Source organism: Pinus tabuliformis, chromosome 3_2 (genome assembly GCF_031772625.1).
Source record: "Pinus tabuliformis cultivar Carrire ecotype Pingquan chromosome 3_2, CPIR1, whole genome shotgun sequence".
Taxonomy (NCBI): Eukaryota; Viridiplantae; Streptophyta; class Pinopsida; order Pinales; family Pinaceae; genus Pinus; species Pinus tabuliformis.
This window is the reverse complement of record NC_142302.1, coordinates 374,449,315-374,521,403: the sequence shown is the minus strand read 5'-3', so window position 1 is coordinate 374,521,403 and position 72,089 is coordinate 374,449,315.

Sequence of the window (72,089 nt, the reverse complement as noted above, 5' to 3'; positions counted from 1 at the left end):
GCTAGAAAGCAAAAATTATCATCACTCCCTCTAGTTCTAGTTGAAAGACCTTTCCCACAACGGGGATTAGATTTTATTGGGGAGATTCACCCAACATCTAGTAATTAACATAGATGGATTTTCATTTTACAAAGTGGGTAGAATCCATACTAGTCAGGAATGATACTGTTACTATTGTTATTAAATGCATAGAAGAGAACATTCTATCTAGATTTGGATGTCCTCAACAAATAGTTACAGACAATGCGCAACCATTCATTAGTGTCAAAATTATTGAATTTTGCCAAAAATATCAAATTATTCTACATCATTCTACTCCTTATTATCCTTAAGAAAATAGATTGGCAGAGTCATTAAACAAAAGTCTAGTCAAGGTCATTAAAAATGTACTTGAAAATCAAAAAAGAAATTGGGACAACCATCTTAAGTATGCAGTCTTGGGAAATAGAATTTCACCAAAAAGATCAACAGGTAAATCACCTTTTTAACTTGTGTATGGCACTGAGGCACTTTTTCCTACAAAACTAGCTTCTCCTATTGTCAAATTCTTACAAGAAGCAAACAAAGAGCCTCATGATTTTTCTAGGAGAATCGATCAGATCATAGAACTTAATGAAGATGGCGATGAAATCCAATATAAGTTTAGGAGATATCAGAACAAAATGAAAATATTATTTGACAGAAAGACTAGAGAAAGAGACTTCAAGGAAGGAGATTTAGTACTAAAATGGGACGCTAGAAGAGAAGCAAAGGGAAATCATGGAAAGTTTGACAATCTCTGGTTGGGACCTTTCAGCATTGCAGAGGTTAAAGGCAACAATACTTTTGTTTTGCAAAACTTAGAAGGCCAATATTCTCCATTACCAGTCAATGGAAAATATTTGAAACACTACATTCAGTACTAATATTTCTTTAATCATTCATCATTTGTTCATTACTAGTTTCTTACATCTTTTTACAACTATGATTATTTTTTTGGCAAATACTCCATTAGCCCAAGAAGAAGGCACTTGGATCTGCATGTTCTCTGCATCCTACAGGAGGAAGAAGTCCCCAGTTGGAGTCGATGTTGTAACATTATTTTTTTTGATAAGTTATATGTTTGAGATATAAAAAAAAAATATAAAAATATATTGTAAAAAAGGGATAAAAGAAAAATACAAAAATATAAAAATAAAAAATAAAAAATAGATAAAGAAAATAATGAAAATCCCAGAGAATAAAGTGTGCTAGTTTAAATTATGCTCATTTATTTATCATTTGTGTTTAATTTATTTTAAGCATGGTTAGATTAAACTTAAACTAAAGCTTCATTGTAAAAAGGTAATGACGCGACCTTTTGTCATTTCTAGTTAAAGTTCTCAAAGCTCTTAGCGGTTGAAGATCTCGAGCGCAGAGACCAATGACTCTAAAGCCACTCTGCAACCCCCTAGCCCTTATGATGTTTAATCAATGGGGCGGGGGGGGGGCTACAAAAAAGTGTCCCACCCCAAAACCACCTTCACTATGTTCCCTCCACACTGCTACTCCGCACCCCCCCCACTCCAAAACCACAAACCGCCTAGTACCCCCACTAAAATCCACCTTCCTACACCTAGCCAACCGTTACGCCTCTACTCCTTCCATTTTCAAAAAAAAACCTTGTCCCACCACTCATTGCGCCACATACCCATCATTCATCCACTCCTATTCTGCCACTTGTCACCCCCTCATATGCCAACTCCAAACCCGTTAAAAATCATGTTACTAATAAATGCCTATCCTGCACCATTTAACAGGTGTTACCCAATAAAAAACTTTAGCCAAAAAAAAAGCCCCTTTTATTTTTTTTCTTCGAAGATGACTGGTTGACCATCTTCCCTTGCCCTGCTGAACCAGAATTCAAGTGTTTGCAATCATTTTTTGGCCGAACAACTGCCCAAGTTATCAACGAAGATTTTCACACATTACTACCTATCAGTCAGCAACAAAAACATTAATTTTCCAAGTAATTGTAGTCATTTCCACCCTTCTTTTTTAGTCACGACTTCTAAAAATAAATCTGATGTTATGGACAACCCCATGCTGCCTACTACCATTGATTAAAATCATCACCCTTTGGTTGACCAATACTTCAAAATTGTTGAAACCAACTGTGATTTTGATCTCTACGAGCTGCACAGTTGGTTAAAACAAAAATGCACTGACCAAAGTGATGAAATAAACCTCTAGTAGTGCTCCTTACCCTGGTTCAGCATTCCACAGACCCACCATTTCCCTAATTTGGTTGTATGGTGTCATGATAGGTATATTCCCACTCAAAGAGAAGTCATTTCTAAAAACAATGGAGTTGTCTTTAACATTTACTGCTGAGTCAATCAACAAAATATCGTAGATTCAAAACACTCAACCCTTGCATCTATTTTCCCCAAAATCCCTCATGGACATTTACCAAAATCTTGACTTTCCTCATAGAGTCAAATTTTTGAAACCTTTGTACTAGAAGATGTCCAATTACCTACAACAAATCCACCTTATCAGTCATCTATGTTTCCAGAAATGACCAAGCATATTATATCAATTGCCTCAGGTCCATTAGCTTATAATTTTGATTAGTGGGTCAATGAGGTCTTAATAGGTTTTTTGTCAGTTTTCTTAACAAATGAAAAGCCTTCTCTGATTTTCAATTACAATGAATACTTATCAGAGTCAATTCATGAGCAGTTCATGAAATTGCCTATAGAAGGAGTGTTTAAGTATGCCTATGTTTTTGTATACTTGTTTTTGTTTAATTAGTTAGAGAGGTTTTCTTTGCCCCCTTACAGAAGATGGACACTCAAGGGAATCCACACTCAATCATCCATTAGACTTCCTTGGTGACGAAGAACACCACTGAATTTCAATTCAGTGATTTTGTAGATCATTTCCTATATGTTGTTACAAGTTTATTCAACAATGATGCTAAACCAAATCAAGAAAAATGATCTATTCTTCCCTTACAAGTTTAGTTATGGTAGCATCCAAACTTCAATAGTCATTACAAAATCTACAGTCTCATTTAAAGTTAGAAAGAGTTTCTTCTTCAGAAAAATATACCAAGATCAAATCCTTAGAGAATTTAGTGATAAGTTGGCATATGATCCCACAGATGTAAAAGCAACGGAAGAACTTATCAAGACTAAAAATGAAGACATAGTTTCTCTAAGAAAACATCTTAACCTGCCATCTACAGAAGATGCACAAGCTAAAGAGAAAATAGAGACTGATATTGAAAAGCTTCTAAAAGAAAAAGAATAGCAGGGAACCCCAGCATCTGATAGAACAACAACATCTACATCAACCAATACTTCAACAGAGGGGACTACCTATACTTATCTAGCAATAAAGCTGGCAAAGGCCATGGAAGATTTGTCAATTAAGGGGCAAGAGGTGAAAAAACTAAGGATTCAACTTAACAATTTACAAGAACAGAAACTAAAGATTGATAATTCCTATTTAGCTGAGTTGCAAACTTCATATAAGTTGACACAAAGAGTTCAATTCCTAGAAATTCAATATGTTATGATTGATAGTATCACACAAGCTAGAGAATGTATCTGGATCAAGATAAATGAAGCCATCACTGAGATATGGCCTTCAATTGAAATAATCTTTGAATAGGATGAACTAGTACAGAGGGCCAAGAAAGCCATATAAAATGTAAAGAACAATTTGGGTTCAAAGCCAGGGAAAGCACATGCATTGGTAAGGTTTTTGAATTCCAAAACCAAAGATGAATTGGAGGAATATGATATAGAAGACAATACATACACCATACTAGAAGTGAGAAGGATTCTCACTAAAAATAATTTGATGTTGTAGATGGAAAATGAGTGCCATAACCTCAAATCAAGTACCCAGAGTTTTCACAGGAAATTTTTCAGTTTTACACCAAAAGGGATTGCCTAGATTACAGGGAATGGCAAATAAATTAATTAATTTTAAAGAATATAAAATGAAATTGTGTTCAATTTCCAATGATAAATACAGGTTTACAAAGATCAAAGGCATAATCACCAGTAAAGAATTGATATAAGGCCTCAGTTATAATTTACTCGTCAAGCATGAGATAAATCATTTATTTGTGGTAAAACCAACTTTTCAAAAATATACTGACGTAGGTGAAACTTTTAGAATATTAATCAAATACCAGATTTCATATGAAGAAAGATGGAAATAATTATGCAAGTTATTAGAATGATGAGTCAAATAGTCATCAACAGATTCAGCAGTGGAATAGCAAGTTTATCAGCCACAACAGCACCAGAATCCTCGAACTTGGAGACAACAACTTCAAAAGTTGCATTTCCTTATATTTGTGTACTATTTTTGTAGAAACAAATCTAGATATTTTTCTAATGTGTCTAGATATTTTACTTTAGATTATTTGGGACCATGTTTTATAAATAATTCCCAATTTGATTTGTAAAGGGTTGCACCCTTGGGTTAAGTTTATTCAAAGAAGAATTATATGTATATGATGTAGTTTGATATCAATAAAAGGATTTTGAATTTGTTCCAAACAAGTTTTTATCTCTATGAGTTTTCTTCATGTCATTCATTCCATTCTGTTATTCCAACATGTATTTCGTTTTATAAAGAAATATGAGTAAGTTATAAACTGAATATCAATCTATATTAAATCTCCTGCGAAGTTATAATAAATTACGGAGATTAGTTCATTAGACTATTTATCTATTATAGATATATTTGGGCACTGTAACCCCAATCATATATGTCCATAAAACAAGGGATTCTAAGTCCCTAAAAGTGTTGTTTCATACCCTAAAGGAGCAAGGTCACCTGATTACATCATCTCCCAGAATTTCTCCATGAAAAACTACTCAGAACTAGTCAAAGCAGGACCATACAGACTGCCCAGTGCTAAGGGTACGATGCATCTCACCTGCTACATGCAAAAAGTGCGATGCATACTGGAAATCCCTTCTGTAGGGTGCGATGAGTGAGAACAGGAAAATGGCACAAGCAGTTTGCTAGATGGAGACCCTGAGAATCTTCTAGAAGCTGCTCATTTAACGCTTGCCTCTTTGAATTCGCCCAAGGATGAGTAAGAGAACATGAAATCTCCAAGTGGAACCAAGAACTATCAGAGAGATGACACTAATCAAAATCCAAGAAGCTAACTCACCCCCCTACAAACATCTATATATGGATCCCTCATCCCAGAGATCCAGGAGGCTGGAATTTTGTAATTTACAAGGAAGTGCCATTGGTCTCTCTTTGAAGACATTGTTGAGTGATCTTGCCTTCTATGAGGTGAAGAGGGCTTTCATGCTGGGAGGATGGCGCTGGGTCAGACCAAGTGGCTGTAATCCTCTCTTCTACTACTTCTATCAATAAAGTTATTTGAGGTTTCCCCCATATTCTTGTGTACCTCTGAATATTGTGTTGATATATGAATTTGTATGGTCAATATATATCTGATGCTATACTGTTTATAGTGATAGATCTCTATGCTTTGATGGTATTATGTTGCTTTGACTCTACAGGTGCTCTTTGATGCGGGACAAGTAAGGAAGGAGTGGCAAGATTCTGTCAAAGGGGAAAGGAAACAAGCAACGAGCCAAGAAAAAGACTAAGGTTGGTACTCTCTGATTTTTTCTCATCTATCTCTCGTAAAGGAAAACACAAGTGAATTTAGTTTGTTTGTTTCTAAGATAGCTACTCGTCTTAGTGGGACTAGTAGTTCTGAATAGACACTAGTTTTCCTGATAACAAAATGGCGACTCCACTGGGGAGCGAATAGTTTGATTGCTTGTCTCTACTTGCTTGCTTCATAAACTACAGATGGAGCCTGAAGTTAGGCCAGCTAGCCTTTGAACTACATTTTCTATGCAAGTGAAAAGTAGATCAATGCTGCTTCAGTTAATCTCCGGGTTTGTTTATGAAATGAACAACTGACTTGCAAACATCCTAAGTGCCCTGGAGTTAGCTCAAGTAACCTCATTAGATCAGCCCCTATACTTTGTATTTACTGACTATCATTAGCTCGGCCTAAATCCGTGAACTGAGCTGCAAACTATGACCAAAAACCAAGTTAAAGTCTTGTCCCTAGACCATCGCAATGTCTCCTTTTGGTAGACTGGATGCATCGCACCTCCTGTGTGTAGTAGGTGAGGTGCATCCCTGTTTCCCTGTGTTACAGGTGCGATGATCAGGTAAGACTGTTTTTGCCTCCAAATTTTTGTGTTTTCTTCATTGTCTTCAGCTTTATTCAGGAGTTAAGCTGTCTGTGATCAGTAGACCACTATTGAAACCCCCTTCCTTTGCATTATTTAGCCTCGATTGTACAAAGAATTGTGAATGTTTTTGTGTATTTTTCACCATTTACAGTTATCCTTTACAAAATGGTAGCTTAATCGAACTATCGTCTTTTGATTCAAAAGTGTCACAAGTGTTGTTTTCAGTCAAAGAAAACAATCCTCCTCTTTTTGATAGTCAACTACACTATTACTCTTGTATTTGATCCGAATTTATAGTATTTCAAGTGTCGAAAGTAGTTTTCAATTCAAAATTGCAATGTCGTCTTGCCTCCTGTCATTTTTTGAAAAGAAAATCGCTAGTACTGTCGCTTTGAAAGAAGAAATAATTCAGATTTGTACTTAGCATTCTTTTTGTCATTCACACATTAAGAAAGCGGAAAACAAATACATGCATGTGCATTTACATTTAGACTACCTGTTGATTTTTATTTAGGACAGTGCATCTAGTGTGTGCTCTCTACTCTATGTTGAAAGGATTTCGCTTCTCTTTCCTTAGTAGCTAGGATTTTCATTGCAAAAAGAAGAGTAAACAATTGTTTATCATCTTAGATTGCATATTTAGGAGTTGTATATCTATATCATGTGGTGAACCTTAAAGGAAAACTTCTTAAGAAAGGTCAACTGTAAAATAAATTCAATGAACATAAAAACACTTTGGAACCTAATGCATAACATCTAGTAGTCTAGGCTAGAGACGTATTCGAGCGTCGTAAAGCCTGTTAACTGTCGCTTTCATCATAGGTTGGGTGATTCCTCCTCTTTGAGACGATAAGTGCCAGTACGGACTTGTGCTCCCACGTACTGTCGAGTATATATCGGGAGACCACAATAGGCTATATCCTTTCTCCTTAGGAAGCCGTGTTTGTCGTACCGTAAAAAGTATTCCGCAGTTTTGCAATTGGTTTGGTAATCCCTCTGTCTAGATTTCCAGAGTAGTCTCTTTCTTTCTTTTTCAGGCTCCTTAAAGGAAAAGGTCCATCTGAGCACTTGTCACTTCAGGCTCATTAAAAATCGAAGGTGACTAGAGTCATCTTTAACTTTTTCTCGACTCTTAAAATTGAAAAAGCAAGTTGTGTCAAAGCGTCTAAAATTGATTTTAAACGAAATATCGTCATTGTTCCCTCGTTGATCCTAGGTTGAGAAAATGTAGCCCACCAATCAAGGATTTCCCCTTGGGGGAAATCCTAGTCCTTTCTCCTCTTGGGGAGAAGTTCGTGCACCTCATATGGCCACATTGTCCCTTCCATGATTGACAATTGGCCTGCCAGTATGGTTTTACTCGACCTCTGTTGTTCAAAGCATCGTGATTCCTGAGCAATCAAATCAGCAACTAGAGATATTAGAGTTACCCCCCAACCTTCAACTTCGTTTGTTTCTCCCTCTCCTTCTTCCTCTTTGCATGGTGAAGCTAGTAAAACTAAAAACCAAGTAACTGAGAAGAAGAAGAAGAAAGGGAAGGAAAAGAAGAAGAAGGAGCCAATGACAAAAAGGGGCAACTATACATCGTCTAGAGAAAATCCACACACTGCACCATCGAAACCTAAATCTCCATGTGTCATCTGCAAAGGGAACACTATCATCGAGATTGTCCTTGCATCCCATAGATCTTAAGGGACTGGTCTCCCCGCTTGCACAATTCGGTGTCGTCAACCTCTGACAATCATGTTGAGAGTACACCGTCAACTAGTGAAAATGAAGTAACCGAACAAAAAGGAAAATCTAAATTTCCTTGCAGACTGTGTGAAGGAAATCATGCCCTCCACCATTGTCCCTTCCTGAACGAAGCTAAAAGAGTCTTGGATAATCGTCCTACATCACCGCAGCGACTTCCTCCTGGATACAAGAAATTCTTGCCGAGTCCATTGCTAGTTGAAAATTCGACTAACACACCTTTGTTGTCGGTCAAAGCACCTATCATTGAAGATAAGCCCTTTGAGTCCACATCGGACCAAAGTCAACAAGTTGAGATGGCAGTTGACCCCATCTTGTCTTCATAGGATTCACCTTCAAATGATACAGTCACCAAAGAGAATGAGAACGACATCGTTCAAATTCTTTTCGTAAACATAGACTCCGATGAACATGGGAGAAATCTACCCATTCCTTTACTATAGTAAGGAACTTCATCAGAGATGTATCCAATCATTTATTCTGTCCCACCTCCAAGCAACCTAGTCATCTCCTTCGATTGGAATCTACTAGGAAAACCCCATCTACCATCTAATGTACCATTCCGAATCATAGTGCAAACTTACAGAATGGTCATGGTTGGTACCATCATAGATGAAGGGGCTTCTGTGAGTATCCTTTCCTCAACTACTTGGAAAGCGCTTGGTTCGCCATCGCTTTTGCCTGAGATGCGAAATATGACAGGCTTCGACAAAGGAAATAGTCGACTGTTAGGGATTCTTCCAAATTTTCCTATAACTTTGAGAAGGAAAACTGTTTATATAAACGTAATGGTAGTCCAAGGACCTTTAGATTACAATATACTCCTTGGGCACGACTACATTTATAGCATGGGAGCTATTGTTTTCTCACTCTTTCGAGTGATGTGTTTTCTGCATGAAGGAAGAATGGTCCAGCTCGTAGACTAGCTTTCATTCCCTGGTTCACACATAGCTAATAGTCAAATGCCATCCCTAACAGGTCTTTTGTGCAAGGAATGTCTCATAAATCTCCAGTTTGTCCACCTGATGAGCGCGAGTGATTCAATGGTTGTGACTGAAACCCAGGGGCATGCACCCTAGTCTGCTTCGGCAGGAAAACTTCAAGTATATGTTAGGTTTCCGCGGAGAATATATGACTAGTCTGACACACCCGTCCATTTAGGAAAATTGGTTTAGATCGGAATAAGATACCTCTGTCAGAAGGTATGCATTTCCCGACAGAACAAGTGTTTTGTCTACAAATTGAAGGGAAACCTGGAAACTCTACTTCACTATACCTGGGGGAATGCAAACCTTTTTGCATGAAAGTGTAAAGCGACCATTTATTTTCTTAGTTTGTAGATTCTTAACCCTTTAAACTTGTAGGATTGGTTGTTCCTAGCTTTAATAATAAAAGGAGTCGGAAAAAAATTTCGAATGGTGCAAGCTCCCTAAAAAATGAACCTATTGATGAGACATCCTTATTATACGACTAGCACGAGCAGTTTTACGCGAAGTTCAAGCTTGTTAAAAAATAAACCTAGCAATGAGCAAATGTTCCACCAAAGTTTAAGCTCATTAAAAAATGAACCCACCTCCGGTAAATAACCATTGCGATCGCATTATTATGAGCTTTTGAGCCTTGGTCGTGTTCTTACCATCACCTTCACTCTTTTTTAGCCGATCATATGCCTCCATTTGATTGTTTACCCCTTTTGAGGAATAGTTGTGACAAGTGATCCTATTAGCAACCTTCTTTACACTGCCGTAATTGAAAAGTTCCAAACATTACCTGGAACCAACTTCTATCCAATAACATCACTCGTTCCTCAAAAAACGAGTTTCCTTTAAGCTCTTTTCATCTGACTCGTAAAATATGAAAATTTTGTCAAGCAATTGGCCTCTCCAGCTCGTTAAAGTGATTAAAAGTGTCATCCCTCCTCTATATTTCAATATTTTTGGACCTGAGGGATTACTACACGAAAAGATCGAGCGTTTGTCTTGTTTGGCTCGTTAAAACTATCGAAAAGTCATCCCTTTCGCATTGCTTTATACTTTTTTGGATTTAAGGGATTATATTACGAAAAAGGAATATTGGAGTTTCCTTTCTGTCTCTTTTTAGACTCTCTAAAATAGAAAAGAACCAAGTTATCCTTATCGTTAAACTCGTTAAAACAATAGTGACAAACTTTTTCATTCAGAAAAGAACGAGTCTCACTGTCACTAGGCTCGTTAAAACATAGCGACGGGTTTGCTCGAAGGGAAAATTATAGAACAAGCATATGTTATCCTCCTCAAGATTGAAAAAAATAAAGAGGTACTGGTTAGAAATGACTGGGGAAAATTGGGAAGAAAACTTGAAGAAACTTTATTAGTAGCAGGTCACTCTTGAACATGACACTTTCACTCCATCACCATGATTGAGTCGGGTTGGGTTATTCCGTTCACCGGTCATATCACCATTGGTCCACCGTACCATCAACTTTTGGGGTTAATGCTACCAATCCATTTCTGTGTCGCTGATATGTTCAAGAGAAGTCTCTCAGAGAATTCACCTACCCAGCTTGTGTCTCATCCGCTGCAATACCTTAACACTTCATTCTTAAATGACCGCCACCCTGAACCTTGTATCATGAGATCGTTTTCACCTCCACAAATCATTTGCTCCGTTCCATGTCGTAGATGTGGGATTCATTAATGCCTTACTACGATGGGTCACTTCTTGCCGAAATCAGCTCATTATCCAAGAAGTCGACCTAGGAACAACCCTTTTAGTACTTTGAAGCTTGCATGCCTCAATGGCAAGTTTCTCACTTCCGGCGACAGATTTACATTAATGGCCTTCAACCGAAAGTTTCTGAATGGTGTTTGACATTGACTCATGTATTCGCACCATGTTAATTGTACTATAGTACCTTGAGGGTCATCATCATCATCGATGATTCCTCTCGTGCCTGTTAACATCTTACATCACTGGCTGGTAATCAGGCGATGCCTTTCCATGTTTGACATCAGAACATCTTTTAACATGGATCGATTTGTAATTTTGGATGAAGATTGAAGGAGTTTTGAAGACCTCGGATTTGGTTTCATCCATCCAGGCTACGATATATTTAGGAAAATAAAGACGTCAAATGTACATCATTGCTACATAGATAATCATCCAAACCAAAGGATGATGGCTCTACCAGAATCATCAGTCTGCTACACAGACGATTGTATGTCCTATGTACATGAAAATTAATTTATAAAGCTGAGCATGGGAATTCCCAACTCAGCTAGATCATGAAAATATGATGAAGATAATGTATTGTATTACAGGTCACCTTCCAGCTCGAAAAGCCTCGGATCCTCATAATAAAGCATTTCACCTGACATCAAAAGATTAACGACCTCATGCTTTAGGGGGCAACTGTTATAGATATATTTGGGCACTGCAACCCCAATCATATATGTCCATAAAAAAAGGGTTTCTAAGTCCCTAAAAGTGTTGTTTCATACCCTAAAGGAGCAAGGTCAGCTGATTACATCATCTCCCAGAAGTTCTCCATGAAAAACTACTCAGAATTAGTCAAAGCAGGACCATACAGACTACCCAGTGTTAAGGGTGTGATGCATACTGGAAAGCCCTTCTGCAGGGTGCGATGAGTGAGAGCAGACAAATGGCACAAGCAGTTTGCTAGATGGAGACCCTAAGAATCTTCTAGAAGCTTCTCATTTGACACTTGCCTCTCTGAATTCACCCAAGGACTATCAGAGAGACGACACTAATCAAAATCCCAAAAGTTGACTCACCCCCTACAAACATCTATATATGGATCCCTCATCCCAGAGATCCAGAAGGCTAGAAATTTGTAATTTGCAAGGAATTGCTATTGGTTTCTCTTTGAATACATTGCTGGGTGATCTTTCTTTGTATGAGGTGAAGAGGGCTTTCATGCTGGGAGGATGGCACTAGGTCAGACCAAGTGTTTGTAATCCTCTCTTCTACTACTTCTATCAATAAAGTTATTTGAGTTTTCCTCCATATTCTTGTGTATCTTTGAATATTGTGTTGATATATCCATTTGTATGGTCAATATATATCTGATCCTATATTGTTTATAGTGATAGATCTCTATGATTTGATGGTATTATGTTTCTTTGACTCTATAGGTGCTCTTTGAAGCGGGACAAGTAAGAAAGGAGTGGCGAGATTCTGTCAAAGGGGAAAGGAAACAAGCAAGGAGCCAAGCAAAAGACTAAGGTTGGTACTCTCTGCTTCTTTCTCATCTATCTCTCATAAAGGAAAACACAAGTGACTTTAGCTTGTTTGTTTCTAATATAGCTACCTGTCTCAGTGGGACTAGTAGTTCTGAATAGACACTAGTTTTCCCGTTAACATTGTCTAAACAAACACCTATACATAAATTAATTGTCAATTCTTTATAAATTTGGATGCATTTTTGCTGGTTAGTGAATATAGTTTACTAACATCTGCCTTATGATTATTTTAAATATTCTATTTGAATACTTAAAACTCACATTTTCTCTGACTTCTTCATTACAAATACTTTAAAGATAAATTACTGTTTAGAAGTGAAGAAACAATGCTTTCATTGTGTTGAGATAAATTAGGACATAGTACATGTTTACATAAGCTTAAAACATTGTTATTCCACAAATTTAAAAACAACCAAAATATTTTAGATGCTCAGGCATAATTACCTAACCTAGAATTATCTCAGAGGATAACAACCCAAAATATAGTTTGCAGCACCAAGATCCTTCATGTCAAATTTGGAGGAAAAATTAGTCTTCAAATCCTGGATAATTTCTTTGTCATTTCCAATCAACAAAATATCATTCACATACAAGATCAGATAAATAACACGGTTACCAATTAATTTAAAATACACATAGTGATTTGCTTTGCTTCTAGTGAAACCAAGTCCCCATATATATGTATGAAATTTCTAATACGACATCCTTGGTGACTATTTTAACCCATACATAGACTTTTTTACCCCACATACCGGTTATTTCTTTCCCTTCACCGCAAAGCCTTCAAGTTGCTTCATGTAGATCTCTTCTTCTAGATCCCTATGAAGAAATGTAGTCTTCACATCCATCTATTCTAAATCAAATTAGAAGCAACAAAAATAGATAAAAGTAATATAATAAAAGCTACCATGGAAATGGGAGAGAAAATATCACAAAAATCAATTCCCGACACGTGGGAATAACCTTTTGCTACCAATTGAGCTTTGTATTTCTCCACCTTTCCTTATGCATTCATCTTCTTCTTAAACAACAATTCCAATGGGTTTCCTTCGAGTTGACAATTCCACTAGATCCCAAGCCTAATTTTTGTTTAAAGATGCCATTTCATCAACCATGGCCTCTTTCCATAGTTTTCCATCCTCTATATCTATTTCCTCCTTGGCAGTTCTTGGATCATCATGAGTAATTAATAAAGAAAAATTTGACCAGAAAGTAGATGGACTATACCTTTCTGGATACTTTCTTTCTCAAACTGATCTTCTCACAGCTGGAGTTTGTGTCTCTTCATCTACCGATTCTTGTTCTATTGTAGAGTTTGATTCTTCCTCCTTTAGTTCAAACTCTATCTTCTCAGCTTCCTTTGGTAGGAATTCATGTTTAATAACATATTTCACCTCTCTAAACACCACATCTCAGTTGTATATAACCTTCCTTGTTTCTAGGTTCCAAAGCTTATAACCTTTTAAACCATCCTTATGCCCAATAAACATGCACCTTTCATATTTACTATCCAAAGTGGTTATTGTAAGGACTCTGGACACCACATATCTCCATAATGGTATGATATTGTCCACTTTGGGCCTAAGTCCTCATGGATTTGCTTTTGGACTTACCCCAAAAGGCCTCATACCAATGGAGATATTTGTCCATCCTTGTATACCCATGATCCTCCCCACCTCTAGTCAATGTGGGACTTTGGTCATATACCCAACAATCCTCCCCTCGAACAAAGGACCATCGAGCCTCCCCTCAAACGATTATCCATCCGTCCACTCTCTACCACCGAGGATTCTCTGCTCCAATGCGTTGGAAGCACACGCCTTACATGGAGCACCACCTGCCTCTAGAGCTTGCTCTATCCCAGGTCAACTCCTCTTCACCATGTTGGGACCAGGACACGTCCATGAAGAATCCGGAGCACACCGCCTGTCTAACCGAGCTCATCCACGGATCCCATCGTGATATTATGGGGCCCACCACCTTTGTTCAATATTTCGAGGACTCGTCCACTTCGCTAACTTCGAGGATTCATCCACTTGGCTAACTTTGGGGCATGGCTCCGATACCACTTGTAGGTTTTAACCCTGTACAGAAATTACCTCCATACGAATTATAAATCACAGAAAAATAAACAATGCAAGAGCATAACACATAAAACACATATACACATAGATTTTCGCCTGGATCCCAAAACAGGGACTACCAGTTTGATTTTTCATTATATTCCTTTCAATGTTACAATACATATTTATACATGCCGAAGCATCCAATACCATGGACCGAAAACCATCGCGTCCAAAACCAAGGACCGAAAACCATAGGTAGGTTAACCCAACCTAATATAGGGTCCAAAAAAAATTTTCCCGGGGCTGCCCCGGACCTCGTAGAGGGGGGCTACCCGCCCCCCTCAAACCCCCCGAACTGGGGGGCCTGCCGCCCCCCCACTGCATAATCGACGCAACAAAGGGGGGGCTCCGCTCCCCCTCTAACCCCCCAGTTCAGTACGTGGGTTAGTCGTGGAAAGAATATAACACAACCCAACAATCTCCCACTTGTTGTTTTCTTTCCACAGGAGAGCTTAGTCATTTTTCCAGCCCTGAAATGCCCATTGTTTCTCTACACCAAGAGAACTTCTCAGAGCTCATAGATTTTCTCAATGCATCTGCAGTATTCTTCAAAGTGTCCACCTTTACCAACAACACATTTTTGTCTTCTATCATATCACTCACAAAGTGATACTGAGCATCAATGTGCTTTGTCTTTGAATGAGAAGCAGGGTTCTTTGCCAAGAAAATTGCACTTTGGCTGTCACAGTCTATTCTTATAGCTCCTTGTACTAACCCCATACTTGAACATAATCTCTGCAACCAAACTGCTTCCTTGCTTGCATGAGTGGCTTCCATGTCTTCTACCTCTGTAGTTGATAGTGCCACTACAGATTGTTTCTCACTCATCCAACTGACTGCACCTCCAAATAGGTTAAACACATAGCCACTTGTATATCTTCTTTGATCCAGATCTCCAGCCCAGTCTGCATTAACAAAGCCACGAATATCCAACAGTCTGTCCAATCGTGGTCTTCGTTGGTAGCACAAACCATAATCACTAGTGCCACGCAAATACCTGAAAACCCGCTTCACTGCTGTCCAGTGCTCCTTCCCTGGTTTTGACATAAACCTGCTCAATACTCCCACTGCATGTGCAATGTCTGGTCTAGTACATACCATTGCATACATCAGGCTACCGACTACACTCGCATATGGAACACGGGACATGTCCTCTTCCTCTTCTTGTGTCTTGAGACACTGTTTAGCAGATAACCTCACACCTACAGGAATAGGAACCTTCACCGATTTACTATCATGCATATTAAACCTCTGCAGTATTTTCTCGACATACCTCCTCTGGTTTAACCAAAGCTTCCTCTTTGCCCGATCTCTTTTAATTTCCATGCCCAAAATATAGTTTGCAGCACCAAGATCTCTCATGTCGAATTTGGAGGACAATTGGATCTTCAAGTCTTTGATAATTTCTTTGTCATTTCCAACTGGCAACATATCATCCACATACAAGACCAGATAAATAACACGGTCACCAATTAATTTAAAATACACATAGTGATCTGCTTTGCTTCTGGTGAAGCCATGTCCCCGTATAAATGTATCAAATTTCTGATACCACATCCTTGGTGACTGTTTTAACCCATACAGAGACTTCTTTAACTTGCATACCAGTTCTTTCTTACCCTTCACCGCAAAGCCTTCAGGTTGCTTCATGTAGATTTCCTCTTCTAAATCCCCACGAAGAAATGCTGCCTTCACATCCATCTGTTCTACCTCAAAATCAAAAGCAGTAGCAATAGATAAAAGTAACCTAATAGAAGTTACCTTGGCAAATGGAGAAAAAATATCACCAAAATCAATTCTCGACACCTGGGAATAACCTTTTGCTACCAATCGAGCTTTGTATTTCTCCACCTTCCCTTCTGCATTTGTCTTCTTTTTAAACACCCATTTGCTGCCAATGGGTTTCCTTCCAGTCGGCAACTCCACCAGATCCCAAGCCTTATTTTTGTGCAAAGATGCCATTTCATCAACCATGGCCTCTTTCCAGAGTTTTCCATCCTCTTAATCTACTGCTTCCTTCACAGTTCTAGGATCATCATCAGTAACAGACAAAGTAAAATTTGAATAGAAAGTAGAAGGACTATACCTTTCTGGCTGCCTTCTTTCTCGAACTGATATTCTCATAGCTGGAGTTTGTGGCTCTTCACCCTCTGATTCCTCCTCTGCTGCAGAGTCTGATTCTTCCTCCTTTAGCTCAAACTCTATCTTCTCAGGTTCCTTTGGTTGGACTTCATGTTTAATAACATATTTTACCTCTGTGAACACCACATCTCGGCTGTACACAACCTTCCATGTGACTGGGTTCCAAAGCTTATAACCCTTTAAACCATCCTTATACCCAATAAAGATGCACTTTTCAGATTTACTATCCAACTTGGTTCGTTTCTCCTTTGGAACATGTACATATGCATCACATCCAAATACCCTCAGATGTGAAATAGAGGGTTTCTTACCAGTCCATACTTCTTGTGGAGTCTTATCATCCAACGCTGATGAAGGTGACCTGTTGACCAAGTAACATGCAATATCCACCGCCTCTGCCCAGAATGCCTGTCCTAACCCGGCACCACTAAGCATGCTTCTTGCCTTTCCATCAATGTCTTGTTCATCCTTTCTGCGACTCCATTTTGATAAGGTGTATATGGAGTAGACTTCTGTCGTGCTATACCACACTTCTTACAGAATTCTTCAAAATCCTTGCTACAAAACTCTCCACCATTATCTGTCCTCAACACCTTTATCTTCTTCTCTCTCTGATTTTCCACCAGAGCCTTAAATTCTTTAAACCTGTCAAAGACTTCAGATTTCTTCTTAAGGAAATATATCCATGTATTCCTTGAGAAGTCATCTATAAATGATACATAGTACACAGACTTACCCAGTGATGGAACCTTCACAGGTTCAAACACATCACTGTGCAGAAGCTCTAATATCTGTTTCACCCTCTTACCACCAGAGGGGAAACTCACCCGATTTTGCTTCGCATATACACAATTTTCACAAAAATCAAAATCCAGAGAGCTATTACTCATACCTTCTACCATACCTTTACCATGAAGTATTCAAAGGCCCTTCTCTCCAATATGTCCAAGCCTTTGATGCCACAGCATGGTCTTCTCTCCAGAGATCACTATATTTTCAGCTCCACTTTCAGGAACCACAGAACTGTTGCATCCATCAACAACAGTGCTACCTTGTAGCTTGTACAGAGTTCCAGTCTGAACTCCCCGCATCAATACCAGTGCTCCCCGAACCATCTTGCAGGTATCCTTCTCGAACACTGTTTTTACACCTGCATCATCCAACTTGCTTAAAAAAATCAGATTTCTGGCCAATGCAGGAATATGCAGAACACCCAGAAGTGTTCTAACCCTTCCACCTTGCAACTTCAACTTTACTTTTCCACGACCAATGATTCTATCCTTCCTATCATCTCCTAAGAAGACATCACCACCATCGTATTTCTCATACTCGCAGAACCACTCTCTATGGGGAGTGAAGTGAAAAGATGCACCTGAGTCAATCAACCATGCCTCATGATATACATGTGTACTTAAAGAAGCCAAGTACACATCCCCACCTTCATCTGAGGTGGTTTTCGCCTCTGTAGAAGGAGCATCATCAGATCCCTTTCCTTTATCAGGAGCTTTAGATTTACAGTCCCTTTTGAAGTGCCCTTCCATTCCGCATTTCCAGCACACCACCTTTACAGGTTTTCCTGGAGATTTAGATCTCCCTCTAGATTTAGATCTCCCACTCGATGACTTATTTTTGTTTCTATTCTGGGACCATCCTCGTACAGACAAGGCATCACCATTCTGGCTCTCCATACTTTTCCGTCTCATCTCCTCCATTAGCAAGGCTGAGACTATTTCATCACACTGCAAAGTAGTTGCATTGCTACCTATTGCAATAACTAGACTATCCCACGAATCTGGTAGAGAACACAACAAACTGATGCACTTATCTTCATCTAAAATTTTAATATCAACAGATGCTAACTGACTTACCACAGTATTAAATGCATTTAGATGCTCTGTCACTGAGTCTCCATCTTTCATCCTTAGGTTATACAGCTTTTTCCACAGGAATAGTTTATTCACCAGAGACTTAGATTGGTACAAAGTCCCTAACTTGTCCCAAAAAGCCTTCGCCGTAGCTTCCCCTGATACATTCAGCAATACTGAATCTGAGACACACAATCGTATTGTGCTCTTTGCCTTCCGATCCAACTTCTTCCATTCTTCATCAGTCACTCCCGTTGGTTTAGTACCTGGATCTATCGCGATCCACTGGTCTTTATCCACCAACAGATCCTCCATCTTGAGTTTCCACAACTCAAAACTCTGACCATTGAACTTCTTGATCTCTATCTTTCCGCTACTCACCATCTTCTCTCACCACCAGAATCGATCTCACAGATCTCCCACTGAACAGGGTCTACCACAGGCCTGAGCGAAACCCCTCAGCAACAAAGGCATCCCCTTGAAGCCAAAATAGCTCCGATACCAAATGTAAGGACTCTGGACACCCCATATCTCCACAATGGTATGATATTGTCCACTTTGGGCCTAAGCCCTCATGGATTTTCTTTTGGACTTACCCAAAAATGCCTCATACCAATGGAGATATTTGTCCATCCTTATATACCCATGATCGTCCCCACCTCTAGTCAATGTGGGACTTTGGTCGTATACCCAATAGTTATTTTATCCTTTGGAACATGTACATATGCATCATAGCCAAATACCCTCAGATGTGAAAGAGAGGGTTTCTTACCAGTCCATACTTCATGTGCATTATTATCGTCCAACGCTAATGAAGGAGATCTATTAACTAGGTAACATGCAGTCTCAGACACCTTTACCCATAATTCATGTCCTAAACTAGCACCACTGAGCATGCTTCTTGCCTTTTCCATCAACACCATGTTCATTCTTTCTACAAATCAAATTTGTTGAGGTGTGTATAGTGTAGTCTTATGTCGTGGTATACCACACTTCTTACATAAATATTCGAATTACTTCTTGCTAAACTCTCCACTGTTATCTGTCCTCAACACCTTTATCTTCTTATTTGTTTGGCTTTCCACCAGAGCTTTAAATTCTTTAAACCCATGAAAGACTTTAGATTTCTTCCTGAGGAAATATATCCACGTATTCCTTGATAGTTCATCTATAAATGATACATAGTGCACAAAATTACTCAATGATGGAGTCGGCATAGGTTCAAACACATCACTATGCACAAGCTCTAATATCCCTTTTGCCCTCTTAGCACCAAAGAGAAAATTCACCGGATTCTTCTTCCCATATACACAATGTTCACATAAATCAAACTCCAAAAAGAAATTAGACATGCCTACTACCATACCATTACCATGAAGTATTCCAAGTCCTTTCTCTCCAATATTTCCAAGCCTTTGATGCCATATCATGGTCTTTTCTCCAGAGACCACTAGATTTTTTCCTCCACTTTCAAAAACCACATAAATGTTATACCCATCAATACCAGTACTACCAAGAAGCTTGTACAAAGTTCCAATCCAAACTCCCCACATCAATACAATTTCTCCCTGAACCATCTTGCAGGTATCTTTCTCGAACACTGTTTTTACACCTGCATCATCCATCTTTCTCACAGAAATCATATTTTTGAGCAATGCAGGAATATGTAGATAACCTAGAAGTGTTCTAATCCTTCCACCTTGCAACTTCAGCTTAACCTTTTAGTGTTCGAAGATTCTAGCCTTCCTACCATCCCCTAGGAATACATCACCACCATCATATTTCTCATACTCATAGAACCACTCCCTATGGGAAGTGAAGTGAAAGGATGCACCTGAGTCAATCAACAATGCCTCATGATCTACATGTGTACATGAATAAGAAGACAATTACACATCCCCACCTTCATCTAAGGTGGTTTTCACCTCTGCAGAAGGAGCATCATCAGATCCCTCTCCTTTCTTAGGAGCTCTAGATCTATAGTCCTTTTTGAAGTGCCCTTCCTTTCCACATTTCCAACACATCTTTACAAGTTTTCCTAGAGATTTAGATCTCCCACTCGAGGACTTATTTTTGTTTCTATTTTGGGACTATCCTTGTACAAACAAGTCATATCCATTATGGACCTCCATATTTTGCTGTCTCGTCTCCTTCGACAACAAGGATGAGGCTATTTCATCACACTTCAAGGTAGTTATATTTCTATGTATTGCAACAACCAAACTATCCCATGAATCTGTTAGAGAACACAACATACTGATGCACTTATCTTAATCTTACCACAATATTAAAGATGTTCAGATGATCTGTCACTCAGTCTCCATCCTTCATCCTCAGGTTATACAACATTTTTTGTAGGAATAGTTTGTTCACTAGAGACTTAGATTGGTACAAATTGCCTAACTTGTCCCACAAATCCTTCACCATAGCTTCCCCTGATACATTCAACAATACTAAATCTAAGCTAAACAATTGTATTATGCTCTTTCCTTTCCCATACAACTTTTCCCAGTCTTCGTTTGACATTGTTGTTGGTTTATGACCTAGATCTACCATGATCACTAATCTTTATCCACCAGTAGATCCTCCATCTTGAGTTTCCACAACTCAAAACTCTGACCATGAAATTTCTTGATCTCTATTCTTCCATTGCCTGTCATCTTCTTTCACCGCAACAATCGATCTCGTAAATCTCCCATTGAATAGGGTCTACCACAAGCCCGAACAAAACCCCTCAGCAGCAAAGGTGTCCCCTTGAAGTCAAAACAACTCCGATACCAAATATATGTTTTAACCCTATACATAAATTACCTACAGGTAAATTCTAAAAACATAAAATAAACAATGATGAGAATATAAAACAAATACACAAATATTTCCCCTAAATCCCAAAACTAGGACTACTGGATTGATTTTTCATTATGTTCCTTTCAGTGTTACAATATATATATATATATATATATATATATATATATATATATATATAGATATATATATATATATATATATATATATATATATATATATATATATATATATATATATATAGACATGCCAAAGCATTCATAAACCCCAATCCATTAACCCTAGATGAGAACATAACCATAGTTCTTTTAGCCGGATCTACAAAATACCATGAGCAGAAAACCATCATGCCCAAAAACCATGTGCAAAACCCATGCACAAAATCATAGGTAGGTCTGACCACCTAATATAGGGTCCGTCATGGCAACAATATAACACACACACCCAACATGTAGTTTACATTCATTCCTCCCTACATCAAGACCACTCCCATAACATACCCATTCACATCAGTCTCCACTTCAAAGGTTCGTTGCATGTTTGGTAATGCTAGAACTAGTGCTTGAATGATATTCTTGTTTTACTCATCAAAGGTCCTTTGCTCACTATTATGGCATGGACTGGTGTTGTTACCACTAAAAGAAGGTTATGAATCTCGTTAGATATTACGATTATAGAATAAAAAACTTAACCTTAAAAACATTAGTAGGAATTGACCACTTCATGATGACCTTGATCTTCTAAGGATATATCATCAAGTTTCCACCACCTAGTACATACCCCATATATATTAAAGACTATTGTGTAAACTCGCCCTTCTTGATATTTTATGGTATTTGGTGCTTCTTTAATGTCTCTAACACCAACGTCAAATGTGAGATGTGCTCCTCCTACGTATCACTACCATTATATCATCCAAATAGAAAATAACAAATGCATATATCAAAGGGTGCAATATATCATTCATTAACCTCATAAATGTAGCTAGTGCATTACATAGGCCAAATGGAATGACTAACCACTTATACAAACCTTGTCTAGTTTTGAAGGCATTCATCCAGGTATCTTATTTTTTAACCTGAGTCTAGTGATATATAGAATTTAATTCCACCTTGGTGAAGTGTTTTGATTGTTGCAACTAATACAATAGATCATATATCCTAGGCATGGGGTGCATTTTCTTGAGTGTAATGTTTTTCAGTTCTTTATAATCAATACACATCCATGAAGTACCATCCCTCTTAAGAACAATAATAATGGGTGACCCACATGGTGAGGTACTTAGTAGAACGACACATTGTTCTCATAGTTGTTGCAACTACTTCTTGACCTCAATTTACTCTATAATGGATTTCCTATATAACATAATGTTTGGAAATGGGGAGTCCAAAAATAGTTAGATCTCATGTTCCACTTCCCTCTTTGAAAGTAACCTTTTAGGCTCCTGGAACACATCCCTATATGCCTATAACAACTCTTTTAATGTTTTCATTTCTTATTACACACATGTAGGGATGACTTCACTCTCATTAAGTCTTTTATAGATTTTTTTCTCTTAAGAATAGTAAAACACACTTCTTAATAGAACTAATTAGTTTTTTAGCTCAATTCCCACTTACTAGATAAATTTTGAACTTTCCCTTATGTGTGTTGATGGTGACGATTTTTCATCCTTGCTGAGGTGCTACTAGGTGGCTCTATACATGAATATTGCATCCCATATGTACATATAGGGAGTTCCAAACGCTACTCCACATACATTAAGGGGAACTAGATCTAGTTCTACTTCATCAATAAAATCAACAATTATAGAAAATTTAATTTTCCACTATCTGGTTACCTTTGTTTATGCATCCTTATCTACCCATCCCAATGGATATGGGCATGAATTACCAGAAACTTAAAATTACAATCCGTTGACCATTTCTACTATAATCAAATTTTCCTATGATCCCAAGGCAAATTAAGCATCAATTTTTGTCTTCTTGACCTGTAACTTTATATGGAAGAGTATAGTATTTTCATTCTCTTCCTATTACTAAAGGCTACTTAGATTCTACTCCTCTGATACTAATGTACAAACGATCTTGTAATCTATGTTCAAGCTACTGTAAAATTGGTTGTTTAAATTAATATCCATGAGGTTATTCATATTTTCATATTTGTTTATGTTCTTTGGGTTAAGCTCTAGATGCAACTTCTAGCACTTCTCCTCTATATGATTGTCATTGTTACATTGGTTGCAATGGTTGTTGGGATATTTTCACTAGTTTTATATGGCTATTGTATCATTATCTTTCCTCCTTTCTACTTCTTCTTCCCCACCTTATAAATGTCTTGGTGCTCCTTCTAGTTTGACCCACTAGATTTCCCTTCTTCTTTTTTTATTTTTTCTAGGTATTGTGCCTGTACACAATCCTCGTCCACTTATCTAAGTTTGAACAACATCACTTGATCTCATAAATGGTTGTGTAGGCCTCCAAGGTGCTTAACAAGTACGTCTAGGTTCCTTGGGGATTTAACCATCATTATGGCGATCATTCTAAACTTTGTAGTGTACTTTTGTACACTCTACCCTTGCTTCCACTTTAAGTAATGCCATTGAATTAGCTAGTCCTCTACATAATTAATACAGTAAAAATGTGACTTTATGAGGGTTTTGAAATTCGCCCACTTATTCACTAGATGATCTCCCTCTAATATTAAGGTCTTTTTGTGGATTTTTCACCAGTTCAGGGCATGGCCCTCTAATTTTGAATGAGAAAATGAAATATTCTATTTTTCCTCTGTATGATGAACACTAAATTAAACTTCTAATTACTACAACTAGAAATTTTTGCTTCAGGCCATGAATCTCACCTTGATGTAGCTTGATGTCATTTTTTATTTTTATTTTGATTAGGGACTATGAATGGTTAATGACACTCCAACTGGGTTAATCATTTTTCAGGTTCCTTCTTGCATTCCCTTTATGGTTCTTCTTGATATGTCATTTTACCCTTTGATTCAACACCCAGATTAGAACCTATATCTTCTCCAAATAGCTTGATTATATCCGTGAGTGCTACCATGATGATTCTCACATTATAGTTTATACATGCAACTTGTACTTCCAACAATGAACAACTCTCCTCTATGGGATAATGATAGCTATTGGCAGATTTGTCAGCCATGGTTGGGGTATTATTACTTTTGTCTTAGCCAATCCATACCCCTTGCAAATCCCTACAATATAAATAAATAAATCTAGCTCTTATACCAATATTTTCTATAAACTCTTATGGATATTCCACTAGAAAGTTAATCACAACATATTTTATAAAAGTGTACTTAAAAATATGAAATCTATAATATCCAGACTATTTTTCCTTAGACTTCTAGTGTTATTAAGTTACAATTTCATGCATGAAATATGTAAATGTAGAAAATACGGAACATGCAAAAATAGAATCACTCATAGCATAGAAACATAAGATATAACCTAGGAAACCCTTTTGGGAGTTAACCCAGTTGGAAGCTGAGGATGCTCTACTCTCTTTCTCATAATGGAAGCTGGATGCAAACAAAAATAAGTGAGGCCTACAATGAACAAAACCTCTTTGTTTTCTCTCCTCCTATCCACCCTTGGCTACATTTCGCATGTATGTACTACAACAAAACCCTATGATTAGAATCCCTTTTTTCTTTCTCTTTTGCATCTAGAGCCCATTTTTGGTTCTATGTGAGTCTATTTATCAAATATGGTGCAAAACGTGATGCAAAATGTTCACCAACTTTTGCACCAAGTTTAGCACCAGGTATTGTAATAGCTTTTGTACCAATTTTTGTAGCAGTTTTATGCCAAGTTTTGTGTCATCCGTTTCACCAAGTTTTATTCTAGGTTTTGCATCAAGTTTGGCACCTAATTTTGTTTCACCTACTTTTGTATCCTCTATTGCATCCACTTGTTTCACCTACACTTGCATCAACTTTTGCACCGTATTTTGCATTGTATTTTTCATCATCTTTTTGCATCCATTTTTGCATCAATTTTTGCTTCTGCTTTCTGCCAAGTTTTGTGTCAAGGTTTGTGTCTAGTTTTGCACCTACTTTTGCATCTACCTTTATTGCATCCACTTTTGCATCTTGTTTTTCATCCATATTTACGTCATATTTTGCATCTATTATTATGTCCACTATTGCATCCAATTTTGTTGTGCCATAATTTGTGCCTAGTTTGGCGCCTCACTTTGCACCCACTTTTGCTTCTAATTTTGCATCCACGTTTGCATCCTCATTTGCGTCTAGGTTTTCATCGAATTTTACATCTATTTTTGATCCACTTTTGCATTAGGTTTTGTGTCTTGTTTTGCATCTATTTTTGCATCGAATTCTATTACATCGACATTTGTATCCAATTTTGCATCCATTGTTGCACCCATGTTTACATACACCTTTGCATCCATTTTTGCATCTTCGTATGCATCAAAGTTTGCTTCTCTTTTCGCATCTATCATTACATCTGATTTTACATCCACTTTTGTTGTGCCATAATTTGGGCCATGTTTTTCATTTATTGTTGTACCCATGTTTTCTTCTGATTTTGCATCCATGTTCGCATCCTCTTTGGCATAGAATATTTTCATCAAATATTGAATCTCTTTTTGCATCCACTTTTGTGCCAAGTTTCTGCATTGGGGTTTTTGTCTTGTTTTATATCTACTTTTGCATCTACTTTCATTGCATCCATTTTTTCATACAATTTTGTTTCAATTGTTGCACCCATGTTTGCATCCACTTTTACATCCCTTTTTGCATCTTGTTTTGCATCCAAGTTTTCATTTTTTTCTAGGTGTGGAGCCTGATTATCTACTTTATTTAAAGGTATCGCCACATTGGACCCTAGTTCGTAATGTGGTGGAAAATCCATCGAAAAAATATATGCTGCAGGGGGGTCTACCGGGGTTTTTTTTCCCTAGAATTCAACCCCTCGCTATATATGAGGGAATTGTATTGCATCTAGGTAGATCTGTATTCTAAGCGAGAAGAGAAAGGAGATTGAGTGAGAGAGAAGAGGGAATTACAACGGATCTACTGTAGGTTGTATCTCTTCAATTTGTTGGATAATATAAAAGGAAGGACTGGTTGTTTCTCCATGGACGTAGCCCAAATTGGGTGAACCACATATATCTGTGTCTCTTTTATTTTGTGCGTTTTCTATGTTTAGATTTCTGCAATATTTTATGTGTTCCATTGCTCTATAATATATAATTTTCTAACAACTGGTATCAGATCTGAAGGTCTATTTGGCTGATAAACTCGCAGGAGAGAATGGTTCCTAGTTTGAGTGGGAGCAATGGTGGAAGACGGTAGGTTTAGGGTCGAAAATTTAACAGTCAAAACTACTAGCTGTGGAAGATGTAGATGGAAGATTATCTGTATCAAAGAAATCTGTACCAACCATTGAGGAGAAAGGCAAAGAAGCCGACGAGTATGATAGACACAAAATGGGATATTCTCGACAAAAAGACACTTGGAATAATACAGTTGTGCCTAGTGGCATCGATAGCATTTAATATTTCAAAGGAAATGACAACAGAGGGTTCAATGTTGACATTGGCCAAACTATATGAAAAACCCTCGGCCTCAAATAAGGTATTTATTATGAAGCGTTTATTTAATATGAAAATGTCATAGGGTGGACCTGTTGCTGATAGCTTAAATGAATTTAATATAGTTACCAGTCAGTTAAGTTCTATAGGGGTAACTTTTGATGACGAAGTTAAGGCTCTGTTATTTCTGTGCTCATTCTGAGAAAGTTGGAATGGTTTAGTTATGGCCATTAGTAACTCTGTCTCTAGATCTAGTACTTAAAAGTTTGATGATGTTGTGAGTGCAATCCTTAGTGAGGAAATGCGACAGAAAAGCTCTGGTGAGATATCAAGTAATGCTTTGATTGCAAAGACTAGCGGAAGAAAAATGGAAAGAAGAAAGAGCACAGGATATCACAGTAAGTCAAGGAAATGTAGATCCAAGTCTAGATTGGGGATAGTGTGCTGGAAATGCGGGAAGAAAGGACACCTGAAGAAAGGCTGCAAGTCTCGGAAGGGAAAAGAAGGAGATGCGCAACAAGAAAACAATCATGAAACGAATATGACAGGTGGTGTTGCAAGATGTTTTGATTATTTCTTTAGAAAATATTATTGATGCCTGGTTGGTAGATTCAGGGGCCTCATTCCACACCACACCTAATAGGAAACATTTTCATGATAATGTTCAAGGAGAATTTGGATAGGTTCGATTGGGTGATGATAAACCCTATAAAATCATTGGAATTGGTATAGTTTTCATAAAACAATAGAATGGAAATCAATGGCTATTAAAGGAGGTAAGGCATGTTCCAGATTTGAAGAAAAATATTATTTCAACAGGGCAGTTGGGAGGTGAGGGTTGTGTGACTACTTTTACAGATAAAACCTGGAAGGTCACTAAAGGATCCCTGGTAATAGAAAAATGAGAAAGGTTGGTACATTGTATTTATGCAATGGTATTTCTAATTTTGTTAATTCTTTAACCTCTGCAGGAGAAGATATGGCATTGTGGCATCATAGGCTCAGGCACATGAGTGAAAAGGGTATGCAGATTCTTCACTCAAGAAATTTGTTACCTGGTTTTTGATTTAAAATTCCGTGGGAATTGTGTTTATGGAAAACAAAAGAGAGTCATATTGCTCAGAGTAGGGAAAGAAAAGAAGAGCAAAAAATTAGAACTTGTGCATACAGATGTATGGGGACCTGCTCAGGTACCGTCTCTTAGTGGATATCGTTATTATGTTACTTTTATTGATGATGCAACCGAAAAAACCTGGATTTATTGTATTTGAAATAAATATGATGTATTTGATACTTTCAAGAAATGGAAAGCTTTGGTTGAAAATAACATAGGAAAAAGGTTGAATTGTCTCAGATCAGACAATGGAGGTGAATATTGCAGCAAAGAGTTTGATAGCTACTATTCAGAGAATGGAATTCATAGAGAGAAGATAGTTCTAGGAACACCACAAGTCAAAAAGGATGAACATGACAATCATGGAGCGTGCAAGGTCCATGAGATTGCATGCAGGATTGCCTTTACAATTTTTGGCAGATGTTGTAGATATTGTTGTTTATCTAATAAACATAGGCCCTTCAAGTTCCTTGGATGGTGGTATTCCAGAGGAGGCATGGACAGGTAAAAACGTAAACAACTCATTTTTAAAAACTTTTGTTTGTGAAGCTTTTGTCCACATTAATAAAGAAAATAGAACAAAGCTTGAGGAAAAATCAAAGAAATGTACTTTTATTGGATATGGTGTTAATGATTTTGGTTAACACTTTTATGATTATGAAAAACACAAAATAATTAGGAGTAGAGATGTCATATTCAATGAAAAGGTTTTGTATAAGGATTAGTTGCAGGAAAAAAACAAGAAAAAGAAAACAGAGAATACACAATGCTTGATGATATCACAGAAAAAGTGATGGTGCCTGAAAATCGTAATGTTCAACATCCAGAACAACAACCACAACAGCAACAAGCACCTCAAACACCTAAAAGTGGTGTTAGAAGATCTACCCGAATAAGTAGACCCCCTGAACCATACTCTCCTTCATTATATTATGTACTGTTGACTGATTCTGGTGAACCAGAATGTTATGAAGAAGCAATGTAGGTAGAAACTAGGAAGAAGTGGGAGGAAGCCATGAAAGAAGAGATGGACTCCTTAGCACATAACCAGACTTGAGACTTAGTCAGGTTGCCTGCAGGTAAAACAACATTGCATAATAAATGGGTTTACAAGTTGAAGGAATAAGATGGAGGTAGAAAAGGTATAAAGCTAGACTTGTGGTGAAAGGGTTTACACAAAAAGGGTACAAAATTTGATGAGATATTTTCTCCTGTTGTTAAAATGACTTCAATCAGAACTATTTTAAGTCTAGTAGTAGCTGAAGATTTTCATCTTGAGCAGTTAGATGTAAAGACAACCTTTCTCCATAGGGATTTGGAGGAAGAGATATATATGCAGCAGCCACAAGGATATGAGGTAAAACGGAAGGAGAAACTAGTGTGCGGGTTGAAGAAGATATTTTATGGCTTAAAGCAGGCTCCAAGGCAATGGTATCTAAAATTTGACAGGTTTATGTCTGAACAAGGTTATACTAGATGTCACTCTAATCATTCTATTTATCTCAAAAGAAAAAATGATTGCAGCTATATTATATTGTTATTGTATGTAGTTGACATGCTTGTTGCAGGTTCTAACATGCAGGAAATAAATGTGCTCAAGAGAAAATTGGTGAACTCATTTGAAATGAAGGATTTGGGTGCTGCAAAACAAATCCCTGGTATGAGAATAAATAGAGACAGGAAGAATCACAAATTAACATTATCTCAAAGTTAGTACATAGAAAAGGTGTTGAAAAGGTTTAATATGCATAATGTGAAACCAATTAGTATACCTTTGGCTAGCCATTTCAAATTAAGTAAGGAGGAGTGTCCGAAGACTTGGGAAGAAATGGCTCATATGTCTAAAGTTCCATATGCATTAGAAGTTGGAAGCTTAATGTATGCAATGGTCTGCACAAGGCCTGAAATTACACATGAAGTGGAGTTGTAAGCAGGTACATGAACAATCCAAGAAAAGAACATTGGATGGCGGTGAAGTGCATTCTCAGGTATTTGAGAGGTACCACAAATCAAGCATTATGCTTTGGTGGTTCAAACATTTCTCTACAAGGATATGTTGATGTAGATATGATAGGTGATAGAGATAACATGAGGAGCACAACAGGGTATGTGTTTACTGTAGGTGGAACCACTGCCACTTGGGTCTCAAAACTACAAAGTGTTGTTTCACTCTTAACAACGGAAGCAGAGTATGTTGTTGCTACAGAGGCTAGTAAAGAAATGATTTGGTTACAAAGGTTTATAGATGAATTGGGTAAGAAGCAGGAGTTGGGCAAGTTATATAGTGATAGCGAGTGTGCCATACATCTTGCAAATAACTCTGCATTTCATTCCAAGACTAAACATATATAGCTCAAGTACCATTTCATATTGTCAGCATTGGAAGATGGACAATGGAAGCTGGAAAAGATACACACTAGCCAGAATCCCGCAGATATGTTAACAAAAGTTGTAACCAGGGAGAAACTGAGAATATGCTCAGTTTCAATTAGTCTTCAAGTATGATGAAGAAGATGAGAAACAACCAAGTCCAAAGTGGAGCTATTGTCCAACAAATGAAGCAACGATGGAGTTTCTATAATCAGTCTACAAGTGGGAGATTGTTGGGTGTGGAGCCTGATTATCTTCTTTATTTAGAGGTATCGCCACATTGGACCCCAGTTCGTAATGTGGCGGCAACGCCGACTGTAAAATATACGTTGCAAGGGGGGTCCAGGGGGGGCTAAAAAAATATGTAAAATAGATGTGAAAATGTTGTAATTTCGTAGTCAATCTTGGTCGTTCAATAGGCGGAGATCTGATGGTAGAAGTTATGTTTAATTTAGGGCTTTTTTCCCTAGAAGGCAACCCTTCGCTATATATGAGGGAATTGTACTGCGTTTAGGTGGATCTGCATTCTGAGCAAGAAGAGAGAGGAGATTGAGTGAGAGACAAGAGGGAATTACAGCGGATCTGCTATAGGTTGTATCTCTTCAGTTTGCTAGATAATATAAAAGGAAGCATTGGTTGTTTCTCCATGGACGTAGCCGAAATTGGGTGAACCACCTATATGTGTGTCTCTCTTGTCTTATGCACTTTCTGTGTTTATATTTCTGCAATATTTTATATGTTCCATTTCTCTGTAATATATAATTTTCTAACATTTTTTTGTGTTTTTTGTTAAATCCACTTTTGTTGTGCCACAATTTGTGCCATATCTTGTGCCAATCATTCCAACCCACATTTTCTTCCACTTTTGTATCCACATTTTCATCCTCTTTTGTATCCAAGTTTGCATCAAATATTGTGTATGTTTTGGCATCACCTCTTGCATCCACTTTTACATCAGGATTTGCATCTACTTTTGCATCCATTTTTGTTCCATCCACTTTTTCATCCAATTTTATGGCCATTATTTCACCCATTTTCTACATCCATTGTTGCATCCACATTTGTTTTACCATAATTCATGCCAAGTTTTACACCTACTATGGCACCCATGTTTGCTTCCACTTTTGCATCTAGGTTTGCATCTTATTTAGCGTCCAATTTTGCATTGACGATTACATTTTCTTTTGCATCCACTTTTGTGTCAGGTTTTTTGTTTTGTTTTGCATGTACTTATGTTGCATCCACTTTTCATCCAATTTTACATCTATTTTTTCCCTTACTTTTTTGTTCACTTTTTCATCCATTTTCCAACACACATCATATTCTATGCATTGATCATATTTCTTATGACATTGACAATTATGAACAACTGATGACAATGTCAATAATCATGACAATGGTGATAATGAAGATGATGACGAGGACATGAATTATGATTATTATGATAATGAAAATGATGATGGCTACAATGAAAATGATGATGGTGATGCTAATGACCTTGGAAAATCTTCTCAATTTTTAAATGTTGCCATTGTCATAATCATAATCATTATATTTTGTATTGCCATCCAAGTCATCATCATCTGATCATCATTATCATCACTGTAATCTAGGTCATTATCAACAACAATAATGGCATGAATGATTATTACAATGCCAATGATGATGACATCCATGAAGAAGATGACAACAATGATAATAAAAACTACATTAATGATGACAGGGATGATGAAAATGATAATGATGATGATCATCATTGATCATCCCTCAAAAATATAGTTTTTATTTCTCTTCCATATATCATGTGTGCTATAAATAACCCTTTTCTAGTAATCATCACCTTTTTTGGGCTAATGATATTTCTTATGACACATATAATTATGAACAATTGACAAAAATGTTCCTAATGATAATGATGAATAAGATGATGATGATGGAATGAATGGTGATTATTATTATAATTCAATGATGATAATGAAAATGACAATGATGGCGATGATGATGATGATGATGATAAGGAAGATAATGACAATGATTACGATGATGCTAATGACCTTACAGTCTTATGGATTCATGACATTACTAGTTTCAAGACCATCTTTTGTGTACGTATTACTATCAATATTTTTACATTTTTTGTCTCTCTTTGGATATCTTACCATAATGGTGGTGTTAGCACTAGAAATATTACCCTAGATCTACCCACAAGAATGCACTAAGATTTGAAAATTGAGTTTTGAATCAAATAATCAAGCTACAGTACAATGATGCCAAAGAGGTATATAAACACCAATGTTCCTGAAAAGAATCAAAACCCAACAAGAAGGATCAAAGCCTAATTAGGTAACTAATCTCACAAAATTTCATGTGAAATTAGCAAAAAAATAGTGATCAAAGACAAAGACTTCAAAGTCAAAACACCACCCAGTAGGGTTTACAGGGATCCAAAAACACCCTTCCATATCTAATATTAACACCTCATTTTTGAGGAAAATAACCTCCAATGCTTTGTCATAGAAGGTCTGACCAAAAAGGCTATCAATGTTCTCCACAAGTTATGCAAACCGAAATAGAGGGATATCAATGCCCTAGTCTGAACTTCAAGCGTGAAACATAGGGAAAAAAACTTAAATATAGGAGGTTTCAAGATCTGAGTTTCGAAATCAATTTTTGTAGATGACTAATACCACTGTAAAAAATCAAGAAGACAAAGAATTTCCAAGGAAACTAAAGTACAATAGACTAAAAAAATTTAATTATTGGGATCTCTCCAATATGTCCACCAATTTTGTATAAGAGAGAATTTCACCTATAGTAGTAGGTCACATTAATCCCAACAAGACTTTCCCAAATCTTTCCCATACAGTGTGTGTGAATGAAGAAGTGAGACAAAAGAAACTAGACAATCCCAAGCACTTTCAGATTCACAAGAAGAAGGCACTAGACATACCTTTTAATGCTAGATCCTTGACTCTATCTAACGAAGCCAACTCTAGGAATATCTCCTCTGATATATTTTCTCGTGGATCTCCTAGATCACCTGCACATATAGAAAGAAGCCAATATTATCTTCTTGTGAAACAACATTAGTTATAAACATAATATATCAATCACATCAAATAAAATAGACCATGAAATATAGATAATGGGGAAAATATTCGTTACTATTGCTCTTTGGTAGAACAGGAATACATCGATGGGTCTTCCAAGCCTCTACCCTTGATTTTCTCCCTAACCTATATGCTCACTAGTGTGGATGCACAAGTTTATCGTGGTTGCAACATTGAATGAATATGGGATAAGTTCATTCTTCTTCCTATGACTAGTGAAGAGCTATGTTTATGTAGACTTCCATCATGATTAGCCTTCATTGCACCTAAACACTTTCTTGACCGTATCAAGGTGATTATTAAGATAGACCAAATAGAAGATTATTTTAATCAGCAATAATTATTTTAAAGAAAGTTGCTAATCTGGACTGCATCTAAGCTTATCCAGTCGAATTCCTGCACTGAATTAGAGCTCTAGTGTAGAGAGGGCATTAATGGCCTTTTGTTTGAGTCCCCAACACTAGAAAGGAGAATTATTGGGCATTTCGCTTTGGTCCCTACAACTTGGAAGGAGCGTTGATCCCTCAAAACACGTTTTTTTCTTTATGTTTGACCAGTGACAAATTGAGACTCTGACTTTGAAAAGGATATTCTTATCTTCTTGACCCTAGGCACTACAATAAAAAAGTTCATTAGTGAGGGTCATGCCTATGGTGGACCTTTAAGGTTTGTCAACAATGTTACATATGGTGATGGTACTTCAAAAAATGTTGTTGTAAGTGCATATAGTGATGATCCTTTAAGGTTTGTCATGAAAGCCATTTTTAATGACACTTTTGGTGAGGGTTGTTAAAGGACCATCATTAATTCTCTTTTTGGTGATACTTCTAGTGACGATCTTTAATTAGCTCTCACCAATTCTATTTTTGTTTACTTTTGGTGACGGTAAAAAAAATTTCATCAGCATTAATCATTCTAATGAGTTTTTGATGACATTATGCGACAATTGCTATATTATTTGTCACAAGATAACGATTTAATATCATTGTATGGAGTCTTTTTCATTATGTGTCCAAGGCCATAGTGGTTAGAGTCAATAATTTTTTTAATAAGTAATTAGTTTTTATCATTTCCCTCAAGTAATGATAATATAGTTTTCTTATGAGTCAACACGTGATACATCTCCATTAGGTTTATTATATAGAAAATTCCCTTTAAGGGAAATTCCACTAGTGTGTGTAGCGACCATATTATTTAATACATAATCAATATCGGTCAATTCTATTAATGAGAGAGCCCTAGCACTCCCCAAAACTCCTAACATTCCTTGACATCGTCTAGCATACACTAACATTCCTTGGCACCTTGGATGTCTCGGAACATCATTGTACTTAGAACATCTTGTCATGACTAGGATGCCCAAGAACATGTTAGCATGCCCTAGTATAACATATCACTCCCATTATCACTGCCCATAAGGGGATTAGGGGATTAGGAGCCCCATTATCACAACCCATAACCACTAAATTATGTATCCTCTTAACCCCTACACTCAAAATGCATAACCCATTAACCGCTTGATCCCTTAAACCCTAAGCCACTAACCCCTTAACCCAAAACCCCCAACTTAGAATCATTGAACCCCCTAAACCCTAACCCCTTATCCTCTAAAACCCTTAACCTTAACCCTTAACCTATAAATCCCTTGACCTCAAATCCCTTAACCTGCTAGCACCTAAATCCAATAACCTTTAAGCACTTAACCCCTAAATCCCCGGACCCCTAAGCCCTTAGTGCTTAACCATGAATCCTTGAATCCCTTAACCACTAAGACATTAAACTCTAACCCCTAAACCCCCTAGAACTCAACTCGTTGGCCCTCAACCCCCTAATCCCCAAAACTCTTGTTCAGAATAATAGCGAGAAATGTATTCTTGACTTGTGCATGAATCAAGAAATACCTCGAACAATCCTTCTTTAGCATGCACGAGTTTGAGTACAATTTCATAGAGAAATTAACTCATGCGAAGAAATTCGTGGGTCAGTTTTGTTGTTCTCCAATTGTGGTTTTATGTTTAGAAAAGACAAGTGATAATCTCATTTTCTAATTGAGGGAAGGAAGCGTTACAAGAGTCAATTTGACTCAGTTAACAAATAAATCACAAGTATGAGTTCTAAAATTTAATATTCCAATTATAACATGAGTCAAAAGGATTAAAAGGAGGATGAAGGCACATCATTGTATCATAATTTTGAGAATGACTTTGACTGATAACTTGTTGTAGGAATGACGTATCAAGGAGGAGCTTGTACACAAATCTCAAAGATAATTTTCCTTTTAGAAGTGTGCATTTCAGAAAGATAATTTTCCTTACGGAAGTATTCATGCCCCTTTTTTAGTTTTGAGGAAGCCTAAGGGCCTTAGAGAAGTTCCTCACCCCATGGAAAACACTTAGGCATAAGCTAGTAAAAAATTGGAAGGTTTTCAAGGCTTTCTTAATGCTTTTTCTATACTGCATGGAATTATTTTTATGTGATATAGGTTGTATTGCACAAAAAAAAATTGTGCGATATGACAAAGGCCATGAAATTTTGAAGGGACATGTGGTAGACCCTCATTATAATATCATGAGTCTGGAAATATTCATCTTGTGGCATGTGTCACATTATCGTATCATTAAAAACTTTAACAAGGGCATGTGGCGTGCTCTAATTGGTTGTTGTAACTCTTGTAAACTTTGAGGTTGACACATGGCACACTTTGGTTGGTTGTTGCATTTCTATAGTCTTCGTAGATGTGATAAATATGAGGAAAGGGTATTGCCACAAAATAAAATAGTTTCATCATGCAATGAAGAAAGACAGAAAGAAAATTAAAGGAAAATATGAGGGATAGGGGAAGAAAATAACAAGGAGGAAGAGTGGGGGACATTGAAGACACAAGGAAAAGTAGGATGGATACAAATAAAAGTTGTACGATGTGATATTGTATAGGATAAAATTTTCCCCTATGTGACATATTACATAGATAAAATGTTCAAGTGAATTGTGTCGCATGGTTTAAAAGGCTTGACGCAATGAGAAGATCGGTGGGAATGTGATAGAGTCATGGATGAGTAAATTTATAACCCAATAAGAAGTTAAGAAAAGATGAATGTATCAAGTGTGAACCCAAGGTTGAATCATATTAGTTGTCACATGGCATTGTAAAAATACATGGTGAACTTGTTGGCACACCACCATTGTGGTCACTAATGTGGTTGAGAAAAAGTGAACTTGAAGAAATATTTATAAGGTCATATATTTCTATGCATGACTCATAATTAAGCCATATTACAATGGTTGGAAAGTTTTTGTTGAGAAAAACACATATACAAGCTAAAAATATACCCTATAATAGTATGTATAGAGGAAAAAAATTCATTACCTCACCTCCTTAATGCCACTTGGAGGATAGGGTATATGATAAAAGAAGATGGATTATTCTATCATATTAAGCAAAGAACAAACCCAATAACTCGTTAAGAAAAGATGAATGTCTCAATAAGTTTTAACGCAATGGTGAATTATACTAGTTGTGACGTGGCATAATATAGATACTTGGTGAACTTGTTGCTACATCACTAGTATGATTGTTAGTGTGATTGATAAAAAGAGAACTTGAAGAAATTTTTATAATGTCATATCTTTCTATGCATAACTCATAATTAAGTAAGAATACAATGGTTGGAAATTTCTTCTTCAACACAACATATGTATAAGCTCAAAGGATACTGTATAATAGTACTTAAAGAGGAAAAAATCCATTAAATCACCTCCTTAATGCCACATAGGGGGTGGGTACATGATAAGAGAAGATGAATTTCCCTATCATATTAAGCAAAGAACAATTTTTGGATTTAGTTCTTTAGGGTCACATCAATGTTCTTGTTGAAACTATTCCTTCAAATTAGGATAGATACTAGAGTTCTTCCACAATAATTATATGTATGGATAGCATGGGGACTAAAAACATCCATGAAGGCACTTTCACTTTTTCTATGGTGAAATATTTTTTTCCTTGAGATTTTCAAAGTTTCATTTTGGAAGAGTCCCAACATGGTTTGAGTGGACTTAAATAAATTTCTCATGATATTATTGGATTCATCAAAGTGTGTAACATCTAGTTTGGGACTTAGACATTCTTCATTAAGGATGATTTCATCTTCATTAGAATAAATGATCTTTTGAGATATTCAAATATAAATTGAACTAAATTATGAAAAGGGAAATAAAATATGTAAAAAAATCACTTCACGCTTTTAGAATATTCTCTACTAGATCACCTCATGGAGTGATTCCTAATTTGGTTATTATCTTTCATCCCAATTGAGACTAAGGAGGAGTTTTGATTTTGAATCTTGTATCCTTTATGTTAATGTATTACCTATTTCCTTTATGTTAATGTATTACCTATTTGAAGTAGTCTCTACGAAATTGGAAGAAAAGAACAATTTTGTCAAAGCATCTTCTTTTGTGGTAGTTGAGTTTTGAATCAGTTTTCTCTTCAAAAGGAGATATTTTAAGCTACCCAATAAGAAGTTAAGCAAATATGAATGTATAAACAAGTGTGAACCGAAGGATGAATCATATCAGTTGTGACGTGGCATAGTATGGATGCTTGATGAACTTGTTGCCACATCACCATTATGATCACTAATGTGGTTGAGAAAAAGAGAACTTGAAGAAATTTTCAAAAGGTCATATCATTCTACACATGACTCGTAATTAATTCATATTACAATGATTGGAAATTTCTTATCGAGAAAAACATGTATACAAGCTCAGAAAAGACCCCATAATAGTACGTATAAAGGAAAAAAATCCATTAATGCACTTCCTTAATGCCACTGAGAGGGATGGGTACATGATAAGAGAAGATGAATGTTCCTATCATACTAAGAAAAGAAAAAACCCAATAAGTTTTTAAGAAAATATGAATCTCTCAATAAATGTGAGCTGAAGGGTGAATTATACTAGTTTCGGTGACATGGCGGAATATGGATGTATCATGAACTTACTACCATATCACTAGTATGGTTGCTAGTGTGGTTGAGAAAAAGAGAACTTGAAGAAATTTTTAGAAGGCCATATATTTCTATGCATGACTCATAATTAAGCAAGAATACAATGGTTGGAAATTTCTTGTTGAGCAGAACACATATGCAAACTCAAAAGAGACCCTATAATAGTACTTAAAGAGGAAAAATTCAATTAACTCACCTCCTTAATGCGACTTAGGGGGGTGGGTCCATGATAAGAGAGGATGAATTTCCCTATCACATTAAGAAAATAAAAAAAATCTTGCATTTAGTTCTTAAGGGTCACATCAATGTCTTGTTGAAACTATTCCTTCAAATTAGGATAGATACTAGAGTTCTTCCATAACAATTAGATGTATGGATATAATGGAGACTAAAATATCTATGAAATCACTTTCACTTTTTCTGCGGTGAAATAATTTTTTCTTTGAAATTTTCAAAATTTCATTTTGGAAGAGTCCCAAGACGGCTTGAGTGGACTTAAATAAATTTCTCATGTTAATATTGGATTCATCAAAGTGTATAACATTTAGATTGAGACTCGAACTTTCTTCATTAAAGATGATTTTTCGTATTCGTTACAATAAATAATCTTTTTAGATCTTCAAAGATAAAGTTAACTAAAGTATGAAAAGGGAAATATATGTAAAAAAGCTCACTTCACTCTTTTAGAATATTTTTCTTTAGATTACAATATGGAGTGATTATTAATCTGGTTATTGTCTTTCATCCTAGTTGAGACTAAGGAAGAGTTTTAAGTTTGAATCTTGTATCGTTTATTTTAATGTATTACTTATTTCCTTTTAAGTTAATGTATTACCTATGTGAAATATACTCTACGAAATTGGAAAAAATTAACATTTTTGTCAAACGAGTTGAATTTTGAGTCAGTTTTCCCAAAATGTGGGCCTTTTAAGGGGATATTGTAAACTTTTCTCGATACATAAAACATTTTCTCTTCAAACAGAGATATTTTATTACGTATCATGTATCAGCGACTTATATAACTTATTATTTATGGAGTAAATTGCAATTATTTTGTAGTATAGAATAGCTCATCCCATCCTTGGTTCCTTACTGCCCACAGTTTTACGCACTGAAAATACTCAATTCGAAGCCCGGTTCAGCAGTTTGCACAAGGAAAGACTAGCCGAAGAATTGAAATATGGAAGGTTGAGCATCGTGGATCTTCTTTCGGTGGATGGATGGATTTCTTCACAGCTTCAGGTGGCCCAGGTGGCCCAGGTGGCCAAAGTTTACTTGAGCAGATAAATATATTCATATCTCTGGCCTCTTTCTACAATTTTTTTAATTCCTTTTCTCATTTCTCAATCCAGATTGCATGCATGCATCAAAATTACTGCATGTATATACTTAATTCATCTTCGATTCTGATTGTTTATCTCGAACACACAGTATGTGGTGAATTCCAGAATGTTAAATCAAGTTCATGTTATTTAACAAAACCCAACACTATTTGAAATAAAACTTATGGATGTTTGGCAATTTGCTATCCTCCAGACCCTCAATTCATTATCTGTGTTGTCTTAAGGAAATTATGAAATTTTATAGATTGGCCATCAGAGCTTCCCAGTGACATTACCCAATGAGATTTGAAATCAACCCATCTGGAGTTTTGGGGATTTTCTATCCTGCTAACCCTTACTACATTAGTTTTGTTGAATTCTATGGAAATTATCAATAATATTTCAATTCCATTTCAGTAAATTGTATAAATCTACAGATTGACCTGTAGGGTTCGAAATCAATTAGAAAGAAAAAAAGGCCTCGATCCAATGAATTTGACATAGTCTTTGGCAAGCCAAATGGAATTACTCCTTTGCAAGATCGATTCAATAAGAAGTCAAGGGAGACCCCTAAACTTTTGAATAAATCACACATAAAAAATATTCATGGTGAAAAGCATTCACGGCCCCAACATCTCCATGGCCTTAATAAATCCACTTTAAATTCAATTTCCTCACAGCCTGAGGCTATGATCGAAGAGGCACTTTGGAGATCATTGTCTAATGCTACTAAGTCGTTTCCTGCGCTAGGAATTGATGACTGGATAGAACTTTTAGTTTCCCCTGAGCTTACTAGTCGTGGAAGCTGTTTGAGAAACTTTGATAATGCTAGAAATGACAATGTTACAGGTAAGGCTCTTGCAGGTAAAGATGCATACAAAAACTAGGCTCCAAATACCGAAATATCAACATCTGTTTTGTCTAAGAATGCTTTCATACAATTCAAATTCATATAATTCAAAGCTTTCATAGAGTTCTCGTCATTCAGATGACTTGTTATCGTCGGTATCTCTTGATTAAAACAAATTTGTGAGACACTATTATAATTCAAACACTGATTCTAGATGCAAAGGATATGGATACATGATTGATAATGAGAAACAAGCTACAAGAGGTGAATCCTTCTGTATAATTAAGCATACCAATGAATTAGAAATAATTTATAGTAGTAACTCTTCCACTTAGGGGAGTGGATCTAATCCATCTATATCAGAAGGTTTAACAAAGGTTCAAGATGGGGTAGAAAACACATAAATAAATGGTTGTAAACAGCTTCCCACAAATGAAAGTGTTGACTGGAATGATGAAGTTTTCATTATTTCTGGAAGTCGTATTTGTCCTTCACATGTAAAGGAAGACAACTCAATAAGAACCCAACTGGAACCTTCTCACGAATCAACATTTGAGTCTTACGTTAAAGCTACGGATAAAATATCAGTGACTATAGAGGAAGCTGGCCTCCATGGTCAAAATGGAGGACAATATGAAGTTCAGGAACTTTAAATGATTAATGTTAACCTCGAAAAATATGGCAGTCAGTAGGAAAGGGGAAGACTCCTACAATACAAGACTTGGGAAAACTAAGAAATAAATCGCTTACATACCAAAGACAACGTACATGGTAAAGAAAGAAGTATATTTGTTGTAGATGTTTTAGATTTGCACATTGTGGATATGAAAATGTGCTCCAAGGAAGGCCAAGAAGGAGCCAAAGTCGAATTAGATGATGTCGATGGCAGTTCATCAGAAAGTGATGAAAGGTCATACACCGATATAGATTCAACTTCAGGATTTGATTCAGAGGATGCCAAAGTGGAGAGGCATGAACAACTACAAAGGAAAAATAGGGAGGAATAAATGGCCTGTAGAGGCAACAACTGTTAAAGCCGCTAAAGCTACAATAAAAGAACGAGAGGAATTTTTGAAGAGACTAGAAAGAGAGAGAGAAATTAGAAAACATATTGGCTGAGTGTGAAGAACAAGAAGCTAGAGAGGTTAGTTCTCTTTAATTGTTTTCTATTTATCATTATTCAATTTTATTTTCCTGCATGGTTTAAGCCAAGTTAATTAAGGCCTATCAGTATTTTACAGTAGCACTTCAAATTGGTAGCAATATCCACATAAAATATTAGAATGGTTCATATTTGCAATCCCATTGATAAGTATACTTTCATCCATCCTTATCTATTAGTTGTATTTGTTAAGTGTCTCTTATGTTAATCGAGTTGCTTTCATGTTCATGCTATCATGTCCACTAACTAGGTTGGATTAAACTTAGCTTTTAAGATTTATGTTGTTTTTATTAACATATTTTATGGTATGATTTTTACTTCTGCATATAGAATTTTAATAATGAATATTTAAATTGCATCGTTTTTCAACATATATTCATTGTTATAGCTATGGATCTTAATATTTTTCTATATAGAAATGTTGTTTGTTTAGAAATCTCATTTCACATTGCATCTGCACTATTTTTTTTAACCAAGAGGATCTTGGCGGCAAAACTTTGAGGGCTCTATGACTTATCCTCCTTTCCATAAATCCGGTCACAATTGGGGGCATTTGAACCTTGGATTTCTTAGTTACCATTGACTCACATTACTTTGATCACCAATTGAGGGGGCATTTGAACCTTGGATTTCTTAGTTACCATTGACTCACATTAATTTGATCACCAATTGAGTTGCCCCGCTGGAACTCACATTACATTCGCACTATTATTTATGAACAAAAATATGATTTTTATGAAGTTTGTACTTCTATGATAATATACCTTATTTTGACATGTATCACATCACTATGAGCACCACTCCACCTCAAATAGACTGTTAAACTAGTCATTATGGTTCAACCTATTAGGTAAGCTCATAAGTAGTAAAAAATATTTAAATGATCTTGTTTTCAAAACTCAAGTGATTTATGAGTATAGAAGAGATACAATAATGAATTACGCATAATTGGAGCACCAAATCTTTCTCTAAGGGGATCAGCCTGGCAAAAGGTAGCCAATACATTTCTTACTAGAATGGAGGGTAAAATTGCACATTGACATAAAAATCTGAGAGAGAAGTAGGAACCAAGATCTTATTGATCTTTTGTCTTTGAGTGGGGCATAAATTCCCTCAAATAGAATATGCTATGTCATATTCTTAATTACCCATTTTTTCCTATATATTGTTTATATGTATATTAAAAAATGATTACTATGATACCAACTTGAAAGACATAATATCTTGTGATGTATCTTTTTATAGTTTCAAATTCATAGTTATTGTACATAATTTATGAATTCCAATGAAAAATAGATAATGAAAAATAGATAAGGAAAACGTGTTCGAGTTTTTTTTTAATTTCTATGTTTTGGTCCACTCTCATGGATCATCATCAGAAGAACATAATTGCTCACAATTTTGCAATGATCTCAATATATATATATATATATATATATATATATATATATATATATATATATATATATATATATGGCTTGACCCACAGGGAATTTGAACATCGAATCTCTTGGTTTACATTGTACTTCATAGAAATTACAATGCATATCATGTAGTGTTTTCTGAAGAATTTTGTAGTGACTGAAGCATCAATTGTTCATGCTTCATGAATCTGGTATCACCATCGCTATTAATATTTCTTGATATTGCTTTGGTTCAATTCAATTTATGTGGCTTCCCTTACTATTATTTTTTAGTAGTTATCAACTCTGGCAATAACCTGAGCACCATTCATACAATGAGATGGCTTGTGTCATTATATTGTTTTGTTAAGGTCGGTCTTTGAACTTTGTTATAAATGTTAATTTTCCTGCAAACTTGGCACCTGAAAATCCATTGACCTATCATATTACAGATCTATTGGATGAATTCACAACTAGGTTATTAACATTATATTAGCGGAAGAAAAAACATAACCAATCCCACAAAAAAAATAGGTTTTGCCCCTTAAAATTAACCATAAGGTCTTCCTCTTTTGTAACTCCCTTACCACAAGAGTCTAATTGAAAATCACATAGTTCCTTTAAACATTTGTAGTCTGAGGCAACCACTTCAAGCCCTTTAACTTCGAGATTATCCAATATTTGCAATTGTTTACAACAATAAATGCAAAGCAAAGGATGAAAGCTCTGAGGGCTGAACAACTTCAGTTGAGCATTGAAGGTTCATGCGAGAAATAGAGAGGTAGTCCTAGTAAATTGTGATGAGACATACTGGATGTTGTTCCATTTCTACCATAATAGGAGGCCATCCAGATTTTTTTGTACAATCCTATTTCATTTTTGCAAGCACACACACATGAGAAAATCTGCTTTTTCCTAATAGTTCTATATAACAACATTACTCTGCCCACCTTGTATTTGCATGAGGGATTTTGAGGCCGAGACCTAAACTCCCACATACTTGACATCCTAGTTGAATTAAGTCATTTTCCATCATGTTCCACCTAGATATAGATAAGTGGAATTGTCAATCGCATGGTTTATGTAAGACAAATCTCCAGTAGTCTCATGAAGCCATGTCACTGCCCAAAGAAGCTCATCATCATAGTTGTTGTTGGAGGCATAATATTTTTGTGCAATAGTATTTCATTTGTCATATTTTCCTCTTTACTTGTTAGAAAATGTGAAAATTTGCTTGGCATGGTTTAGAAGCTCATTGGAGTAGGAGGGATCAGAGTGCCTAAAAACAATTAAAGAAACAACCATTGCGGCCATTGTTTCTCCTATGACATCTGAGCCATGATTGTTTGCATCAATTCTATATGCATGGCAAGGAGTGGTCATGTCTTCTTTCCTTTCCCAACAATAATGGTCTAAGTCGCCATCACCTTCCTCTTCATACAATACATTAGGATTTGTATGTTCCTTGAGAAAATAGTCATTACCCCATATAATGGCCTCAATCGAATAACCCAACTCACAACTACTCACCAATTTCTTGCCATATTCAACAACACTTCATGAGAGGATGGTGATTGTGAATTCCATTGGGAGGCCAATTTTAACATTGTCACAAGCATCATAGTATCTACCTACTAGATCCACCCCATTGGCTGATCCATCATGCATACCAGAATCAACCCTCCAGGTGACTCTCTCATTGCTAGGAAGCTTTACAAATCTTTGACCCTCGTCAAACATGATACTCTTGCTCAATATTGCACCATAGTCATGAACAACTGTTGCATCTCCAATGTAGAGTGCCAAACTCAAAACATACAGATATGAATCCATGGAGAAACTCAATTGAAATAAATTAGATGGACCCACTTCATATAAGGCCCCTTTGTGAGAACCCTAAAGTTAGTTATTGCTGATAGGATAACATGCAATGGATGAGGAGGAGACAGTCACTGAAAGAATAATGCAACAAGCTAAGTAAAAGTTGGGAATCAATCTCAATGTGAATTAAATACATATCTATGAAGCCAGAATGTCTCATCTCAAATAAAGCATATGAGAAGCCATAATCAAAACCAATATCTTGGAGGACTAATGCAATTCACTGCAACAAAAAAAATCCCAAATGACCAGATCTAAATGTGGATAAGATGAGAAATCTAAGCTCCACCACTAGCTACCAGGATTAAGATTAAAACAATTGACTATATATATCTATATGCCCCAACACATCAAAATTTCATTCATTAAAATGACCCTCAATAATAATAGACATCAGATACGGACACCAACAAATACCCACAATAATGGACAATGTAGCTTCGACAAAAGAGGAACAACACCCAAAAATAAGCCCATAACTAGAAAAAAACAATACACAACCTATTCATTAAAAAGATGCAGAGAATTCTAAATAACCAAGTGAGAGTTCTTCTTAATTCTCTAGCAACCTACACCAAATACAACATTATCTGCTATCATTGCTTAGATCACAGAGCCACAATTCCCATCTGCAGAAGCACTTGACCAAGGATGACATACACATAATGGCTATGGACTATGGGCTCTTTTCCTTCACAAAATGAAGAAACAAGGCAAGAGGGATAGCAACAACTGACATGACCAGCGAAAAAAGGCTAGAGCAGTGAAGAAAATATATGCACAACGTTGGAGGCAATTTCCCAACATTTGATAATTAACAAAATATTATATTATTTTATAATATAGTAACTATCTTTTCTTTAATGGCATTGACAAACTAGTTCCAAGTTCCCATTGATCTTCCTTCCAACATCTCTTCACACTCCCTATCATACTAATTAGTCCACATTAAATTCCCAAATTTACTTCAATCCCATTGCTCCCTTGTCCTTAATTCATCTATAACTAATTATATAAAACACTCATTTCATTTTCTCTGCTAATTTTTCCATTCTGGATTTAAGAGATCTGTGGTTTGTATCTTTTGAATCAGTTACCGGAGAATCCACAGTATGAACATTTTTATGCCAACGTTTCAAATCCCAACTGGGATCCATCATCAGGACTTATGAGTGATGATAAAAGAAGAACATAAATAATATTATTTATGTCCTTCTAAGCAGCTCTTCTTTTATCATCATTCATAAGTCCTGATGATGGATCCTAGTTGGGATTTGAAACGTTGGCATAAAAATGTTCATACTGTGGATTCTCCGGTAACTGATTCAATTTTTTTTTTCCATTTTTACCTTTTGAAACCTATATGAAGACAAACAATGGGATCCTAACCAGTTTCCTCTAAAAAAAATAACAAAAAAATAACCAAAAAACCCTACATATATCTCATTCCCATCTACACATTACCCATGATCACAAATACATTAAAAAATGCTATTTTTTCCAACAACCTTCTACATTTTTTTCCCTCTCCCAACAATGGTAGTTTATGCTAAGTAGGTTATGTATAAATGGCCTATTAAACACACATTCTTACAATGAAATTTATATTCATTCTTCTAACCTTCTAATTTTACTTATTGTGTTTTTCAAATCAAATGTTAAATTATACAGATGTGTCTTAGATGGTGTGTGATTTTAATATAGGATATTAGTCTATGACTTTTTCTCGAGGCCATTCCTTGAAAATGGATTGTTGTTACTCTGTTACTTATAATTGTGTCTCTCGCAGAGAGTTCGGGTCATGTATTTACTCCAAACATCATCACAATTCAAGATAGGAAGGTATGTATCTTTTAGTTTCTCTTGGATGGTTGTGAAATTTCTTCTTTTGGAACTCATATGTGTTTTATTTTAGTATAATGGGCCTCATTTCAATTAAACACACATGAAATAGTGAATGTATATTGAATTTGCATCTTTGAATGAATTTATGAATTAAGTAATTCAATTATGTTAATCTAGTGAATTAACTCTTATTTATCTTCTTCACTATCAAGGACATTAGAGGATGACTTTCCAGCTTGCCTTGGGTTGGTGATCTTCACCTTAGTTGTGGTTTTATATTCAGTAATGTCCATGCAAGAACACATTTAATGGTGAAATTTAATAATGCAAATCAGTCCTTTCCAATGATCATAGCTCCCAAAGAATCTCTTTTTAAATTAGAAAATAAGTCACCAAAAGGTTTCCGCATAAGCCCATGCTCCATGATATGGATCATCAGTTTGACTTGCACATATACACGTTCTCCTTTAGGATGGATTTCACTTGCACTTGACCTTCTTGACCACATCACATTAAAGTGATCCTTGTTAGAGTTGGTTGTGATCTTTATTTCTTTCAAGGAATTGATAACGACTTGTTTAGTAGAAAGAAATTTCATAATATTTATAACAAAACTAGAAAGAAGTTCATGCTCCTTTACCTCACACTCTTTTTTCACTTCACTGTTTTTTTTAATTCACAATCTTTTTTTCTTCTTTTCCTGAAGATTGATTGTGGCTCAACTATCATATTTCCATCCATCATTCCACAACCTTTAACTAAATGGCTCGGGAGGCAACTTATCCTCATAGCAATGTTCTACCTTGCTCAACCAAAATTATATTATCTCAAACCCTTAAAGTAGTCTGGAAAATTTAATACTTATTTCGTTGATGGGAAAGGTCACGGATGTAAGAAATCAGTTTTAAATTGTATTTCACCCTGTCACCAAAATTTTTCAAGCAGAACACAACAAATTTTTCATAGTCCCTCATAGGCAACAGAAATAACCATGGAAAATAAACAAAATTAATGCATCACCTTAAACAAGGATTGGATTCAATTGAATTATATATGACTTCATTACATTTATTATGTAACTGGAAAAAACATTGTAGTCTTGGAGAATCATTTACGCACTTCAAGGACATGTCGACCCATTCTTTACGAAGTATTCTCACATTTACAACATTTTATTTGTCAATAGTGGATTGAGATGCTATGCATGGGCAACGTAACAAGTTGATCATAGAAAGGTTGAGAAACTTATTTAACAAGCGTAGGTTACTAGTTTATAGCATGATTGATGAAATAAATGCAACACTTGATCCTTATCATAATACTGTAGTTGTAAATATGATTAAGCGTAAGGAATATACTGCAAAAACGCAATTTATATGAAAGGAAGGTTATTAATTTAAATAAATAAGAAGACCAAACTAGAAACAAAGATTCAAGTGAATCAAACCAAGAGGATAGAAAAAATGGCATTGAATGGGAACATGTCGAAGTATATGCACACAATTTAGGTTTGTGGGGGTAGTCAATAACATGGGATTAGGCCTAGTGTAATGAAACAAAAACATGTTGAAAATTAAAATGTGGAATTTGTGAGCTTTGTTGTTAAAAATAATAACAAGACCGTCTCTCACATTGCATCATTTGAACAAATGTACAGTGTGCAACATTATGTGGATGAAAATCAACCTATTTCCCAATTTGTTGTCTGCCAATGGCATCCCTTTGTTGCATTGGGCTTTAGAGTTTTACTTGAAATGGAAAAGAGCCAAATATTTGCTATTCTACTTGAGAGTTTTTGAACTTGGATATGAGGTTGCACAGTGTTTTGGGGAATATGATATATGCATCAGAGCAGGGTAATGAGCATGCAACACTTTTAATTGGGGATGACTATTATTATGGAAAGGTGACTTTCTCTCTCTAGGTATCTCAATATGAATTCCATGGTAGCTTGTATAGGTCATGAGAGTAACTCTTGACTTTTTGGTCTTCCTTTGCAGGGTATTGAAACAAATTTTGAGCGTGTTGCATAGGCTTACATGCATGCTCATTCCTAGAAAAATAGCCAGGCTATGTTCAATCTTACATACATGAATGAACACGGGGAGGGCCTTCCTTTTGATTTTCACTTGGAAAAATGATATTATGATCAAGTTGTTTGTGATGCTTGCACTTCTAAGTGTATGGATTAGAAATAACTATGGCAATAGTTGTCTGGTAAGATTTGTTAATTCTTTTTGTTGATTTACTTCCTACTCATGAATACGTTACCATGAATGTGGCCCGGAAATAATATTTATTTGTGCATATCAAATCATCCAATTATAGTTTGAAATATTTTTACTTGTATGATGTCCAAGTGCATGAACTGATATTATTTGTTTGTCATCATCTTGTTGTAACTTTTGATCTTACCCTGGACTGATTACCTAGATTTTTTGAAATTGGCAGGGACTTATTGCTTCATAACTCCCCTTATTTAATACTAATTTCTCCAATACTAATTTAAAAAAAAGGGAATAATGTTAATGATAGTGATCATTTCCTATGGAAATATTCATAATGGTATGACTAATAACTGAACTTTTTGCTCTGGTCCCATAAAATATGCAGTGCTAGAATGATTTATAGAACACAGAGGTAGTGATTTTAGAGAAATCTATCAATATGTCTTTGATTTCTTTATGTCCTAAAGCTTGTGGTGCATTCCTCCATACCCCTAAAGGTGAAAAAAAATTAGTTTCCTGGTCATTTTAGTTTTATTTTTTTTATCATGAATTATTTGATAGTGGAGTAAACATTTGAGATTCAAGGTAATTGTTGTTTGACAGGTAAATTTGGACCACTAGTGTTTTAGAGCTTCAGAGGACCAAAAATTATGTAAATTTATATTTTATCACCATGGAAAGATTCAGTTTCCTCAATGAGTCGAAACCCATTTTCCTTGTTATTGAATATTCTGAATGTTGTAGCATAACACTAGAAACAGTAAATTCTACCCCTAATTGAGGGCAATTTGTTTCATTTTAAATGTTCATCTTTTTAATTTAATATTCCCAACAATAGATTTTACTGTAAGAATTTATTCCATTTTTTTCTATATCTATTGTCACTGCAGTTGAGTAAGATTTTCAAGTGTTAGTTATATATGATGTTGAGGGTTATACTATTATTGATTTCCATTATAATTACGAGTATAGAGGTGGTCATATACAGGAAACTTAGAGGGCATTATTCATTTTTCACTTATCTATTTACCAGTAAGTTATTTCAATTTGCCCCTTTGGTTATTATTATTATTTTTGTTTTCATGGAGCAATAAGTATCAATGATCGAGAAGACATGGAATTTTTTCAGAAAACAATATCCAAAATGGAAAATATATGGCCATGATTCTCCACTAAGAATATTCGTCCATCAGAGCACCTAATATGTGAGTGGCATTCATATTACCAATTTTATTGTCTTTTATTACTCTTATAATTGATTTAGAGATCTTGTTCCACCATTATTTGATATTATGTTGTTTTAGGTTTTTCCAATTTACTGCTTAGTGATCAACTCTAAGGCATTAGTTTTTCTATGAGTAAAGAGTTTGTTTCAATTCTAGTAAATAAGTTTCATTTCGGTCAAAATATCACAAGAGATTTCCTTGTATTTATGTAGGTGTTTAATAGAAAATAAGTTAATGTTCGAAGTCTATTTTGAAAGTAAGAAGGAAAAAGAAAGAGAAGAAACAAACTTTGTTTATTTTGTATTTATTGTATGTAATAAATAAAGGAGGAAAAAAATAAAAAAAACAAACCTCGTTTTTTTATCTCTTTGTATTTAATAAATATGAAGTATCTATTTTTTGAATAAAATATGATATGAAGATGGATTTATATTAGTTTAGATTCATTTTAATTAATATCCAATATTAACAAAAATTCCAAAAAATCAAAATTTATTTTTTTTGCTGCTTAAAAATGGCATGCTTAAAAACAATATACAGAGTCTAATTTTACTTTAATTTTATTAGTATTGGAATTATAATGTTATTAGCATTACAAACATGATGTGACAGGCACTGGTATCTCCTCAAATGGATTCTTTCAGACAAATAAGCATAATGTCTTCTTCTTGATTACTTAATTATCACATATTATGTTTGCTCTACTTGTTTCTTTCAGTAGAATGCTATCAAACAAATATGTTAAAAGAAGTCAAGCCAACCTTGATAGATTTCCTGCTAATTATCCTTTTGCTATTGTAGCTAGTTCTTTATTTTAAAAATTGTCATTGGTTGTTTGGATCTAGACTATCTCAAGTGTGGGTTTGTTTGTGTCTGTGTGTGTATACACTTATTGGTAATTCATTTTCTCTGAATTATTTCTCATTTTATTCTTTGAAGGGTTTATTGGCATTTTCAAATTCAAAATATTTTTTGTTTTGATCCCATCTGTCATCTTTAATCATCCTAAACAATATGACAACATTGCAATGTTATCAAGTAGTTCTATTTTTTATCTGTAAGAGGTATGTGACCTATTCATATACACATAAAATGTTTACATGATTTTTGAGAACTCAGGTTGCTTCCTGGTAATGTTTTGTCAAGTATGGAAGCTTGAACAATATCATGTTTAAAATTGGAAATGCTTATGTGCCAATTAAACAAGACTAAACATTAATGGAGATAACTTGGTCCATGTCCACTGTATTAATACCAGTGAGAGAAAAGAAGAAACCATAGTTTCAAATATAGAGGTGGGCCAGAGTGACCTTGTGCTAATTATCATCGTCTTCAAGGAAAATGGGTTTTTGGGAACACTCTCCATCCTTTTGTCTTCAATGTCCCATCTATCTTAGTTCTTGAAGGTCCTCTAGTGTCTTGGTTCTTTATTTATATATCATTAGAGTTCTATATTAGTTTTTGTGGGATTCAAAAGAATTACATTCCAGAAGTATGTATATTCATAAAGCCCATATAATAACCGTGCATTGGATTTTGTGTTGGGTCCATCATGTCCAGTCCCTTTATTGAATTTCATACTCTACATGATTTTCATTTTTAATCATCATAGCATTTATAATGCCTATTTTTGTCAATTTTTACTAAAGTTGAATACAATTTTTAAGTTCTTCAGTGATTTCATTCATCTCCAATCTTTTATTACAGGAGCCATAGGACATGGGGACTTTGAGTTTGTACTTTAGTGAGTCTCACGTTTAAACAATCGGATTTGATGCTATTTTTTAGGTGGTTTAGCATATTAACCATGTGAAAGTTGTTTCGTTGTTTTAAACAATTATTCTACATCTATTGGATGCTTGCTTGTGCCAGTTGAGCCAATGAAACCTACAAGACTTTAACAAGTTTTATAATTTAATTAAATTTTTAGAATTTAGAATTTATAAATTTTCAAGGTCTAATTCTTTGAAGGGTACTAGCGCAATGGAAGAGAACCTTCTTTACAAGTATTTGGTTGGTGGTTTGATTCCATCATGTCCTCATATTCATAGGGAATTGATGCAAATTGAAATGCAATGTTGGATGTGAAAAGTGCCGAAAAACTTGGTGCAAAACCAAATGCAAAAGTGGACATAAATATGACCCAAAATTGGCTATAAAATTAGACACAATGGGATGCAAAGGTGGACACAACACATGGCTTAACATATGATGCAAATTTGGATTCTAAAAAGGATATAAAATTGGATGCAAGAAATGGTGTTAAAAATGGTGCCAAATTGGTTGCAGCAAATGATGCAAAATGGGATGTGAAAACAGGGGACAAATCAAACGTAAAAAATGGTCCAAACAAAGATGCAAAAATGGGCACAAAAATGGATAAAATTTTTGGTGCTAAATCAAATTCAACATATGGTGCAAATATAGACACCAAAGCTGATGCAAAACTAGATGCCAAAAATAGGTGCAAAATTGGAAGCAAAAACTAGTGTAAGACTAGATGCAAAATTTAACGTATGACTAGATGAAAAACTCACCACAATATGGATGCAAAAAGATACGCTAAATTGGATGCAAAAGAAGATGATAAATTGGATGCCAAAGACTATAAACTTGATGCAAATGATGGTGCAAAAATGGAAGCAAAGAATGACAGAAAATAGGAAGCAAAAGACAATGAAAAATAGAAGCAAAAAATGGCACAAAAATAGAAGCAAAATCTGTCATAAAATCCAAAATAGGAAGCAAAAGAGGATGAAAAATAGATGCAAACAATGGCACAAAAATAGAAGCAAAAACTGCCATAAAATTAGATGCAAATCTTGGTGCAAAATTTGACACAAAAATTCATGCATAATTTGGTGTAAAAAAGGATACAAAACCTAATGTGAAAAAGGATGAAAAATAAGAGGAAAAAAAGGGTGCTTTAAAAAATGTATAATAGAGCCATATTTAATGCCAAGTTTCTCCTCCCAATTGTTAAAAAAATGCACTAAAATTGGGTGCTAAATCCAATGCAAAAAACTGTGCAAAACTAGAAGAAAAACTTGTCATCAAACTAGATGAAAATGCTAGTGCAAAATTGGAAGGAAAACCTGTCATAAAACATGGTGGAAAACTAGATGCAAAAAGTGGTACAAAATTAGATGCAACATATGGGGCAAAACTTGGTGCAAAATTGGTAGGAAAACCTATCATAAAACATGGTTCAAAACTAAAAGCAAAAGGTGGTACAAAATTAGATGCAAAACATAGCACAAAACTGGGTGCAAAATCTGATGCAAAAAGGATACAAAATATGGTATACAAAAGGATCCAAAATCTAGCACAAAAAAGGATGCTTTAAAAATTGTACAATAGAGCCATATTTAGCACTAGGATGCTCATCCCAATTGGAAAAAAAATGCACTAAATATCACACGAATTGCCTATTTTGTTGTAGCGATGGATCAAATGCACTCTTATAGAATGGAACCCCTCTTCCTCCTAGTGACCTGGTCATAACACAACCCGACAACCTGCTAGAGGTTAATTTTGACTCCTTCAACTCTTAACTAGAGTTACAATGTTAACTCTTCTAGATCATTCTTCATCATTATCACGTGGCTAGCCCCTTTTCCATGAATAATGAGGGTTGAAGTGGCATCCTCTTGAATTATGATGGTCAAGTAGGCCAACTTCTTAGTGGCATAACTTTGTCTTATATACTTTGATTGGGGTGATTCTTATGTCACTAGAAGGGTATATATATACATACAGAGTAGTGAGAAAAGGTGAGTTCTTGAGAGGAAAATGTTTTCCATTAAATAACATTATTTGATGCATCAAACTACATAAATGTTTTAGACCATAATTTTCCAAACTAGGTCCCACTAGTAAAAATAGTCTTGTGAGTTGATTTATCCACTTTTTCCACTCTAAAAGAGTTAATATAGATGACAAAAAACATCGGGATGAGATCTAAATGCAATTTACAACACTTATCCTGTGTGTAACTTTAAATGTTGCAATGGTTGTTAGGATCTTTATATTGTTGTGTTTTGGATATTATCTTATTGGCCTTCCCCCATTTCCACATCTTCTTCCCCTCCTTGGAAGCTTCCTGGTGTTCCTTCTTCTTTGAACCACTTTATTTACCTTTCTTTTATCTTATGTTTTCCAAATATTATAATTGTGCATAAGATTCATTCACATTTGTGGGTTTGAATAGCATCACATTCTTTCACAAGTGGCTATGTGGATCCCCGAAATTATAGAGGAGTACATCTAGTTCTTGGGATACATACCCAAAATTATTTCCATATTCTTGAATTTTGTAGTGTACTCTAGTATACTCTCCCCCTATATCTACCTAAACTAATCCCACTAGATCCACTGGTCCTACACGTACCTAATAAGGTAGAATTTACACTTTATGGTAATTTTAAAATCATCCCACTTAGTTATTAGAGAATCACTCCATATAAATGTTGGCATGTGGCTTTACCACTAGGTCAAGGCATGCCTCTCTAATTTCAAATGAGAAAATGAAATTTTATGATTCTCTCCTACACGTTGAACACTAAAATAAACCTCTAAATCATGCAACTAATGATTTAATTTCAATGATTCTATGGCACCTTGATATGGATTGAGATCCATATTCAATTATATCTTGAAGAGACACCATGGATGGTTCATGGTGCTCAAACTTGGATTTTATTTTTCTAGTTTTCTACACTCCTTTGGTTCTTCCTAATACCTTGATTTCCACTTCGACATAATTTTTGATTTGGAACCTCCATCTTCTCCTAACAACCCAATCTTATTGGTTATGGCTACCATGAGAAGGCTTGCATTATGGTTTATATATGCAAATTTTAATTTCAGCCACACAAATCACTCTTCCAATTGTCAAGGGTTATCATAAATTTATTTGTCAACCATGGTTGGGTTTTATTACGTTCTACTTAAAACATTCTAATCCATGCAACTTCCCACAAACTCCCTAGAGAAACCTACTCTGACACAATATGATTTGTAATTGCCATGGATATTCCACTAGACAGTTTGTAACAACATATCCCTAAAGATAAACTAAAATCTATACACTTAAGGGTTAATTCCATTTAGATTCCATATTTCTTATCACCTTTTTCTATTTATGGATGCAATAGATAATATTAGAAAAATAGAGAGTAGATAAACGTAATTACTTACAAATCACAATTAATACCAATACATTATTTCAGAAACTCTTATAGTAGAAAAACCAACTTGAAGGTGAGGTTGTTATACTCACTTTTATTTGGAATGAAACTTATGCAAGTACAAAGGAGAAGGAATCCTCTATGAAGTTGTATGAGACACATGACCTATGGGATACTAAAAATACAGATATACACATAAACACAGAGATGTAGCAGAAATAAAACTTCATTTCATTAATATCAAAGAACTAAAATATGCTTCCATACAAAATGGAAATAAAATAGCTCAAGTGATGGTAGCTTATCTCTGAGAAGAGATATTGTGGCTATATGCCTCTGAACTTTGTTACAATGAGGCTCAAGGGCCTTTTTCTTATTAACAACAAGGGAAAACCATAAAAACCCAAAAATCTAACCCCAGGATACCTAACACCAAGAGTTTGTCGGCCCCATTTGGGTTAGTTGGGCAGCCAACTTCCCTAGGTCATAACTTGGTCATATGATCTTTGATTGGGGCGTATGATGTCTCGTTGGAAATATCTCTCTGAGTAATACAGGTTTTTTCATAGGCCCATAAATGGGCCTGCTGCAAACCTTGAAAAAACATCATTTAGGGGGTCAAAATAGCACTGGAAATTCACAACGTGAAAATTGCCAAAAATAGTAAATGTTGTTATAATTAAGGAAACAGAGGAAACCAATTGGAGGTATAGGTAGAATAGGCACGTGACCACCAATATCCACCTGGATTAGTCATCCCCCTAGTGGGATCCAGTATTGCAGCAATAATGTTGCAACTCCTGGGACTCCCTTCTTTAATTTTATCAACCCAGTAGTTCGTAACAAACTCGGAAGCGACAGTGCTATATGCACAAGTACTAGCTCTTGCCACAGGCTGTCACTTAATCACCTGGCACAAGTCTACTAGGAGCTTAAGCCAACTTCTATGAGCACTTAGAAGAAGCTTTTAACTGTGATGGATGAAAGCTAACTCTAAGGAGGCTAATCTATTTGCGGAAAGAAACTAAAAGCTGAAAGAAAATGCAAACCCTAGCAAACCCTAGTTTTACCGACTAACCCTACTAGTGCAAGAAAAGCGATGAAAGTTGCTGAAATGGATGCCATTGACTGTTGGAAAGGTAAAATGCATTTGTCTAAGCTACTTCTGGAGTAAAATCTGGAAAAAATATATTTTTGTATTTTTGAGCAATTTTGCAGAATTATTATACATGTGCTTTAACTGTTTTTGACTATGTAGAGGTTGATTGGCGAAAGGAAATGGAGTGGGCACTTGCAGGAGGTTGGGAAGGTGAGAAGAGGGCCTAAGGGGTCCCTAGCACCCTTCTAGAGAGTTTCACAGTGATCAAATCTCGAGAAACTGCCCACGTGATCTTCTACAAGAAGTCTACAGGGGTTCTACAAGATGTTCTACATGAAGAGCCGAGAGAGGATTTTTGAGGGTTGATGGAGGAAAACCAGTGGGAAAGTGGAAATGGAGTTTGGATGACGCTGTGAAGAGCTATAGGACCTTGTAAATGAGGCTAGGTGGCGATGAAGATGGTTGGATTTGTTCAAGGATGGAGGGACCAATGTTGCACAAAAATGAAGAAATTAGGTCAAACTGGCAGAGTGTGGTGAATGAAGGGAAGGAATCTGGAATCTGGGGTTGGAGCAGGTGGTGTGAGGAAGGAAGGATAGGTAGGGATGGATTATAGGTGATCTGCACACTATTTCTCCAAACTAATCAAAGAAATACTAAAAACATCAGAGATCTATCTTCTTTAACCTATTCTGACCTGAAAACCAGAAATCATGGTGGACAGAAGTTTATTGGCAGAAAATCATGTAAGACAACTATGAAAACTAAGCATGAAAAGATCTAAATATGCAATTACAACTAGTAGCAACGTTTCTAACTAAAAATATAACACTAGCAATTGCATGAAGAGGCAAAAATAGTGTTTTTGTGGCAGCAAGTATGCCTTGGTCTTAGCTCATGGTCCCAAGGAGGGAGAGATGAGATCAAAGATTGCTTGATGGCCTTTTTGCAAATTTTTTCCTTTACCAAACTGTGAAATCAACCCGAAGCATGAAAATCTATTTCAATCATCAAAAGAAACCTAAATAACAAAGCAATATGTTAATCTAAATAGCAGAAACTATTCTAGGAATGCAGCAAAAACATATAAAAGTACACAAAAGGAGGTACCGGCACTTGGGTTGGGCCCAAACCCAAGAGCTACAGCCACCTAAAAGAAGCTCAAAGCTGATGCAAAGTGAAATTGATCTCCAATACTCAAAAAATAACCATGTCACAAAAGGCAGAGCAGCACTAAAGTGTGAAAATACAACTGTTCAAGAGCTAAACTACGAAGGCTGGAAGCCTTCCTACTTATCACCACGAGGACCTCCTGTTAACGGGAAATCTAGTTTCTATTCAGAACTGCTAGTCCCACTAAGACGGGTAGCTATCTTAGAAACAAACAAACTAAAGTCACTTGTGCTTTCCTTTACGAGAGATACATGAGAAAGAAGCAGAGAGTACCAACCTCAGTCTTGTGCTTGGCTCCTTGCTTGTTTCCTTTCCCCTTCAATAGAATCTCGCCACTACTTCCTTACTTGTCCCACTTCAAAGAGCACCTATAGAGTCACAGTAGCATAATACCATCAAAGCATAGAGATCTATGACTGTAAACAATATAGGATCAGATATATATTGACCATACAAATGCATATATCAACACAATATTCAGAGATACACAAGAATATGGAGGAAAAATCAAATAGCTTTATTGATAAAAGTAGTAGAAGACAAGATTACAACCACTTGGTCTGACCCAGTGCCAACCTCCCAGCTTGAAAGCCCTCTTCACCTCATACAAAGCAAGATCACGCAACAATGTATTCAAAGAGAAACAAGCAGCACCTCTTTGCAAATTACCAAATTCCAACCCCTGGATCTCTGGGATGAGGGATCCATATATAGATATTTGTAGGGGGGTGAGACAGCTTCTGGGATTTTGATTAGTGTCATCTCTCTGATAGTTCTTGGTTCCAATTGGAGATTTCATGATCTCCTACTCATCCTTGGGTGAATTCAGGGAGGTAAGTGTCAAATGAGCAGCTTCTAGAAGATTCTCAGGGTCTCCACCTAGCAAACTACTTGTGCCATTTGTCTTCTCTCGCTCATCACACCCTACAGAAGGGCTTTCTAGTATGCATCGCACTTTTTTCATGTGGCAAGTGAGATGCATCGCACCCTTTGCTCTGGGCAGTCTATATGGTCTTGCTTTGACGAATTCTGAGTGGTTTTTCATGGAAAACTTCTGGGAGATGATGTAATCAGTTGACCTTGCTCCTTTAGGGTATGAAAAACACTTTTAGGGACTTAGAGGCCCTTGGTTTATGGACATATGTGATTGGGGTTGCAGTACCCAAATATGTCTATAACAATTGCCCCATAAAGCATGAGGTTGTAAATCTTTTGATGTCGGGTGAAATGCTTTATAATGAGGATCCGAGGTTTTTTGAATTGTAAGGTGACCTGTAATAAGATACAATACAATACATTATCTTCATAATATTTTCATGATCTAGCTGAGGCAGTCATTCCCATGCTCAGCTTGATAAATTCATTTTCATGTACATAGGACAGACAACCATTTGTGTGCAGACTGATGATTCTGGTAGAGCCATCATCCCCTAGTTTTGATGATTATCTGTGCAGCAATGATGTACATTTGATGTCTTCATTTTCCTAAACATATCGTAGCCCAAATGGATGAAACTAGATCCGGGTTCTTCAAAACTCGTTCAATCTTCACCCGAAAGTACAAGTCAATCCATGTGAAAAGATGTTCTGACGTCGAACATGGAAGGACATCGCCTGATTACCAGCCAATGATGTAAGCTGTTAACAGGCACGAGAGGAATCACTGATGATGATGATGACCCTCAAGGTATTGTAGTACAGTTCACTTGGTGTGAATACATGAATCAATGTCAAACACCATGCAAAATATTTCGGTCGAAGGCCATTAATGTAAACCTGTCATTGGAAATGAGAAACTTGCCATTGAGGCATGCAAGCTTCAAAGTACTGAAAGGGTTGTCCCTAGGTCGGCTTCTTGGATAATGAGCTGATGTCGACAAGAAGTTACCCATCGTAGGAGGGCATTAATGGATCCCACATCTATGACACGGAACGAAGCAAATAATTTTGTAGAGGTGAAAACAATTTGATGATACAAGGTTCAGGGTGGCGGTCATGAAAGAATGAAGCGTGAAGGCATTGCAATGGATGAGACACAAGTTGGGTAGGTGAATTCTCTGAGCGACTTCTCTTGAACATATCGGTGACACTGAAATGGATTGGTAGCATTAACCCCAAAAGTGGATGGTACGGTGGACCAATGGTGATATGACCGGTGAACAGAATAACCCAACCCGACTCAATCATGGTGATGGAGTGAAAGTGTCATGTTCAAGAGCTACCTGCTACCAATAAAGCTTCTTCAAGTTTTCTTCCCAATTTTTCCCAGTCATTTCTGACCAGTACCTCTTTATTTTTGTCAAGCTTGAGGAGGATAACATATGCTTGTTCTATAATTTTCCCTTCGGGCAAACCCGTCACTATGTTTTAACAAGCCTAGCGACAGTGAAACTCGCTCTTGTCTGAATGGACAAGTTTGTCGCTATTGTTTTAACGAGTTTAACGGCAAGGATAACTCGGTCCTTTTCAATTTTAGAGAGTCTGAAAAGAGACGGAAAGGAAACTCCAATATTCCTTTTTCGTAGTATAATACCTTAAGTCCGAAAAAGTATAAAACAATGAGAAAGGGATGACTTTTCAATAGTTTTAACAAGCCGAACAAGACAAACGCTCGATATTTTTGTGTAATAATCCCTCAGGTCCAAAAAGATTAAAATCTATAGGAGGGATGGCACTCCCAATCACTTTAACAAGCTAGAGAGGCCAATTGCTCAGCAATCTTTTCATATTTTACGAGTTAGATGAAAAGAGCTTAAAGGAGACTCGAGTGATATTTCGAGTAGTAGCTGGTTCCAAGTGAGGGTTGGAACTTTCCAATCACAGCGTGCTAAGAAGATGGCTAACATAATCACTCATCGTAGTTGTTCTTCAAAAGGGGTAAACAATCAAATATAGGCGAATGATTGGCTAAAACAGAGTGGAGGTGATAGTAAGAGCACGACCAAGGCTCAAAAGCTGATGATAATGCGTTCATAGTGGTTATTTACCTGAAGTGGGTTCATTTCTTAATGAGCTTAAACTCTGGTGGAACATATGCTCATTGCTTGCTTTAATTTTTAACGAGCTTGAACTTCGTGTAAAACTAATCGTGCCAATCGTATAATAAGGATGTCTCATCGATAGGTTCATTTTTTAGGGAGCTTGCACCATTCAAAATTATGCTCTGACTCCTTTTATTATGTAAGCTAGGAACGATCAATACTACGAGTTTAAAGGCTCTACAAACTAGGAAAATAAATGGTCACTTTTCACTTTCACACAAAAAGGTTTGCATGCCCCCAGGTATAACGAAGTAGAGTTTCCAGGTTACCCTTCAATTTGCAGACAAAACACTTGCTCTGTCGGGAAAGGCATACCCAGGTTACCCTTCAATTTGCAGAAAAAACACTCGCTCTGTCGGGAAAGGCATACCTTCTGGCAGAGGTATCTTATTCCAGTCTAATCCCATTTTCCTAAATGGATGGGTGTGTTAGACTAGTCATATATCCTCCGCGGAAACCTACCCTATACCTGAAGTTTTACCGCCGAAGCAGGCCAGGGTGCATGCCCCCTGGGTTTTAGTCACAACCACCGAATCACTCGTGCTCATCAGGTGGACAGGCTGGAGATTGATGAGACACTCCCTATGCAAAAAGACCAGTTAGGGATGGCACTTGACTATTAGCTATGTGTGAACTAGGGAATGAAAGCTGGTCTACGAGCTAGACCACTCTGCCTTCATGCAGAAAACACATCACTCGAAAGAGTGAGGAAACAATAGCTCGCATGGTATAAATGTAGTCGCGCCCAAGGAGTATATTGTAATCTAAAGGTCCTTCGACTACCATTACATTCAGATAAATGGTTTTCCTTCTCAAAGTTATAGGAAAATTTGGAAGGATCCCTAACGGTCGACTGGTTCCTTTGTCGAAGCCTGTCAGATATTGCATCTCAGGCAAAAGCGATGGCGAACCAAGCGCTTTCCAAGCAGTTGGGGAAAGGATACTCATAGAAACCCCTTCTTCTATGATGGTACCAACCATGACCATTTTGTAAGTTTGCACTATCATTCAGAATGGTACATTAGATGGTAAGCGGGGTCTGCCTAGTAGATTCCAATCGAAGGAGACAACTAGGTTGCTTAGAGGTGGGACCAAATAAATAGTCGGATACATCTCTGATGAACTTACTTCTTGCGGTAAAGGAATGGGTAGATTTCCCCCATGTTCATCGGAGTCTGTGTTTATGAAATGAATTTGAATGGTGTCGTTCTCATTCTCTTTGGTGACTGTATCATCTGAAGGTAAATCCTCTGAAGACAAGATGGGGTCGACTGCCATCTCGACTTGTTAAATTTGCTCTGATGTGGACTCAGGGGGTTTATCTTCAATGATAGGCACTTTGACCGACAACAAAGGTGTGTCAGTCAGATTTTCAACTAGCAATGGACTCGGCAAGAGTTTCTTGTATCCTGGAGGGAGTTGCTGCGGTGGTGCAGAAGAGTTATCCAAGACTCTTTTAGCTTCGTCCGGGAAGGGACAATGGTGGAGGGCATGATCACCTTCACACAGTCTGTAAGGAAATTTAGATTTTCATTTCTATCCGGTGACTTCGTTTTCACTAGTTGACGGTGTACTCTCAACATGATTGTCAGAGGTTGATGACATCGGATTGTGCAAGTAGGGAGACCAATCCCTTAGGATCCGTGGGATGCAAGGACAATCTCGATGATAGTGGTCCCCTTTGTAGATGACACATGGAGATTTAGGTTTGGATGGTGCAATGTGTGGATTTTCGCTAGACGATGTACGGTTGCCCCTTTTTGTCACTGGCTCCTTCATCTTCTTCTCCTTCCCTTTCTTCTTCTTCTCAGTTTCTTGGTTTTTAGTTATACTATCTTCACCAAGCAAAGAGGAATAAGGAGAGGGAGAGACAAACGACATAGAAGGTTGGGGGTTAACTCTAGTATCATCTAGTTGTTGATTTTATTGCTTAGGAATCATGGTGGTTTGAATGACAGAGGTTGAGAAAAGCCATACCGGCAGGCCAATCGTCAGTCCTGGAAGGGACAATGTGGCCATATGAGGTGCACCAACATCTTCCCAAGAGGAGAAAGGACTAGGATTTCCACCAAGGGGAAATCCTTGGTTGGTGGACTCCATTTTCTCAACCTAAGATCAACTATGGAATAGTGACGTTATTCTGATTAAAATAAATTTTAGACACTTTGACACAACTTGCTTTTTCAATTTTTAAGAGTTGAGAAAAAGCTAAAGATGACTCTAGTCGCCTTCGATTTTTAATGAGCCTGAAGTGAAAAGTACTCAGATGGACCTTTTACTTTAAGGAGTCTAAAAAGGAATGAAAGAGACTACTCTGGAAATCTAGATAGAGGGATTACCAAACCAATCGCAAAACTGCAGAATACTTTTTACGGTCCGACAGTCAATCTTCCCGAATGTTGTGTTTAGTGCATTGCAATCCATAGGGCAGCAGACATGGCTTCCTAAGGGTAAAGGATATAGCATATTGTGGTCTCCTAATATATACTCAACGATACGTGGGAGCACAAGTCCGTACTGGCACTTATCGTCTCAAAGAGGAGGAATCACCCAACCTACGATGAAAGCGACAGTTACCAGAATTTATGACGCTAGAATATGTCTCTAGCCTAGACTTCTAGATGTTGTGCATTAGGTTCCAAAGCATTTTTATGTTCATTGAATTTATTTTACAGTTGATCTTTCTTAAGAAGTTTGGCTTTACGGTTCACCGCATGATGTAGATATACAATTCCTAAATATGCAATCTAAGATGATAAATAGTCGTTTACTCTTCTTTTTGCAATGAAAATCCTAGCTACTAAGGAAAGAGAAATGAAATCCTTTCAACATAGAGCAGGGAGCACACACTAGATACACTGTCCTAAATCAAAATCAACAAGTAGTCTAAATGCAAATGCACATGCATGTATTTGTTTTCCGTTTTCTTAATGTGTGAATGAACAAAAGAATACTGGGTACAAATCTGACTTATATCTTCTTTCAAAGTGACAATATTCATGATTTTCTTTTAAAAAAATGAAAAGGAGACAAGATGATACTTTGCGATTATGAATTGAAAACTGCTTTCGACACTTAATATACTATTAATTCAGATCAAATGCAATAGTAACAGTGTAATTGACTATCAAAAAGAGAAGGATTCTTTTTGTTGACTGAAAATGACACTTGCGAAACTTTCAAATCAATAGACGACAGTTCGATTTAGTTACTATTTTGTAAATGAGAACTGTGAATGGCGAAAAATACATAAAAACATTCACAAATATTTGTACAATAGAGGCTAGATGATGCAAAGGAAGGGGGTTTCAATAGTGGTCTACTAATCATAGACAACAAAACTCCTGAATAAAGCTGAAGACAGTGAAGAAAAAACCAAAATATGGAGGCAGAAACAGTGTTATCTGATCATCACACCTGTAACACAGGGAAACACAGATGCATCTACCTACTGCACATGGGAGGTGTGATGCATCTAGATTGCCAAGAGGATAAGGTGCGATGGTCCAGGGAAAAGACTTTAACTTGGTTTTTGGTCACATTTTGCAGCTTATAAGGTATTTAGGCCGAGCTAATGATAGTCAAAAAATACAAAGTATAGGGGCTGATCTAATGAGGTTACTTGAGCTACCGCTAGGGCACTTAGGATGTTTGCAAGTCAATTGTTCAGTTCATAAACAAACCTGGAGATTGACTGAAGCAGCGTTGATCTACTTTGCACTTGAATAGCAAATGCAGTTCGAAGGCTAGCTAGCTTAACTTCAGGCTCCGTCTTTGGTTTATGAATCAAACAAATAGAGAAAAGAAATCAAAATAATCACTCCCCAGCGAAGTCACCATTTTGTTACCAGGAAATCTAGTGTCTATTAAGAACTGCTAGTCCCACTAAGATGGGTAGCTATCTTAGAAACAAACAAACTAAGGTCACTTGCATTTTCCTTTATGAGAGATAGATGAGAAAGAAGCAGAGAGTACCAACCTCAGTCTTGCGCTTGGCTCCTTGCTTTCTTCCTTTCCACTTCAACAGAATCTCGCCACTGCTTCCTTACTTTTCTCGCTTCAAAGAGCACCTGTAGAGTCACGATAGCATAATACCATCAAAGCATAGAGATCTATCACTGTAAACAATATAGGATCAGATATATATTGACCATACAAATGCATATATCAACACAATATTCAGAGATACACAAGAATATGGAGGAAAACTCAAATAGCTTTATTGATAAAAGTAGTAGAAGAGAGGATTACGACCACTTGGTCTGACCCACCGCCATCCTCCTAGCTTGAAATCCCTCTTCCCCTCATGGAAAGCAAGATCACGTAACAATGTCTTCAAAGAGAAACTAGCAGCACCTCTTTGCAAATTACCAAATTCCAACCCCCAGATCTCTGGTATGAGGGATCCATATATATATATATATATATATATATATATATATATATATATATGCAAGGGGGCGAGTCAGCATCTGGGATTTTGATTAGTGTCATCTCTCTTATAGTTCTTGATTCCACTTGGAGATTTCATGATCTCTTACTCATCCTTGGGCGAATTCAGGGAGGCAAGTGTCAAATGAGCAGCTTCTAGAAGATTCTCAGGGTCTCCACCTAGCAAACTGCTTGTTCCATTTGTCTGCTCTCGCTCATTGCACCATACAGAAGGGATTTCCAGTATGCATCATACTTTTTACATGTGGCAGGTGAGATGCATCGCACCCTTTGCTCTGGGTAGTCTGTATGGTCCTGCTTTGACCAATTCTGAGTGGTTTTTCATGGAAAACTTCTGGGAGATGATGTAATCAGTTGAACTTGCTCCTTTAGGGTTTGAAACAAAAATTTTAGGGACTTAGAGGCCCTTGGTTTATGGACATATGTGATTTGGGTTGCAGTACCCAAATATGTCTATAACACCTCCAACAACCCTCCTTAACTCAAGGGGCTTGGCTGCTCAAAACTGCGAGTAATCAGCCACTTCACAAAAGCTGCTCGGCTACCCTTGGGGATCATCTTTGGTGGGCTACTGAACTCCGCGCTGATTGTGGAGAACTCAAGGAAGGGGCCATTTAGTGTAGGAGACACCCTTCCTACAAATCCTCAACCTTGTTCCCTCGTATTTGGTTGTCAACTGGCTCATAAATGCGTGACCTCGGTCCAAAAGATGTCCAAAAATCTGCAATTAAGCACGTATTAGACTTCATGGTCAAGTGACTAACCTCATTCATTCAATTAACATAAATATACTCAAAAGCATGCATAAACTATGAAGAATGGTGGATTAATCGAGAATAATAGGCAAAATGAGCCCAATAAGTTACCCATTTTTGGGGCTCATCATCACCCCTTGCTAAATGGGTTGCTCATCCTTTGAGCAACTAATCTAGCTCATCATCTTTGATTTCTTTGACTGCCTCTCTCACATCCCAGGCTTCTGAGGTGATGTCTTCTTCTCGGTCATGGAAACCTGCTTTTCTCTCTACTTCCTCCCACTTCCTGTGCTCCTCTTCTTCTTTGACTGCTTCCACTAGTCCTAAAAGCAAGGGAGGACTAAACTTTAGGGCAATCCAGTTGGCCTGCAGATTTTGCATTGATTATTTATAGAGTGGTACTCTTGCCAAGGCTTCCCTCATCCTTGTTGGGGAGTGGTATTCTCTGATTTTTAGACTGTGGGACAGTGTGTTCCATCTCCTTGTGCAAGCATGAATGCAGTTATCCCCCAACAGTCTTTCCATGTCCTCAAAGTGAGCAATGGCTTGAGCTTGTTTTTCAATGTAATCTGGGTGAACATGGGGGTTGTTGGCAAGTTTCTGATGGGCATACACTAAAGCTAAGGTATCTTCTGGTTCTGCTTTGATCATGAGTGGCTCCCGTAGCTCCCGTAGCTCCCTGTCCATAACATTCCGAATTTATGCTGCCCTCTTTTCCTCATTGTTTAACCAAGAGGCCATGGCCATGAGTTGCACATCCCCCAATGAAGAATTGGGGTCCCATAGATTCATGTTTAGAAGGGCCAAATTGTGTAAATAGAACTCTGATAACTTGGCCTTATCTTCTGCTGAGCTGCTGTCACACAAAGCCATGAATTGATGGTAATTTTGGAATGGAATGGTGCCCCTTTGGCCAAGGTGTTAATTTGGAATTTCAACCATTGATCTTTAGGATATAAGGCATATGACTTAGCAGGTTGCCTACATTGTAAGGCTTCTACTACCCAGCTAGCCATGCAGGCCAGTTGGGCCTCTTTCTCTTGCACCTGTTGCTTTAGGGACTGTATTTCCTCTTCTACATGTGACTCCTTTTCCTGTAGCAGTTTTGTTAGTGCCTCAACCTCAACCTGCAACTTGTCCCCTTTCTGTTATTCATCAGATGCTTCCTTGTCTGCCGGAGGCCCTTCTTGCTGCTGCTGTTCTCCCAAAATGGAGGGCCTATCTTCCTTATGACTTCCCTGTAGCTGCAACTATTTTCTTAGCAGCTCATTCTCCTCCTGCAGCTGGGCTCTTTTGCAGCTTTCTACATGCCTGACCATGGCCAGTTCTCCTCTTAACTCTTTTAACTTCTCCTCCATGTGGCCTATGTCCTCAATTCCCTTAGATTTGGCAATTTTCATCCATGTTTTTGTTATGATCCTCTCTTGTTCTAATGCAAGGAAGAGTGGCACAACAAATATCTGTGGGCTGATTTTCCCACCCTCTAACAGGTTGTAGTATGAGCCCAAGCTAGGCTGAGGGCTTGGTTCTAGTACCTCCTCGGTCTTTCCCTCTCCCTATGATGATTTGGTTGTCTTTTCCTCCAATTTCTCGATATCTTTTAACTTGGCCAGAGTTTCCGGTAGATACGTCTTAGCTTCTTGTAGAGCTCTTTTTGAGTCCATCATCCTAATTTTCTCTCTCTAGGTGGAGATTTTTGGGCTTCCTCATTCATAGGTGATAGACATCTTTGAAGGAGACCCTTCTTTTGGTTTAGTTGTTGTGTCCTTAATGACAATTGTCTCTTTTGGCTATGTCTGGGGTCTGCCCACTTTCATCCGTGTGCTCCTCCTTGCTTTAAAGTACATGGAGGTTGCCTCTTTCTTTTCCCTTTTTGTTTTGGAGGTGTGCTTAAGGCAGCAAGCACAGCTGCTACCTACCTTGCCAATATCTCAGGTGATTTCTCCTCTTGTTGTTCTTTTTCCCTGCTTCCTGTAGAAATCCCTTTGTCAACTGTTTCTGTTTGTGTTGCTGAGATTTTAGTGTGTGTCTTTTCCTTTTCTTTCTGTGTGCCTACTTTGGCTATGGAAGCCTTCATTTGGGCTTTTTCGGCCTTCTTTGTTCTACTCTGCATCCTCTTTTCCCGTGGTGTTTTTGCTATTGTTTCTTCCCCTGTTTTAGGCTCAGCAATCTAGCCCATTTCCCCTTTTTCTTTCTATTCTTTTTGTGCTTGAATGTCCTGTGTTCATTCACCATTGGTTTTGTCACCTTCCTCAGTGTGTTCTCTCCCCTCACTATTAGATGAGGTGATGTCTTCGGCCAGAATTCTGATATTGTCATCCCTGGACATGTTTCAGAAGGTCTCCCAAGATATGGGGACAGTGTAGGTGTGCAAAGCATCTTCCACCAATAGTTTGATGAGCCCATGATGGGTCAACTAATCTGGGATCCATTCATTTAATTTTGTACCACATTCAATTAGTGACTGAAGAAGAAAATAGGGAATGCTCAGTTTTTTGGCTAGAGGCAAATCAATCCCATGCCTTAGTTCACATAGCAACCTGAAATGATATCCATAGATGATGCTAAACCTTCCTTCACATGTGATGTACTTCATAATTTGGAAACTGACTTCACTCCAAAGAGGAGGAAAGCTGGTTCTTCTAACCCCATTTTTTTCTTCTACAGGATGCTCCATGGACAGAAATAATGACTTCTTGGCAACTTGGCCCAATGATCTCTCTTCTTTTCTCCAAGGCAGCCCCAATGGTAGACCAGTAACTGCACTGATGAGCTCAGGGGTGAGTTCTAGGGTCAAACCCCTAAAACTAACTGTGGCATGTGTTTTTGACTGTGGTCTCAGGGACATTAAAAACTCCTCAGTTATGTCCTCATCATGGCCCTGAATTTTGTCAAAGAAGGATATCCAATTTGCTCCGGTGAAAAGGTCCACCACCTCAAGATGCTCGTGTAGTTTGCTAGAGTCTGATGGTTCTTTCCTTCTGAATCCTCCTGGCATGGTGAGAGTGCTCTTTTACGCTTTAATCAGAAAAGGAAATGCCTTTTATGGTTTCCCTTGAACCCAAGAAGGAAGTTCTTGAGTGTCCAATATCAACTAGCAACAATTCTTTGGTTTTAAGATTGCTGTCACCCAGAACTCGACTGTCTGCTTATGAAAAGAAAATTTTGGTTTTTACGGATAGAGCACAAGGATCAAGTTTTCTTATCAGCACATAGACAGATATGAAAATTCAAATTTTTTTACACACATAGGCTAGCCCCCATGGCTGCATATATCTTCCGTATAGGAGAATTCAAAAAGGAAACGTGGAGGAGAATTTTGATGCAGAAAACTGGGAAACTCAGTGCAATACACAGGCAAACATTTTACTTCCAATACACAGGCAGATTTTTTCTCTGATTTTCCAATATGATGCCATTCAATTCACCACCTTGCACAAACACATCATGCATAGAGGAGTTTTTCGAGCCTACCTCGTTTGGAGCTCCAAATTCGACGAAAAATCCCAGGTTCTCCTGCTCCGGAAAGCTGTGCAGGTTTTCCTGTAGAACCCTTCCTGTAGAAGGCCCCCGGTTCCTGTAGAATGTCACTGTGTTGCTGAGCGAGCCCGATACACGGGAGATTTTCGAAAACAAGCAGGAAAACTGGTGGAGGACAACTGGTTAACAGTTTTTGGAAGTAGAGGATACGTACTCCAGTCGAGGACGTTGCAAGTGCAAGATGAATAGAAGGTGGTGTAAGTTTCAGTCGAGCATCTTTTAATTGCGGCGTGATTCGTGGTGAGGGGATGAGGTGGCCGGACCAGACCGTTGATCCGATGTCATAGCCATAATTTCTTTGCGTGTTTCTGACCGCCATCACCTCCTTTCTACCGTTATCTACCGCCACCACTACTAGTCCTGACGATTTCTCCCGAAATGGACACTCCACACGTGCTAGCTGCACATTTCGTTGGCAATTTTGAATGTAACGGGGCTCGTTTGGATCCCGCGAGGATATGTAACTGGCCGAGGGTGGCCAGTTGACTAGCCACCGATTCCACTCAATCCGAACCATTCCCATAGGCATGCAGCTTTTAAAATATAATTTATGCAATTGACGAATGATTTTAGGCACTTACTTGCATGGTCACAACCGCGTTATGCAGACTTTGGGTTTTGGAACCACTCCTTTGTTTGCTGCTGCTTCATGCACGGGTTTTGGAACCCATTCCTTCATTCGCTGATGCTACATGCATGGGTTTTTCTTAGCTTTGGTTGCCGCTGATATTTCCACATTCAAGGCGAGCCCTTTGCATGTCTCCTTTGTCGTTTTTGGTTGTCCCTGCCTTCAGAGTATGTCTTCCAAAGGGATCAGCTGCTACAGGATTCCTATAGGATGTCCTATAGCTGCTTCTCCTCCTAGAATGCAATGCTAGAATGAGTAGAGCTATATTGCTGAGGAGGGGTTTGGCTGATGAGGTGTCCAGATGGAGATTGACAGGTATGGTGAGCAAGACACTACTGCTTGATTTGTCACTAGAAGTTGTTGCTGGCAGTATGAAGAAAACAGGGTTTTTTTTTTCTGTGACTGTGCAGGAACAAATAACAGGATGAGTGCAACAGAGGTGTAAAGAGATTAAAAAGGGCGACATATGTTGATGGACGGAAACAGGGGTGTTCGCAGGTCTCATAGGCAGATTCCCAACCTTTGGACTCTCTTCTGAGATCAATTTTTCTTGTCTGTAGGTTCTACAGGATCTTCCTGTAGAAGACACAAAACTTCTTGTAGAAGGTGAAATCTTGGCCCGAATGAGATCAAATCTTAGGAAAGGGGAGTGGTCATGGAAGAATTGTTTGTGAGGGATGCTTGTAGCCTGGTGCCAACCTCTGTCCTTGTTTTTTGTGATCCTCCTAACCTGCAATGTCCTTCTTGCAACCTACAAATTGTTCAACAGAAGTCAGGTTTATTTTTCTGCTTTTTTTTTTTTTTTTGAGAGACAGTTGGGGCGCCTCCAGGAGGTTTTCACCCTCACTGTCTACCCTGGGCACCTCTAAGAGGTTTTCACCCAAGGATATATTTTTTTTTTCTCGGTGCTCGGAATGTGGATGGGGTGGAGACAGGGACTTGCTCCACTACCAGCACCGATTTATCTAGAGTTTCAATGAACTCCTACTTAGAAAGGGGCTTCTTCTAGATCATCAAACAATGCCCTTTGACGAGAATTTGGATGGCTTCTTCATCAATGGTCCCGATAAGGACTGAACCATTGTCATTACATTTCTCCATTGTATATGGTCCTAGCCATCCTGTCCTCAGCTTCCCTTTGAAATCCTTGTATCTTGAATCATATAACAGTGCCCAATCTCCTGGTTGAAATTGCTTCTCTTGAAGGTGTCAGTCATGCCATACTTTTCTTTGAAGTTGGACTACCTCTGAGTGCAGGAGGGTCTACATTCTTTGTTCATCCAGTCCATTCAGCTGAAGTAGTCTTTCCTATTGCGCATGGCTGAGATCTAGGTCTAGCTGAGTTGCCAATCTCAATGTGTTGTATTCAAATTCTATGGACAACAAAGCCTTCTTCCCATAGACCAGCTCATAAGGTGTGAAACCTGTTGTAGTTTTCCAAGTAGTGTTGTAGGCCCAGGTGGCCTCAACCAAGCGATCTGCCCAATCTTTTCTGTTGTTGCTCACCACTTTAGTCAAGATCTCTTCCAAAGCCCTGTTAGTGACTTCCACCTACCCATTTGCTTGTGGATGATAAGGGGTGGAAGTTCTGTGCTTAATCTTGTGATGAGAAAATAGGTCTTCAATCAGGTTAGAGGTAAACTAGCTTCCTTGATCTGTGACTAATTCTCTTGGGTAGCCAGATTTATAGAAGATATTTTCCCTCAAAAACTCAACCACTTTTTCTTCTATTGCGGCCTTGATTGTCTTCGTTTCTGCCGACTTTGTCAGGTAGTTTGTGCACACAATGATGTAAGAATTTTGTCTTGAAGGAGGTTTTATAGGACCTGCAAAGTCCATGCCCCAATTCTCAAATGGCTCGAAAGTCACCTGAGGTTGGAGGGGAATTTCATCCTTTGGAGTCGATTTCCCCATCTTTTGACATCGGTCACATTGGCTGATGTATCTTCTGA